General features: G+C 41.8%; 1 protein-coding gene across 1 annotated transcript; it reads left to right on the top strand.

Annotated features, from left to right (window-relative positions):
- The first annotated feature begins 31,111 nt into the window (after positions 1-31,111).
- Positions 31,112-53,513, top strand: LOC137063992 (asparagine synthetase [glutamine-hydrolyzing]-like). Its single transcript, XM_067435325.1, has 12 exons — positions 31,112-31,231; positions 39,515-39,770; positions 43,881-44,118; positions 44,300-44,485; positions 47,856-47,957; positions 48,057-48,184; positions 51,394-51,520; positions 52,112-52,218; positions 52,341-52,441; positions 52,531-52,612; positions 52,838-52,993; positions 53,076-53,513. Exons 2-12 carry the CDS (start codon positions 39,522-39,524, stop codon positions 53,283-53,285), a joined length of 1,686 nt encoding a protein of 561 aa, XP_067291426.1. The 5' UTR covers positions 31,112-31,231; positions 39,515-39,521; the 3' UTR covers positions 53,286-53,513.
- Positions 53,514-55,731: the final 2,218 nt, after the last annotated feature.

Raw genomic sequence — 55,731 nt, 5'->3', positions numbered from 1 at the left:
ACATGGTTATTTTGATAAATGAGCTGAGGCACAAAATTAACTGTAGATGATAACAAAATGAAAACAACATCAACAATAACAACAACAACAACAAAAAACAGTAGGCCTACAGGGTATTAAAACCAGCAAGTGTTCCAGAGATAAATATATTCACAGATATTGTTAAGTGGTGTCATACCCTTCTATTTTGAAGCGCTCCATCTCAGAAGAAGACACCATTCCAATGAAAGGCATGTCCATCTGGAAGATGTGTGACAGTTATAAGGAGAATCTTTAGTTCATAATGTGGGTCGTTTCTATTATACAGTGACTTTTCTGTCTCTATCATTTACTTACTCATATTTCCTTTAAAATGAGTCACATATTTATTAGAAAGGGCTTAAATTATATATTTAGGTCTTAACCTTCAATAGATATAATAGACATTCAAAACGCCGTTTTGTGTTTTACACACATTTTTATTGATATATGCATTCGATTTTATCATGTCCTCAGTGCAGTGTAATCAACTTCCACAAGAACTATAAACCATGAAAAGATAAAATACTCAAAATATTTTTAGATTATGTTATAGACTAGGCTAAACTGCCTCTAATTATACTGTGTCCCTGAAGTCATCCTCCATTAGTATGTACTTTCTCGACTTCTAAAAAAGACCACAATTCCATTGGGACCATTTTCATCAAATGACATTTATTTGTCCTGCTGCAACTGTACAAAGTCAAGCAAGCTTCAACTCTCACTCCTAATTTTTTGTTTGCAGTTTTTGAAATGTTATCCTGCTTTTCCTACTCTTAAAGTTTCACCCTGTTAAGCTATGTTATGTATGTCAAGTTCTGTTTATCTGTAGGTATAGCTAAATGCTGATCACTCAAAGGGCTACAGCTAACTTAGCTTAACATTTTCTATAAACCTTACCTAACAGGGTGAAAATTCTAATACAATAACTTGTATTTAGTGTATATTGAAAATTCTATATACATATTTATGTATATGTAAATATTATTTATATAAAACAATATTACTGTTTATATTACAATGCTACTATTACAGCTCCACACATTACTGATGGCAAACCATCCAGGACAATGAAGGAAAATTACACCCTGTTCCAAAACTCTGTTCCAGCCTGTTAGGCAAGTAATTTTTAAATAATAATTTGACAGCAACGTTAAATGTTTTGCATATGTATGTATGTCTTATTTTGGGAGGTGAGGAGCATTAACAGCATACAGTATGTTTTTGAACTTTTTTATTATTATTTATCATCCTGTTGACAAAAAAGGGTACAAAAAGTACATGTTCTTAATAATAAAGACATTCTATTCATCAACAATTGTTTTGTTATTGTTTCAAGAATAAATAAATAAAGACTATGATGGTATGAGGGACATATATATCCAAGAAAAGCTTATTGTTGTTTAACATTTACATTATTAACATTTTGTGAGGGAACTATGTATGTGGAATACCTTCACAGCCACCCAGCAAGCAATTTTGAGTCTAAAAGACGTCTAATAGCTGTCTAAACACAGCCCAGACGTTTAGGCTAAATCAAGTCTAAATTTGGGCTGTCAGTGAAAATCTAATAGACGTCTAATCATAGCCCAAGATTAGACGGCTATTGAATTACTACATATATACCTCTAGTAGACAGCAAATATGGGTCTAGGCTAGTGGTCTGAAAACTCACCATTGACAGGCCTCGATCCGAGGGGCAGGATAAACGGTTGTCTTTCAGACTCCCTCTGCATGCAATTGGATAGCACTACAACCAACCAGAGCAAAAAGGTGAAGCAGAGCTAGTAGACATTAAACTTTCGCCGTATCCGGTCGGCTAAACTCCAAACACATCTTCCCTTTGTAAGAATGGCTTCAGTGCCGCTTTGTTTTTTTCTCAGAGTAAAGCTTAACTCCAAGTCTTCCAGAGTCGCGGTCAAAGCTTATTCGAAAGACCGCCATTCGCCAGCTTCTGTTTTCTAGTAGCATGCAAGCACAACTCGGCCGTTATGTTAAGCCCCGCCCACCGATTCTATAAACGATATGATTGGCCCAACCAGAATTTGGCTTTTACAGCTCAGAAGTGTATTGAGAGTTGCTAGATGATACTCGTGGCAGATTAGATTTGCTGCCGCTAGGGTGCGTCTATAAGTCCTTCTCAAAAAATTAGCATATTGTGATAAAGTTCATTATTTTCCATAATGTAATAATAAAAATTTAACTTTCATATTGTAACGGATCACTAAGAAAAGAAGCTGAGAGAGAATCCATTTGCATGCACACATTTAATTCCAAGACTCCTCAGAAAAGTACAGGGACATCAGAATCAGAAAACAAACACGATCCATACCAAAGAACAGTAAACGCAGGTCAGAACATCCAGACTTACAATTAACGACTCGCCAACCCTACATGAAAACCAAGACCTTAAATACACAAAACAATGAGTAGATAGACTACAGGTGTGTACAATGAAGGTAACCATAACAACTGATATGACAACAAGGAGAGACAGAAACCAAACAGGAAGAAAACATAGAAACAATGAAAACAGAAGGCACTTCAACAAAAGTCCATACTAAACAAAAGACCCAGAGCTGGGATCGTGACACATATTTTAGATTCATTGCACACCAACTGAAATATTTCAGGTCTTTTATTGTCAGGTTCTTTTTTTAATCTCAAAAAACTGGCTAACTTTGGCTAACTCCTCCTCAATGTACTTGGTCATGGCCTCAGATTCAGGTTGAGAGAGAGAAAATATGCAACCCTTGGGAGAGGTAGAACCAGGGAGCAGATCAATGGTGTAATCGCAGGCCCTGTGCGGAGGTAGTTGGTATGCTTTGGCCTTGCTAAAGGCTACAGACAGGTCGGCATACTCGATTGGGAGGTTGGGGACAGAAATGCTCTCCTCCGTGGCAGTTATAAACCGGACCGGCAGGTGTGAGATCTGAGAGAGATATTCAAGATGACAGGATCTGTTCCACTGGGCGATCTGACCATCTCGCCAGGAGATGTGAGGATTATATCGGCGGAGCCAAGGATGACACGGGTATGAGGCGTGGACAGGATGTAAAATTGAATGGTTTCTGAATGGAGAACACCAGTGTGCATCAACAGTTCTTGGGTGATGAATGACTCCTGTCCCGAGCCCAGTGGACGTCCATTTATTGCCGCCACTGTCAGGGAAGAAGAACAACGGGTGAGAGTAATGTGGTTATGTTGAGCGACTTCCTTAGACATAAAATTTCCAGCTGCCCCTGAGTCTAGTAGGGCAGTAGTGGAGATCTTACGACGATTAACATTAAAGGTGATCGGTACAGTCACAGGTCAGGGTTTAGACCATCTAGAACAACACTCACTGACTTTGGGGACTCTGGGTCTGGCCTTGAAGGGCAGGAGACTCGGAGGTGGCCAGGTTGTCCGCAATACAAACATAGGCGCTGAGCCAAGCGCAGATCTCTCTCTGCAGCAGACAAGCGGTAGGAGTTTACTTGCATGGGCTCAGTCATGTCTGTGTCTGGTTTTGCTGGTGCTTGAGGGCTGCCACGGGTGTTAGACCTCCGTGATCTGTTTAGATTGACGATCCAAATGGCAAGCTCGATGAACTGGTCTTAACTCCTTCCCTCATCACAACAAGTCAGCTCAGACTGCAGTTCATAACGTAACCCTTTCCTGAACAAGGTTTTCAGAGTATCGTCAACCCAGGAGGTCTGTGTGGCGAGAGTGCGAAACGCAAGTGCATATTCCACCGCGGTCTTTCTGCCCTGAGAGAGTTCTAGAAGGTGGTCACCAGCACTCTTACCCTCCTGGGGATGATCGAAGACCTCACGGAATTGTCGCAGGAAGACGTCAAAAGACGGGAAAGCTGTGCCTCCCTCTCTCTATACCGCCGTGATCCATTCTAGTGCTCCAAGCAAGGAGCATACAAAAGCGATCTTATCGGCCTCAGTGGAATATAGTGTGGGTTGTTGCTCCACAAAAATTGAGCACTGGAGAATAAACCCCTTGCACTTCGTTGGGTCTCCGTCAAACTTGTCTGGGAATGCGAGGTGAGGACTCACTTGAGATGGCACCCCTGACACAGAGGTGATAGCGGCGGTGGGCTGTGTGGCAGCTGCCTCTGGCTGGGAGCTGTTCAGGTTCTGGAGGGCTTTCACTAGTTCTTCTGTGAGCGACGTTAAACGGTTGAGCTGATGCTGGTGCACTGCTAGTTGATTAGCCTGGGCAGACAATGCAGACTCCAGATGGGAAACGGTCGCTGAATAGTGGGGTGGCAAAATTTTCTGTAATGACTTGTCACTCAAAGTGGGATCCATATGCAAGCTTTAATTCAAATGTAGCGGTACAGGCAATGGACAGGCACCAGTAAACACAGAACACAGAAGCAAATGTGATCAATTGGCAGGCAAGAAGTCTGGGCAGGTAGAAAACAGTCACAGGTCCAAAACCAAACAGAAATTCAAAAACAGACAGGCAGCAAAAGATCACAGGAGAAGTTCACAACAACATCTCAATACGCAGGCAAACCGAGAGACTCGCTCAGAGATGTTCACTTTAGCAAAACAAAATTTCGCAGTGGGGAACAGGAGAGAGCCAGCTTAAATAGACCAGAAGATGGGCTACCGCTGGAACGACTCATCAGTGTCAGTAGCAGGGCTGATGGGAATTGTAGTGCGGGAAACAAAAAGTCAATACTCGGGTGAAGGAGCCCTCTGGTGGTTTGAGGAGGGGATCGTGGAGTTCGTACTTGTGACAATACTACTGTGAAACCACAGTGATTTGGTTTCAAAGGGAGAGAAGTAATACATTTGTTGTTGTTTTTAAAAGTTGACCCAGCTTCTGACTAAATAATTAACAATAGTTAATTGTTTAGAAATTTAGAAATTAGGTCATCTTATGACAAGTCACTCCATGTCGTATAATGATCAAATACAATTGTATTGCTAATGCAAATGTCATAAACGCTTTGTGTTTTTGGGGTTTAACTTTTAACTGGGTTGATATAATTCCTCTATGTTTGTAATAATAATAATAATGATAATGATAATAATAATAACATAATAATTTGTTACATTTATATAGCGCTTTTCAGGCCACTCAAAGCGCTTTACATTAAAGGGGGGAATCTCCTCAACCACCACCAATGTGCAGCATCCACTTGGTGTATATAGGTTCCTGCAGACAGTTTGGGCTGTTTCCACTAAATTCCAGAAAATAGTGGAAAAAAGAAGTTTGTCTTTGTCATGTTGTATGCAAGATTTATTCAAATAGGTCTGAAGGGAGGAGCTTTCAAATGGTACCACATATGAGGACATAGCTCCTCCACAGACATTTAAAATTGATAGTATATACACGATGATGTCATTCCTGTACAGGGTCCGCTGAGTTTAAGTGGTTAACGTTGCTGTCAAATTATTATTTAAAAATTACTTGCCTAACAGGCTGGAACGGAATTTTGGAACAGGGTGCCATCAGTAATGTGTGGAGCTGTAATAGTAACATTGTAATATAAACAGTAATATTGTTTTATATAAATAATATTTAAAATTACATAAATATGTATATAGAATTTTCAATATACACTAAATACAAGTTATTCTATTAGAATTTTCACCGTGTTAGGTAAGGTTTATAAGCTAAGTTAGCTGTAGCTCTTTGAGTGATCAGCATTTAGCTATACCTACAGATAAACAGAACTTTTGTAACTACGTCAGATATGTTTTGACATACATAACATAGCTTAACAGGGTGAAACTTTAAGAGTGGGAAAAGCAGGATAACATTTCAAAAACTACAAAAAAAGGTAGGAGTGAGAGTTGAAGGTTTCTTCATTTTGTACAGTTGCATTCCAGCAGGACAAATAAAGGATGTAATTTGATGAAAATGGTCCCAATGGAATTGTGGTCTTTTTTAGAAGTCAAAAAAGTACATACTAACGGAGGATGACTTCAGGGACACAGTATAATTAGAGGCAGTTTAGCCTAGTCTAAAAATTTAACAATATTTTGAGTATTTTATCTTTTCATGGTTTATAGTTCTTGTGGAAGTTGATTACTTTGCACTGAGGACATTATACAATCGAATGCATATATCAATAAAAAGGTGTGTAAAATACAAAATAGTCTTTTTAATGTCTATTATATCTAGGTGAAGGTTAAGACCTAAATATATAATTTAAGCCCTTTCTAATAAATATGTGACTCATTTTAAAGGAAATATGCTGAGTAAGTAAATTATAGAGACAGAAAAGTCACTGTATAATAGGAACGACCCACATTATGAACTGAAGATTCTCCTTATCACTGTCACACATCTTTCAGATGGACATGCCTTTCATTGGAATGGTGTCTTCTTCTAAGATGGAGCGCTTCAAAATAGAAGGGTATAACACCACTTAACAATATCTATGTATATTTATTCATCTCTGGAACACTTGCTGGTTTTAATACCTTGTGCTGTTTTTAGTTGTTGTTTTTATGTTATCATCTACAGTTAATTTGTGTCTCCTTTATCAAAATTACCATGTTCAACGGATAAGTATAATGACTGTCAGCCATCATCTATTTAGCTAAATAAGGTAAAGGTTTACAATAGTTGCTTCACGCTGTATGAAGCTGCAAATATTGACCTTGGCCACAATTGGTGGGTATTGCTCTCTCTCTCTCTATAAATTTTTTATTTACATTTTTTGTAAATTAATTTGTTTAAATAAATTACACAGGTATCACACACACAAGCACGCACGCACTCACACACACAAAGCTGTGGATTAGCAGCTCGATTTGGAAACCCATAAAATATACATGATTTAGTCAGGGCAAAAAATTATCAAAATGAGCAATTTTTTTTTGCAAAACAAGGGTAAAAGAATAGTTGATAGTCTACAAAAAATACTGGATGTAGCCTAAAGATACCTTTATTTAGCCTAAAAAACGTCTCGGTATATATGTAACCCTCGTTTCCTGAAGGAGGGAATGGAGATGTACGTCGGAACTGACCGACGAATTGGGATCTGATTTCAGAGACCAGTCTACTTCGAGTGTGTTTAAAACGAGCCAATGGAGATTGGCATGTGATTCACGCATTCCACACTCCGCCCCGCGGCGCGGGAATAAATAAGGAAGTGGAATGCTAGATCATTGCTTTTTTCTGCTGAGGAGCCGAACTTGTGACTCGGCCTCCTAGCGGAAGCAAAGCACCTTGCGAAGCGATGTACGTCTCCGTTACCTCCTTCAGGGAATGAGAGTTACATTCGTAACCGAGACATTCCCTTTCAGTCTGTCATGTTCGACGTACGTTGGAACTGACTGATAAATCGGGATCCCTACAAAAACGCAAGGAGGCTGGCCCTTTCAGCGTCCTGCTTGAGCGCACTGGACTGTCTTAGATGGTACGGAAGTAAGGGCTCCAAGCAGGGAGTTCAGTCCCTGCTGTTTCTGCAAGACCCACTCAGTGTGACTAATGGAATGCTGGGAAGCGTGCCCGTCTCAGGAGATGGTACGCTGTGGGCCATGTCCTTCAGGGGAAGGATTGGTGGTGGAATACACATAAGGACCAACCTAGCAGGGTAGTGCAACATATGGCAGTCTCTGGTGTAGTTCCACCCTGGTTCCAGGGGCTAGCCGAGTTGGGTAGCTGGTACCGTGGAAGAATACACATATGGGTACACACACGTTCCACAAGCATACGGGGTACAGGCCTGGCATTAGACGGCCACAATGTCTGACACCAAAGGGGTAAAGGAGGAGTTTGACAGGGTTAGCCGTTTCCGGGGAACACAATTGGAGACAAAAGATGCACGTATCTGGCCCAGAGGGCGGGAGTAGCGTTGCAAGCCGATACTTAGAACGGGCACTTAGCACTACTGGCCACTGGGGGCGAGTATTTTTGACACTGCGTCTTTCAGTTCATTGTAAGTTCTGTTGTACTAAGTTGGTTGTTCTGTTCATGTTTCGGTTCCTATTCCTTATATCCTGTTTTTTTAATTTCTAAATGAAGTCTTCTACATTTAGATCCTGTTTCGTCTCTGCTGCAGCCAACATGTGACAGCGATAGCCTGCTAGAACTGTGAGAGTATGAGCATTATATCAATTGAGTGTTCCGTTTGCAACCAAAGGGCCCATTCCAGTTCACGCACCCTTGCAAACAAACACTGTTTTTACAGTGCACAAAATAAAACAAAAATGTTAAACTTTTCTTCATCCAAACACATTAGCGTTCAGGCTTTAATCAACCCCTAGCCACTCGGGCCGAGGCCTGGAAAGCCATCCCTGATGTGTCTGAATGGGTTTTGAATATAATAAAACAATTCACTATTCAGTAAAAATATTTTACGGATACACTGTAGCATTAGCCGGATAGCGCAGGGGAAGGGCGCGACAGCTTGCGGGACAGCTGGCAATTGAGCGCGCTGAAACAGGCTGCTGACTCGTTGCAGGATGTCCGGGCTGGCTCTTACGTGATTCTGCTGCTGGCTCGCCTTTTCTCGGCGAGGTGGTGTAGCTTCGAGTTTGTATCAGCAAGGATCAAGATCGTCGCTGAAGGAGATTAATCTGACGTTTAAGGGCATTGCATCGTATTTAAGGGCGCCCTTTTGGTGGGCATTTGTGCCCCGTTCGCGGGTTCGTGAGTTTTGTGCCCATTGGCCCATTCAGTTACGCTGCTCTGCCATTATTTGATGCAGTTCCCACTGGCCAGCCAATAGTGTGCGAGAGTCTCTGCATTGTTTTGACTGGGCAGTAGCACTGCATGATTTTACAAAAATACTTCAGTAATTCGAAAAAATAGATTATTTCCCATATTGCGTCTTAATATGCAGTACGACTGACCGTTCGAAAGGGAACTTGCCCACCCCTGCGCAGGTAACGTTGGTTCGAATCCCGCTCAGAGCGGGACCCAGTAAAAGTGCAGGGGATGAAAATACATTTTATTAAAAGTGATTGTGAGTAACCCATGCTGTCACACTTTGAGTTTATTGTTTGAGTTTGAGAAGGACACTAAAGCTGGGCATACTCTGAGCGATTTCTATGGGTTTCAGCAAGGTTACCTACTCACACTGTACGAGTAGATCGCATGCGATGTAAAGCCAAAGCTCACGATTGATGTGCTCTCACTGTGCGGTCCGACCATCGAGCGCGTCTTGACTGCTCACACTGTACGGGTGAAAAATGCGCAATAAAACCCCCGTGGCGACGATAGACCATGGTGTATTATAGAGAGGTAAATGCATCAGCTATTGATATCAAGAGGATTTTGAATTTATGTAGGCTATAAAATTATTATTATTATTAGAGTAGGCCTACTTTTATTATTAAATTGATATTACATTAATTTGCCCCCCTCCCCCCAACAATAATGCATAATCGACACACTGCATAATAAAATAATAGATAGATTACTCCTCACTATTTAAAAACATTTATCCCGATTAAACAAGGAATTATAGCCTAGGTCTAATTATATAATTAATGTCAGAACACTGCAACAATAATGTCCATCTCAATGAAAAGTAAGAGCAGATTTATCTAGAACAACTTGTTTCACACAAAATGGGTCGACTTCTCTTCTATTTTTTTTCCCACAATATGGACCAAAATAGAAATATTAAGAAAATAAAAAAGAAAGAAAATAAGGCAATAAGCTACGTTATCAGTATGTTGAATTACATTTATCTCTCGTTGTCTGAGAATATACGCCGAAAGCTTGTCAGATTTTACTTTCACTTTCTGTAGTGAATGCCTAATTGACTGGGTTTGAGACTGCGTTTAAACTGCTTATTGCGTGATATCCACTGACTCGCGTTCATGAAGAAAAAGAACACATTGCAACATGACATTGTGTCAAGATGGAGAAGGTTAAATATTAATTAATATTAAAAAAATAAAAAGTGAAAGTGAAAGTAAAACAAGTAAATTAATGATCAACTACCTAAATTAATAATATGCACTGGATATATACAACACAAACTGGAGGCACAACAGTTTACTTAATTTCTGCTATTTGATAGCTGCCCACATAATCTCCCTCTTTTCGTTTTCTTCCTTTATGCTTTTAAAAATTAAATGGTTGAACTTCTGCTTTCGCGCAGGCGCAGTGAGGGGAAATAGGGCAATCAGTTCGTGGCTTTGCTTCAACTGTGCGATAACCTCACGAGGGGCGAGCAGAATTTCTGACACGCCAGAAATTCATCCGACCATCCGATTCCCGATCGTGAGAGGTTTGTCACCCCTCGTTTCCCCCTGTACACTGCACGAACAACTCGCGACAAACGACGCACGATAAACCTGAAAATCGGCCCGACCCAAAAAAGAGTCGCACGAGTCAGAATTCGGCTCGAAATCGGACGAAAATCGCACAGTGTATGCCCGGCTTTAGGGTTCATTTTTTATCTTCTTTTCTGTTCATGTCTGTTTCTACGTTGGTTGTCTTGTTCTGTTAATTAGTTCAGTCACCCTCCTTTCCCTACCCGTTAGTCTCCTAGGTTACAAATGGTTTAATTAAAGCCTAGTTCACACTGCCCGATTTTTGCCCCGATTTTGAGTCGCCGACAGGTTTTGTGAAATCGCCGACAAATGCCCGAGATCACAGGCAAATCGGTGCTCGTGCACGCGAGTGACAATCACGCAGTATGAATTATCAAAGACGCGATCAGAGGGAATCGCCGACGAGTCGCCGACGCCGGTGAGATATTTGGCATGCTAAATATCTGGACCTGTCGGCGATTCAAACTCCTGCTGTGTGAACTGCATTCTGACTGAAAATTACACCGACAGCCAATGAGAGAGTGAGATAGGCCTACAGGGCCGCAGGAGGTTCAGGGAGGAGTTATAAAGCAGAATTTCAGTATTTTAATAGATATATTTACAATTCTATCAAACAGAAACAAAGGCCAAACATTTGTACATCCAGCCACAGCAGCAGCACATTAAATAATTATTTATTTACCTCAAACTGTCTTTGCAGAACAAAATCCTGGCTCCCTCTGTCTCTCCAACAATTTCTTCCGCCATAATCTTTTTTCTTTTTCTCCACAAATCAGCGCACATACAATTGAAGCAAACTTTGTGCAGTTTGTCATTTTTAATAACAATTCCAAGTCTCGCGCGAGAACTCCGGTCTGACGCACGTGTGATCTCACGTTGTTTACTTGTCACATCGCACGTGTGTTTGGGAAACGTAGTTTGCACACCGGAGAGAGAGAGAGTTGTCGGCGATTCTTCCTCTTGTTCAGTCATGCAGTGTGAACTCCTCTGTCGTCAAACCATCGTGCAGTGTGAACACAGCAGTGACTGAATGATACCTCAGATAGTCATGCAGTGTGAATAGAGCTGTGACCCGACGAGTTTGAAAATCGTGCAGTGTGAACACAGCAGTGACTGAATGATACCTCAGATAGTCATGCAGTGTGAATAGAGCTGTGACCCGACGAGTTTGAAAATCGTGCAGTCTGAACTAGGCTTAAGTTGTCACAGGTGTTTGACGTTTCTTTGATTGGTTTGTTCTCTCTATTTAAGCTTTGTGCGTCTTTCAGTTCATTGTTAGTTCTGTTGTCCTAAGTTGGTTGTTCTGTTCATGTTTCGGTTCCTATTCCTTATATCCTGTTTTTTTAATTTCTAAATGAAGTCTTCTACATTAAGATCCTGTTTCGTCTCTGCTGCAACCAACATGTCCAGAGATAGCCTGGCAGAACTGTGAGAGTATGATAGGGATGGGGAAATGAAGCCTCATGAAGCAGTGAGGCGTTACCCTGACTGTTTCGGGAAAAGATTCGAGGCGTCGCGAGTGTCAAGAACAGCGCCATCTGGTGCTTATTTAAAATAAAGCAGGCAGAAGCCTGTGGAAGATCGAAGCTCTGTCCGATAAAGCAATCACAACACACTACACCGTTTCAATGCTATGTGTACAAATAAAAGCCTTGCATTTTTGTGTTTAATTTGTCCATTAAATAAATGAATTTACCAATTAAAGTGACAAGAAAAAATATATATGAGCTAGATATGTGATTCAAGAGGATCTAAAGTAGGCATACTCTCCACACACATAGTGAATAAGGCCATTGTGTGATATTAACATAGAGTAAAAATAATGAATATTTTGAATGGGATTCAAGTGAACTCGGAAATAAGTCAGAGTCCTAACATGTTAGAGTACGAGTCAATTCCCAACTCCAAATGCACATGAGTCCATGACGAGACCGAGACCAGTCTCGAGTCCGAGTCTCGAGTACAAATCACTGAAAGCCATACAGCAGTCAAAAATCTTTGAAGGACCTGAACAAAAAAAAACATTTGACCCTTACATGGTAACCATTTCAAACTTTTAACCGTTTGTTCAATGAATTATTAAAAAAAATAAATAAATAAACATCTGTATTTTCTGTTTCAGCACTAGACACTAGGTTATATTCACTGATTAGCATGATGATATCAGTCTGCATTGTTCATGGAGGTGTTGGCCCACATTTCTTTTCCAAACTACTTTTCACGCAGCTATGTGGGAAGAACACTCAACCTATAGTCTTCGAAAACATTGGAGACTACTCTTTGAAAGAGAAATTACTCAAAGTAATCTGTGAAAAGGGATAGTTCCCCTAAAAATGAAAATTCGGTCATAATTTACTCACTCTCATGTTTTTTGGAAAGCAAAGTGCTAAACAGTCCAGCAGAGCTTTCGATGCCCAGGTTGGAGCTGTGTGTCGCTCTTACTGGTGCTCAACTTGCCCAAGTGTTGCAGAGGGAACTAACATTGAACATCGCTCAATTTATTCTGTGGGCAGACTCAACTACTGTTCTTCACTGGCTCCAGTCTGATTCCTGCCGCTTCAAGGTATTCGTAGGGACACGGGTTGCTGAAATCCAGGAGCTGACTAATAATGAAGACTTGCATCATGTTGACTCCTTGAACAACCCAGCTGATGACATAACAAGGGGGAAGACCCTACTGGAACTGGCAGGTGAAAATAGATGGCCCAAAGGACCCTTCTTTCTGTGTCTCTCACCTAAAGACTGACCAAAGACCCCAACTGTCCCCAGAAAGGAGGCTTCAGAAGAAATGCGAAAACCGCTTTCTTGCCTCAATATTGTCACAGATACCTGCCCCTCCCCTCCTGACCACAAAGAGTTCCAGTGTTTTACAGACCTAGTGAAGTCGACTGAAGAATAACTACACGAAGCAACCTCATCTGATTCACAAGGGCCCACGGCTTAAATTTATCAGAAAGCAGAATTAAAGATCCTAAAAGCTTCCCAAAGAGAGAGTTTCCCTGAGGAGACTCAGTGTCTTACTGCTTGCAAACCAGTACCATCATCAAGTCACCTATCACTGCTGGCACCTGAACTTGATAAAGAGGTGTGCATCATTCGTGTCGGTGGATGACTACGTAGATGTAACCAGCTAGAACCAGAAATGATTCATCCAATTGTTCTGGACCCAAAGCACCCAGTTACTAGGATGCTCATTCAGCATGTTGACAATAACTTAAAACACCCTGGCTCTGAAAATCTTTTTGGGGAATTACGGCGTAAGTACTGGATACTTCAGGGCCGTGAAGCTGTTTGGAAAGAGTACCGTGCCTGTCTGGAATGTCAGAGATGGAGAGCCCACCCAGTCATTCCTCAGATGGCAGATCTACCTCCTGCCCGCCTCCGCTTGCAGTGCCCTGCATTCTTCTCTACTGGAGTGGACTGCTTTGGCCCCTTCTTAGTCAAAATAGGTTGCCTCAACGAAAAGAGATGGGGGATCCTATTTAAATGTTTAAATACAAGAGCAGTACACATTGAAGTCTTGACTAGCCTAGATACAAACTCCTTTCTAATGGCCCTGAGGAGGTTTGTTTCTCGCAGAGGCAAACCTGCTGAATTACTGTCCGACCAAGGGACTAATTTTAAAGGAGGTGAGCGAGAACTCAATGACACTTTCAAATCCATGCACCCTTCATTGCAAACTCAACTGGCTGAGCACCAGATCAAGTTTCTCTTCAACCCCCCTAATCCACCACACTTTGGGGATACCTGGGAAAGGGAAATACATTCCATAAAGACAGCCTTAAATGCCACCCATCAATGCCTAGACCATTACTGAGGAAATGCTCAACACCATTCTCATCAAATTCTGAATTCCAAGACCCTAGGTTGCCTCCTCTGAAGTGGCTGACCCAGACCCAGTTACCCCAAATCTCCTTTTGATGGAGCGGCTAGATCCTTCATTGCCACAAACCATATACCATGATTCCAATCTACTAAGTCAACGGCGCTGGAGGACCTGTCATGTCCTTGCTGACATATTCCAGGTGCAATTCCTAAAAAAACTACCTGCCAGCATTGTAAATAAATGGAAAACCACGTTCACACCAAACGCAAATAGAGTGTCTGGGGCGAATGATTTCCATGTTAAGTCAATGTAAAGAAGCGTTGACGCACGTCTGGAGGTCCTGCGGCCTAATAGACGTGTTTCGCGCGGCGCGTTGGACGCGATTCTGCCTCATTCGCGCGTCCAGTTCGTGCGAATAACACGAATTTGAAGCGAATTGAGTGTCTTGCGCGAGTGGTGCTTTTTGTGCATTCACGTGTTTGAAGCGAAATTGCGTCTACGCCCGAGTTGAACAATTTTAACTTTGCCGTCAATTCGCGCTGCGTTAACCAATGAAGAGCCTGCTTGCTGCTGTCACGTGGTAAAGTGACATGATGAGAAACGCTGCATATAATTAAAAAAAATACTGATATTTTGTCACTAAATGTAGTTTTAATGCTTTTCAGTTGATAATGTAGTTGTTTAAAGCTAAAATATGTGGTTTACCTATAAAGTGCCTATTTAAAAAGAAAACTCTTGCGTTTTTGGAGTTGTGGGATCCAGGCGATCTCCGGGCTCTCAACGCTCATTAACCCCAGCGAGAGCAGCCTTTCCTCGGCCAGTCCTTCTGGCATTTGCTGTTGGCTCGGATGTCTCTGTAGAGGTTAAACATGACATATACTTCGTCTTGTGTAAAATCTAATGGGCGACCTTTGGTCCAATTAATCTATTGTTGCCTACCAAATCATTTTGACTGAGGGCAAAGTGAAGTTTCATAACTTTATATTTTATTTAAATATACATGCAGTGAAGATAATCCAGGTAGTGCGTTGGCTGAACCACATGTGTGGCTGTGAATGCTTAATATATTTAACCTGGAGCGCCTTTAACGCGCGTCTATTTTGCTTCAAATGCTCGATTTCTACGCGCGTCCAATTAGCTGGGGACGCGCGAATGGATTCAAAATGTTCACGCGTCAAACTAGACGCGGTAGACATGATTTTGACGCTCAATTCGGAAGTTGTTTTAGTTTGTAGTGGAGCAGCAGGCAGAAAGAAACCAGCTCGTTAATTGTTGTTCATACTGTTAAATCTTGTTTTGGTGGATTTTTGCGTGTAGAAAACTAACCACATCTTTATCCACCTGTAACATGAGAGAAGCAAGCTGGAATAAATTAATATAAATGGAGAACAAAGACTCTCACTGAGAGTCTGCATTCTAACAGATGCCCCACAGTGATCATAACATCAAACTAGCAACTTATGCAGCTGTTTTTAGTGACTGTTTGTTTTAGATAAAAGCAGCAGAGACTGTTCGAAAGGCTAACAGTGCCATAAGTGAGGCAGCGGACAGCCGCAGTATCATAAGAGCACTTTGAATTGTAACATCACTGGATGAAAGAGATTCCTTGGTCCAGTCTGCTTTGGACGTACATATGCTGCATTGACACGTAAGTGATTGCTATTCAAGCAAGAAGTATTTAAAGTGCTGACTGGTTAACAAAGAACTGAACATTAATCATAAGCATGTGGATATTCAGACAGGATTTAGGTTAAGCCAGGACTAGAACAGACTAGAGTTTTTGCAAACATACTGTAGTAAGTTCGATATAGTAAGGAAGGAAGAGGACACAGGGATCGGCTGGACTGTTGATGCTTCTCTTTATTTTAGTGTAGCAAAGTCAATAACACACCCAACGTGTGCCTTCAGTCAAACTCATGAACAATAATCACTTCCGGTTCACAGCACTTCCGGCTTCCGGGTCAAACTCAGTCTCCTGTGTGTCGCATCAACAGCCCGACTCTCTCTCTCGCTGCAGACCTCGCTGAACCACGCCCCCCTTGCCACATACCCCCACCGCCCGACTCAGGCCGGGGAGCCGTCCGGCCTGCAGCCCCCCCCCCCCCCCCCCCCCCCATTTCTGGAGAGGAAGTCGGCCACAGCCATCTGAGCACCCGGCCTGTGGACCACCTGGAACTTAAAAGGCTGAAGAGCTAGATACCAACGGGTGATCCGCGCGTTGGTATCCTTCATGCGGTGGAGCCATTGGAGAGGAGCGTGGTCCGAACAGAGGGTGAACTCCCGCCCCAGAAGGTAGTAGCGGAGGGTGAGAACGGCCCACCTGATGGCAAGGCACTCTTTTTCGATGGTGCTGTACTTAGCCTCTCTCTTTGAGAGCTTACGGCTAATGTACAGCACCGGCCGCTCTCCCCCCTCCACCTCCTGGGCCAGGACTGCGCCCAGCCCCCTGTCCGACGCGTCAGTCTGCAACAGAAAAGGGAGAGAAAAGTCAGGGGAGTGTAAAAGCGGCCCGCCACATAGAGCAGCCTTAACTCGGGTGAAGGCCTGCTGGCACGGCTCCGTCCATTGGACCGTATCTGGTAGCCCCTTTCTAGTAAGGTCAGTCAGAGGGCTGGTGAGGTCCGAATAATTTGGTATAAACCGTCTATAATATCCCGCCAGCCCCAAGAACTGCCTTACCTCCTTTTTGGTCTTGGGTCTCGGACAGGTTGCAATTGCGGCGGTCTTATCAATTTGGGGACGCACCTGTCCATGACCCAAGTGGAAGCCCAGATACCTTACCTCCACCCGCCCAATTGCACACTTCTTCGGATTGGCCGTGAGCCCCGCTCCCCTCAGCGACCTCAAGACCGCCCTGACATGCTGCATATGCCGCTGCCAATCGTGACTGTAAATCACGATATCGTCCAGATAGGCAGCAGCATATGCGGCATGGGGACGCAAAATCCTGTCCATGAGGCGCTGAAAGGTAGCGGGCGCCCCGAACAAGCCGAAGGGAAGCGTGACGAATTGGTGCAATCCAAACGGCGTGGTGAAAGCTGTCTTTTCTTTGGACAATGGCGACGAGGGGATCTGCCAATAGCCCTTCGTTAAGTCCAATGTCGAATAAAATCGAGCCGTGCCCAGCCGATCAAGCAACTCGTCAACCCGCGGCATTGGATACGCGTCGAATTTCGACACTGCGTTCACCTTGCGGTAGTCCACACAGAACCTGACCGAGCCGTCGGTCTTAGGGACCAAAACGATCGGGCTCGCCCAGTCACTGTTGGACTCCTCTATAACTCCCATATCGAGCATTGCCCCTAATTCTTCCTGAACTACTTTTTTCTTGTGTTCAGGTAAGCGATACGGCCGGCTGCGAACTACCACGCCCAGCTCGGTCTCGATATGGTGCTGAATTAAGTTGGTACGTCCCGGTAGGGGCGAAAACACGTCGGCGAACTCCGCCTGTAGTTTTGATAGATCAGTGAGTTGGGACGGTGAGAGGTGATCTCCCCCAGGGGCCAGCGCGACCGATTGTGCTTTGATGCTCGCCTCTGGCCCGAGATCATCCTCTCCCCCGATCACCGTCGCCAACAACACTGATTCCACCTCATTCCATTTCTTAAGGAGATTGAGGTGGTATATTTGACGTGCCCCGTTCCTATCGGACCGTATCACTTCATAATCGAGGTCTCCAACCTGTCGTGCGACCTCAAACGGCCCCTGCCACTTTGACATTAATTTAGAGCTCGATGTAGGGAGTAATACGAGCACTTTCTCTCCCGGTGTGAATTTGCGTAGTCTCGTACCCCTGTTATACGACCGGCTTTGGCGGTCCTGGGCTTGCAACAAATTCTCCCTAGATAGCCGCCCCAAAGTGTGGAGTTTTGTTCGCAAGTCCAGCACATATTGAATTTCGTTCTTGGCCAAAGAAGGCCCCTCCTCCCAAGTTTCTCGTAGGACGTCCAGCACCCCCCGGGGCTGCCGTCCGTAGAGAAGCTCGAAGGGGGAAAACCCCGTGGAGGCTTGCGGGACCTCCCGCACAGCAAATAAGAGGGGTTCTAACCACCGATCCCAATTTTTGGCGTCTTCCTGTACGAATTTACGGATCATGGATTTAAGAGTGCGATTAAATCGTTCGACCAAGCCGTCTGTTTGTGGGTGATAGACGCTTGTTCGAATGGACTTAATGCCCAATAATCCGTACAATTCGCTTAACGTGCGTGACATAAACGCCGTGCCTTGATCAGTGAGGATTTTTTTCGGAATCCCCACTCGGGAGATTAAACGAAACAGTGCATCCGCAACACTCTTCGCAGAGATGTTGCGGAGAGCCACTGCTTCCGGATATCGTGTTGCGTAGTCCACGATAACTAGCGCAAAACGATGTCCGCGTGCGGATCGCTCTAATGGCCCGATGAGGTCCATCGCAATTCTCTCGAAGGGGACCTGCATTAATGGAAGGGGGCGCAATGGCGCTTTTGGGGCGGCCAGTGGATTCACCAACTGACATTCAGGACAAGACGCGCACCACCTGCGCACATTGTCATGAATGCCTGGCCAAAAAAATCGGGTCATTAAACGATTCAGCGTGGCCGCCTGTCCCAGGTGGCCCGCCATCGGGTTAGAGTGAGCCGCCTGGAAAAGCATTTCCCGGCGGCTCTTTGGTACTAACAACTGGGTTGTATCCACTTTTGTCTGAGCGTCTTGGGTCACTCGATACACCCTATCCTTAATTATGGCAAAATAAGGATACGTGACGGGCAATGCGGGTTGGAGGGACTGACCGTCGATAGTGCGGACCTGCTGGAAAGCATGTTTTAGGGTCTCATCTTGAGACTGCTCCAGAGGGAAGTCATCGCGGTCCGAGAGAATCAGTCTCTCGACCCCGCTCGGTTCCTCTGAAGCGGTTCCCAAGGGCCCCGTATCAGTCTCGCCAACCTGCACTCGCACCGCCCCGTTCCTAGCCTTGTTCTCCCAAGCGGCATCCGCGCATAACGACCCCAATAACGCCGGAAAGGCGGGCCAATTCGTCCCCAGAATTAGCGGATGCCGGAGGTGGGGACTAACCGCCACCTCAACACTATGATTTTCTCCCCTAAACTGTATCGTGACTGGGACGACCGGATATTCCACCACATCCCCGTGCACACACCGCACCTTAACCATGCGGCTTGTATCCAATGCCCCAGGCTGCATCAGGCTTTGATGGATCGAGGTTTGGTTACATCCTGAATCCACCAAGGCCTGATATGTACCCCCCTTGATACTCACAGGAATTTGGTACTCTCCTGCTTGATCAGGGGTGGTCCGCTGGAAGTCCGGGACCCGGATCATTGTCCCGATGTCCATCATTGGACATCGGTCCACAAAATGGTCCGGGTCGCCGCACCGCCAGCAGGCCAGCCCAGGCCTGCCCGCCGCCCCTGCGGCGGGGAGTGGGTTGGAAAATGAGCGCGGAGGGGGGGTGGAACCGGAACCGTTATCCCCGCCCGACCCCAGCAGCCCCGCCCCCCTGGGCGGGGCCCTCGAACTCCCGTACTGCCCTTGGCCCATTCCACCCCGGCCTCTGGGGGGAATGCGAGGGGGCCCTGGAGGGCGGGACCTAGGGAGAGGGACAGGGCGAGAAGGAGAGACAGAGGGGGGAGAGAGAGAGGGAGAGGTTAATAGGGGCTCGCCGACCCCTGGGCACGCCACCAGATGGTCCTCCGCCAGGTTGATGGCCGTCGTCAGCGACGTGGGCCGGTGGCACTGGACCCACTCGGCGGTCTTCTTGGGTAGCCGAGCGATAAACTGCTCCAGTACCACCAGATCGACGATGTGGTCCACGTCGCTTCCACCGGCCAATAGCCATTTGCGGCACGCGTCCCGGAGCTGTTGGGCCATCGCGAAGGGCCGCTGGATGATGGCCCTCTTCAGGTCTTCATACTCCAGGAGGTTCGCCACTGGCAGTTGTTGGGCGGCCGCCTGGGCTTCTCCAGTGAGCAGTGGTATGAGGCGCACCGGCCACTGTGCCCGGGGCCACCCGCAGGCCTCCGCGGCCTTCTGAAAGAGGTTGATAAAGGCCTCGGGATCGTCCTGTGGCCCCATCTTGTGTAGGGGCACGTGGACCGGTGCGCTGGCGAGCCCGGCGGCTTCGGTGCGAACCTCCCGGTCGATCCAGCTCCGGAACCTCTCGCGGTCCTCTTGCTGGCCGCGGACAATGGCCTCGAAGCGGCGCTCCTGGTCTGCCCGCAGGTCCAGCATGGATTGGTGTTGTTCCTGATGGAGGGCCGCGAGAGAGGTGATGATGTCCGCAAACGGCGTGGCAGAGGGCGTTGGCGTTGTCATGGCGGCGGCGCTGTCCTACTTCCTTCCCGGGTTTCGGCACCAGTGTAGTAAGTTCGATATAGTAAGGAAGGAAGAGGACACAGGGATCGGCTGGACTGTTGATGCTTCTCTTTATTTTAGTGTAGCAAAGTCAATAACACACCCAACGTGTGCCTTCAGTCAAACTCATGAACAATAATCACTTCCGGTTCACAGCACTTCCGGCTTCCGGGTCAAACTCAGTCTCCTGTGTGTCGCATCAACAGCCCGACTCTCTCTCTCGCTGCAGACCTCGCTGAACCACGCCCCCCTTGCCACACATACCTTTACGGGTGTGCATCTTGAAAGAAAACAATGGTACAGCTATTTTAAGATATGTCTGTGCAAACTGCTTTTATTTAAGATGGCTCAAACAAGCATTTTAGTTGGAATTAGATTAGACTGGCCTTATGTTTATTGATGCAATTGTTTGCTTGAGTAGCACAAATGGCTAACAAGCAGTTAGTCATCTGTGACTGTGATCAATGGCCGGATGGCCAGAGCTCGTACATCAATCCTGTGATTATCTAATCAGACCATACAAAGGTCCCTTGTGTATTACACCTATACGACTATTTAACAGATGAAGAGCCGCATTGTTGTCCCAAAAGATCTTATGAGAGGGTATTGTGTGTTGAAGTCTTGGATGCCACAGGCAACGTGCCACCAGAACCCAAAACCCCCCTTTTTTGACCTCTGACCCACACGTACACAGAGAGACTGTTGTAATTCACATACACATCGGCACACATACACATATGAGCCTGACCACGGACATTGTGCATTTTCACCAAACTCGAGAGATGGACATCTGAACATGAGCGGTGCCTTCCGCAGAGAGAGACCCCTTTCATCCATCCAGAGAGAAGAACAGCAATCGCGCTCAAACTCCTCCAAGAACTCCATCTGCGCTTCACTGCCCTGAAGAGACTCTGAGAAACTACAAAGACCCACACACCTAAAGCCAACTTAAAGCAAGTATTCTATTTCACAATCAAACTGCGTTTAAAGGTTGTCTCGATCATTCCTGTTTACGTGAATATTGATTAATTGGGGCCTCTTGGAAAGAACTGCTCGATAAAAGCTCTCTTTCTCTCTCTTTCTCTCTTACTTGTTAAGTTTTGATTTTTACCTGTATGTTATGTTTTATTACCTACATATATGCATATGTCCCTTTGTGTGAATCGTAATTTGTATAATCTAGATGTTTATTAAAACCCAAAAATATTATTGAAGTGAATCCTTAATGTTTGCTCATAGATAAGAAGTCACTGATGACGTAAAATCTTGGCTACAAATTAAGCTTGATAATCTATCATTTTTTGTGTTACTATTTCAGTAATACAAATGGTACAAACTTATGATATATTATTTGTCCTGATCAAACAGATTAATGTTTCTTCAAGTTTGTAAGATTGATATTCGATGAAGAAATCTCATTTTCCACTCGCAAGACGAGAGGAACATTTGGATGACTGAAATCGACTTTGATAAAGGTCACTTTAACAGGATTAAAAGTCCCATTATAAAGTTAATAATTAATGTACAACCAGCAAATTATTAAGTCCCCTTTGAATTAATTATTCCCCAAAACTCATTGTTGTTACACATGGCATGCCTTCTGTTAACTTAACAGTTGATTTATTTCACTAATTCCATTCAAAAAGTGAAACTTGTATATTATATTTATTAATTACACACAGACTGATATATTTAAAATGTTTATTTCTTTTAATTTTGATGATTATAACTCACAACTAAGGAATCCTAAATTCAGTATCTCAGTATCTCCAGTACAATAATTGGGAATGTCTTTGCATAATGTTAACCAAATTTCAAGATAATTGCATAAAACTGTGCTTTTAGTATTTGGGCCTTGTTAATAGGAATTTCTAAATGTGTGTTTTTATCAAGCGATGTATGCTGAATTCAAGTAACAAATATATCAGTAAAGGTAAGTGAGTTTCCTAGTAATCAAACCCATGAACTTATTGCTGCTCAAGCAAGGCTCTACCAATTGAGCTACAGGATATAACGGCATATAATAACTAATTTATGTATCTAAATCATGTTTCTATTATTATTAAAAAATGTTTTACAGATTTCAGGAAGGTTTACGAGCCCTGAGTGTACTGGAGGAGATTAGGAGCAACCCCAGTGTTTTTGAAGACCTCTTCACAAATCCTAAAAAGCCACTTTTTGCAAACGATCTGTCATCTTTATTTGAAGTTTGTTTCTCTCCAGTCGGAAGCACTAGACGGCAGCAGGAGAATGAGACCATCTGCTTCTGGAGAGACTGGCTCATAGATGTCAAAGGCAAGCATTTTATTAGAACTAAATGTCTTTTTTAGGAAAGTACATCATTTTGAACAATCTGTGTCCAAAGTAAAAATAAATAAATAATTGTGTTTGCAGAGGGAGAATGCAGTCCCCTGACAATAGAGCTGGTCCTCGCATTTGCATCAGGTGCATCAGCTGTGCCTCCACTAGGCTTTTCTCAACGTCCCCAAATCCAATTTCTATATTTGTGCATAGCAGCACAGACTAGAATTTATCCGCAGGCCAATACATGTGCAATTAAGACTTCCCCTTCACATCAGTTATGAATTATTTAGCACATACATGACTGAGGGCATACTTCAGGCTCCAACATTTGGAGTTGCTTAGAGTGACACTGTGAAAATGCCAAATGAGTTTTTTGAAGAAATTTCACAAGCAATTTGTTTTTAGAAAATAGGTCCGTTTAATATTCAGTTTATATAATGTTTCTGCAGCAGTCAATGTATATTTTTTGCTACATAGTGGTTTTTATAAACTTCCCAAAAAATCATTCTCAAGGTGCACAACATTTTTGCTTAATTTTTTCATGAAAAAAACTAAATGTGTTAATGCTGAATTGGTTTTCTTTTGACAATGACAAACTAGTATTTGACTGTGGTTACTAAGAACAGTTTAAAAGTAAGTCCAGTGCTTATTGAATGTTCTAGCACCAGAGTGTTCAGCCTACTGCAGAAGTCTGGTAATTTCCCTGCAGCAGGTCAAGTACTTATCCTTTAAGTCGGTAATTCCTGTAAATGTGTCTTTAAGTATTTGCCATTGTTCAAGTTAACTTGTGGTGGCTGAACTATTACAGCTCTGTCAAGGTCATCTTGGTTGACTTCAAGCTGATTAAGCTGGATCACATAAAACCCCAGCATAGCCTCCAGGTTCTCATTGTACAAGTCTTGGCTAAAAACATTGTTGATGGCTGTTGTCTTGTTGACGGTCGGCAACCATACCTTCTAGCCATAGCTGGTTAGGGGTACGATTTCTCTCTGTTCTCAGATTGTAATTGTTCCATGCTGACCTAAAAGTGTCCAATCTTTCCTGAATGACTGGGAGGAAAACTTGTTGTAGTGAGCATCTGTGTATGTAATCATTTGGATCCAGCACTTGATCTTCCTCAAAAGAATAGAACAGATGATAAAAATGCTGAATCACCTGCAAAAACACATCCCGCCAGAGTCTTTCAATCACTCTTAGAAGAAAAGGTTCTATCGGCACGTATTTGGAACCCTTAAAAGGTTATATATAGAAGTATAGTTGAGTATACTCCAAAGAACCTTTTATGCTAAAAGGGTTCTATAATGACAAGAAAGAACCCTTTTGGCACTTAAAAAGGGTTCTATATAGAACACTGCAAAAAATGCATTTCTTATCTTAGAAAAAAACTCTTAATTTTGAGTTATTTTCCTCCAAAATAAGACTTCTTTTTTTTTTTTTTTTTTTTTTTTGTCTAGCAAATACTTCTTGTTTTAAGAATGTTTAGATGTTTGGGCTAGAAACAAGACAAAAATACTAAGTAAGAAAAGCATTTTTTTGCAGTGAACCTTTTAGGGGTTCCGATACATAGCGGCGATAGAACCTTTTAAGGTTCTATATACGGCATTTCAGAATGTTTGTAAACAATCGGCACCAAGATACTTCCGGATGGCACAAACTGAAGAGATCCGGTCAGCTACTGTAAACAGTTACATAGTTAAGAACATTGTTGTTGATTAAAGTTGAAACTATGATGAAAACGTGTTGTTCACTTCTATGCACTTCTATAATTGTTTGGTTTGGGTCAGCCAAAAATTAACTTTCACAATATTCTAAATATATGACCAGCACCTGTATATACATCTACATTCTATTCAGCCTGCTGTATATACAATACAAATCTGCATGTCTTCTGTTGCATGCAGATCTATACCACAATTAGTATTACTATTTATTTTATTTACTTATTTATTTGTTATTACTTACTTTTTTAGTTTTACTTTTTAAAATGTTCTTGCTTCATTTCTCATGTCATATGTATGCATGTACCAAGAGCTCCTGAAAACCACAACAAATTACTTGTGTGCTTGTGCACACCTGGCAAATAAAACTCATTCTAATTCTGATCAAGAAGAATAAGAATCTGACACTCCAATGGGGAGTCCAAGGTAGGTATACATTATAAACATAGATGCAATTTTACAGAATATCTTGTAAAGCTACTCTGTATTTTTAAAATAAATAACAAAATTTGACACATCATACTGTAGATATCCAGACATACCTTATAAACTGATTTAGGACTTCTGATGAAGCCTTAGTACATGTTGCTCTAGAACATTGTCATCAATCTGTGTAAATTGATCCCTCATTCGTATTCCTAGAGCCTGCAGTCTGTGGTACATGTATGAGGTTGAGCATCCGAGCATCCTTGCCATGGCCTTGGCTTTAAAACAATAGGTTACTGTCGTAACTCCGGTTCTCTGAAACATCAAGTGGAGAGATCCACCTATGGGAAGGGCATCCGTACTTGACCTCTGCAGAAGCCTCCAATTGCACCAAGTCTGACAAGACAGGCAAGAGCGCACAGCCAATGCCCAGTAAGGCCCCACCCCTTACCTGCGGGCATATATGGGCTGCATACGCTACTGTACATCAGTAAGTATATTCGCTTCTCGTGCGGTAAGCGGGGCAAAGCTGGTCGATGTTTCAGAGAACCGGGGTTACGACAGCCACCCATTGTTCTCTTTCATCATCTCGTTTCGAGATCCACCTATGGAAGAGACATGGACAGCTCCCCGATTGCCCAATACACTCACAGTGAGGTCCTGTTAGCCAGAAAAAGACGGTCACCCCGAGGGGCGGTGCACGACGCGTCTCATAATCATGAACTCGCCACACCGACCCAACCGTGAAACTGCGGTGTGAAGCAGGACATGAAACATAGGCTATGTGTGGCACACATAAAGAAGGCAGTGTTAGGAAGACCCCCACCCACAAGACCGAATGTGCTACTGAGGTTCTGGTGACATCCAGCCTGTAGTAACTTACAAACGTATGGGGAGAAGCCCAACTGGCAGCAGAACAGATATCCTGCAGTGATACTCCCCTGAACAGAGCCCAAGAGGCGGCCAAGCCCCTCGTGGAATGAGCTCTGACGTTCCCTGGGGGTTGCACTCCCTCTGATTCATATGCCAAGATTATAGCGTCCACAAGCCAATGTGAGAGGCGTTGTTTAGACAGGGGATACCCTTTGCGATGAGGAGCCCATGAAACAAAGAGTTGGTCACTCTTCCGGAACGCACTGGTCCTAGACACATACGTTTGTAGCGCACGGACTGGACACAGGGCATTTAGCCTCTGATCCTCCGTGGAGGAAAAGGGCGGAGGGTGAAAAGCGGATAGCTCCAACACCTCCGATGTGAATGCAGGGAAACATTTCGGCATGAAGGCTGGATTAGGCTTGAAGAAAACCTTTTCTCCACCCAGAGAGAAATTGATGCACAAGGGGTGGACCGAGAGTGCATGTAACTCACTGGCACAATTGGCAGACGCCAAGGCCAAGAGCAAGGCTGTTTTGCAGGACAGCGACTTAAGGGGAATATTCCCCAGAGGCTCAAAAGGGAATTAAGACAGAGTTTCCAGCACCATGGAGAGGTCCCATTCAGGGATCGTTCTCCTAATGACTGGCAACGAGCGACGGGCGCCCTTCATAAATCTGCGGATTAGAGAATGCTGCCCAACCGTTGAACCCTCAAAACCCACATGACAAGCAGAGATAGCTGCCAGATAGACCTTAATAGTAGAAAAAGACCTGCCCTTATCCATAAGGTCTTGGAGGAAACACAAGATATCAGCAACTGAGCACTGATATGAAGTGAGACCCGCTCATCACACCATTCATCGAACACCTGCCACTTACAGCCATACAAGGACCGTGTAGAAAAGGCCCTGGCATTTTGTATAGTAGCCACCATGCGCGGGGGAAGCCCTAACGCGCCAAGCCCAGAGAGCTACCCTGTCCGGGTGTGGGTGATAAATCTCCCCGTTCGCTTAAGACAATAGGTCCGTGCGGAGGGAGAGGCACCACGGCTGGGCATATAACAGAGGGATTATCTCTGCCAGCCACGGCACTTTGGGCCACCTGGGTGCTATCAGGATGAGAGAAAAGCCCCCCTCTCTCGCCCTGGCCAGTGTGAGAATTATCAGGCACAGGGGAGGAAAGGCATACAGCAGCACTCTGGGGCCAGTGCGTCCACCTCGAGGGGCGCGTCCAAGTCCTTTAGCGAGAAGAACATAGGACGATGGCTCTTTTCAGGCGAGGCGAACAGATCTACGGACGCTCGTAGCTTCATCCATACCATGTCTACTATCTGAGGGTGGAGGCGCCAATCTCCGAAGAGTGGGTTCCCCCTCAAAAGAAGATCCACGCCTCTGTTCAGAATTCCCGGAACATGAGTCGCACGTAATGACAGGAAAACTCGCCCACTCCATACCAAAAGCTTGTAAGCTAGGGCATGAAGCTTGCGAGCGCGCGCTGCCTTGACAATTGATATAAGCCACTGCTGTGGTTTTGTTGCAGCGTACAAGCACATGATATCCCAGCAGACGAGGCAGAAAATGATTCAGAGCCTTCCAATTGGTTAGAAGCTCTAAATAATTTATGTGCTCTGAACGTAGTTTGCTCGGCCGCAAACCGTTCACAGTTCTGCCCTCCTGGGTGGCACCCCAACCGTCGCCACGACTTTCCGCAACATGACAATCCCAAGAGGGGTACCCTGTGCGTAAAAGTCAGCACTCTTCCAGTGGCGCAGAGCTGCAGCGCAGGTGCGCGTCACTGTTACAGAGCGGCAAAGATTGTGTAACGGGCTGAAATGTAGTTCAGAGAGTCGAGAGAGTCCCAACACTTTACCGTCATAAATATCCCTCTCCCGGTCGGTGGCGCTCTGTGGAGCCGGCCATATAATGTTGAGACGAGCGGCACACATCCAGGAGGATGGATTGAGGCAAGGCCGCGGGGGCGCTAGCCTGGGGAATAACAGAGGGCGGGATGGCCTCCTCGTCCTCCAAAATTTCAAGAAGGCCTGTGTCGTCGTAATCACCGGACCTGGCAAGATCGTTGGCGAGCGGGAGGTTACCCATGAAGATATCCTCTTCGGGGAACTCAGGATTGGGCTGGTCAGCCAAAACAAGAGCCGTCCCCAGTAGCGCGCTGTTGTCACCGTGTTCCATATCTGAGTGCGACAAGTCGAGCTCGCCACACTGAGTAGCGGCAACTTTAAGGCAGTGTCGCAGGAGTTTCTTAGGCAGTACCAGGCAGTAACTGCAGTTCTCCGGGTTCTCTATTGCCTCTTCTGCGTGCTTGAGGCCCAAGCAGACCACACAGAAAGGGTGAAAATCCTTAGCGGCGATAAGAGACCCACACATGGCCGGGCAGGCCCGTAATAGGCTAGAGACAGAAGAAGCAGACTGAGAGAGCGGAATACCAGCGAAAAACTCAGAAAGGTCTCCGGTGGCCGGAGCGTCACAGGCTGCAGGCTGGGTGAGACAGAGAAGCGTTAGCTTATTGCTGTATGGAGATCATGCTCAAACTGGGGTTTCGAGGTGATGGCTTTTGTAGGGTGTGTTGATGGCCTGCAGCTGTGACGGTCCGGCCCGTGCTGAGTGCTTGCAGGTGTTTGAGTTTGTTGCCAGGGCGACGCTGATGAGTGTTTGGGAGACATGTCACAATATTTTGATAAATGATTGTAAGCACACAGCTGATTGTAACCATTTGCTTCCATAGTAGGAAAACAAATATTATAGAAGTATTGTGATAAATGAACTCTATTGTGTTTGTTTTCCTACTATAGCCGCGTTTCCACCGCAGGAACTTTACCCAGGAACCAGGAACCAGGAACTTTGGGGTGGTACTCGGTGTGTTTGGACCGCAGGAACCAGGGTCTAAATGAAGTTCTGAGTAAATATTTCCCCCTCCAAACGGCCCTGCTCGCGAGGTAGTACTTTTTCAAAGTTCAGGAACTTTCGAGGGCGGGACTTGGGCACTGAACATGCTGATTGGTTGAGCTCACGCAGCCTTTTATTTCAACCGGCATTTTTAAGTCTTCGTTCAGTAAATATCATTCTTGAAAATCACAGAGGTCCCTACTGACAGTTTGACTTACCTGTTCGTATGACTGGTGCTGAGATAGAGACAGCTTGTTGGTGTCTGGACGTAATGCCTGCCTGTAATGCCACTAGACTGTCAAGAACTTCCCTGTATTGATCAGGTTCATTGTGGCTGATTCTTTGGACATTAAGCGAGTAGTATGAAGCTGCAGACTCGGAGCCTGCATCCACAGTCCCACACTCAGAGTCCCGCATTCTCAGACCCCTCGTTTTTAAGAAACAGCGCCTCCTGCTGTTCTGAAGACCGTACAACTCCCTTATCCAAATAAGATATATTATTACGGTGTCGTTTCATTTAAAGTTTTCCAAATAAATCTAAACAAATTAACGATTTTGCAAACATCTTTGCATTCCCTAAAAATGTCAGTTTTCTCTGACTAACAAAGTACCCAGTAGTTTTTTGTTTTTGTTTTTTGTTTATTTAAATAAAAGAAAATTACTGATGGAAGATATACAATTACAGATTGAACTATCCTTTGAAAAATGTTATGTGATATTATATTGCTACAATGTTTTTTTAATTCCAATTCCAGTGTTTCTTTTAGCTCAACCTATGCTAATGGTCTGATTAACATATTATACATTGCTAGCATTAAAAACCTGTTGATATCTGGAATCCAAAGCAAAACTCAAACAAGAATAGACAAAACACCAATAATAAACAAATCTGTACAATTCAAAAATTGTATTACAGTAGTATTTACAGTATTTATAATTTTTCCTTATGCAATTGAAGATACAAAGTACAGTCACTGACACAATTCTTTCTTCCTCTTTTCTTTGCTTTGTCCTGTTTACCGCAATATGATGTTTAGGTGATAGTTAAAGTAGCCTACAGACTCGTTTATTATTGGTGTTTTGTCTATTCTTGTGTGAGTTTTGCTTTTCATTCCAGATATAAAAAAATATGGTTTTGTAATGTTAGCATTGCGTATGATATGTTAATTAGACCATTAGCATGTGAACCTGAAAGAAACATTGAACAAAAAAAAAAAAGAATTGTAGCGATATATCACATAATATTTTTCAGAGGATAGTTCAATCTGTAATTGTATTTTGTCCATCAGTAATTTTCTTTCAATTGCCCACACTCTTTATTAAATAAATAAATAAATCTACTGCACTTAGTCAGTGAAAACAATGACATTTTTTGGGAATGCAAAGATGTTTGCAAAAGCGTTGTTTTGTGTAAATGTATTTTTAAATGAAAACTTTAAATGAAACGACACCGTAATAATATATCTTATTTGGATAAGTGTGATGTACGGTCTTCAGAACAGCAGGAGGCGTTGTTTCTTAAAAACGAGGGGTCTGAGAATGCGGGACTCTGAGTGCGGGACTGTGGATGCAGGCTCCGAGTCTGCAGCTTCATAATGTTGCATTAAGCAGTGAGTCAATGACTCATGAAACATTAGCATTGCAGTTCCCTCGAAGATAATTTCTTTTAATCGTTAAAACCTTTCTTCGGACTGCATTCATCACAGCCAACGCATCTTAAGTAGACAATCTCACTCCTTTCACATACTTTTCAGCATGCCACCATCTTCTTCTTCTGTTTTTTTTATTATTATAATTTTTTTATTATTATTGCGGGTATCCAATAGCTATTCACAGGCTACTCAATAAACCAGTCAAAATCCTCTGGAAGTTTGTACAGGCCACTTGCCTCTAAAGCTCCACCCACTTGCTGCTGACCCACCTATTTGCAGCTGGCTCCGACCTCCGTTTATACCAACTAATTTTCTCGGTTTTCTCTCCTAATCCGTGCTCATTTACTGTATTTTAAAATAATATAATACAGCCGACTGTCCAATAAATGTTTTCATTTCCTATACCCTTTTGTCGTACAATGAGTATGATGTAGTGAATTACAAAATCTGAATTGAGAAACTGGATTTAATAAAGCTCTGAGAGAAGAATGGAACTAATCATAACTAATTTCTTCAAATATAAAACAAAAGAAACGGATAACATTAAGTGAGAAATCCGTGGCAACCCTGTGTGTAGCTCGCTCATTCACGTCTTTCAGCTGCTGTGTAGGGTCACCGGCATGCGCTGCAGCTCCTCACTGAACAGGGCAGACGCAGAGAGAGGTGTTTGTGTGACGGCAGAGGGGGAAAAGACCTCGCGTCCTCAGACTGTTGTGAGTGACGTATACAGAAGGTGGCGGTAATGCACCATCGAAGTTGGATGCCAACAGCCGTTAAACATCGAAGAAGAACAGATATCTCTCATGCAGAAATGTAGCACGTGTGTTACATCAGCTTCCGATCCTCACAGAAGAACGCCGCGTTCACTCCTCACACCTGATCCGATACACCAAATCAAGCATATTTTAAAGGTAGTATACGTTGTATCTGGTTGATTTATTACGAGTTTATGTCACGATATGTTTTTAAAATGTCAAGAATGGATTATATAGGAGTTGGTATGCTCCAGATGTCTTCATATGTCAAACCACATCTTTGCAGCTTTCCTGTCGAATACATTTAACAGATAAAAAGCTTAAACGTAAATTAACCATATATCTGTCAAACAATTAGCCTATGTGAAGTGGTTTCTTCATGTTGAGAGAATATACTAGGCTGATTTACACTACACACAGTTGTACTGTTCAAGCAGCCACGAGGACACGTTTGACTGGCCAGATTCAGATAATAATAATAATAAATTTTATTTATAATGCACTTTATATTAAACAAAATCTCAAAGTGCTACAGAATTTAAAAAAAACAAACAAAACAATCAACAACAATAAATAAATAAAACCGAAAAATAAAATAAAATACATTAAACAAGTAGCAAGTCAATTAAAAGTCAATTAAAAGCTCTGCTAAAAAGGTGGGTTTTAAGACCACGCTTAAAAGTATCTATAGTCTGTGGAGTCCGCAGGTGGTCAGGGAGAGCATTCCACAGACTGGGGGCTGAAGAGCAGAATGCCCGATCCCCCATAGTACGGAGATTGGCTGTGGGAGTTTTGAGGCGATACAGCGAAACAGAGCGGAGGTTTCGAGTGGCTGTTTGTGTGGTGAGGAGTTCCTTGAGATAGGAGGGAGCATCACCATGGATGCACTGGTGGGTAAGGAGAGAGATCTTGTACTCGATCCTAAATGACACAGGAAGCCAGTGGAGTGATTTTAGAATGGGGGTGATATGGTCGTATTTGCGCACCCTCATGAGGATCCTAGCAGCGCTGTTCTGAATACACTGCAGCCTCTGGAGATTTTTGCTAGGGATGCCAATAAGGAGCGCATTGCAGTAGTCCAGCCTGGAGGAGATAAAGGCATGGACAAGCTTCTCCGCATCAGCCAGTGATAGAATGGGACGAAGTTTGGCAATGTTTCTGAGGTGGAAGAAGGAGGTCTTACACAGGTGTTTGATGTGCGCTTCAAAAGTAAGCTGTGATTCCATTCTGACCCCCAGATTTGTGACTGAAGTGGAAAGAGGAATGACCTGATCAGAGAAAGCAATGCTGGTGATAACGGACTTCTGGACCTGAAGTGGAGTGCCGACTAGGATAGCTTCAGTTTTGGAGCTGTTTAGCTGCAGAAAGTTTTGCTTCATCCACGCCTTTATCTCATCCAGGCAAGTGATCAAAGTGGATGGTGTGAGGTCAGCAGAGGGAGATGAACTTGTCCTAAAGTAAAGTTGAGTGTCATCAGCATAGCAGTGAAAAGAAATCCCATGCCGGTTGATGAGACGGCCAAGGGGGAGCATGTAGAGTATGAACAGGGTGGGTCCGAGCACAGAGCCTTGAGGGACACCGCAGGTGACATTGTGTGACAGGGATGTAGCTTCTCCTAACGCAACATATTCAGTTCTCCCAGTGAGATAAGAAGAAAACCAGTTGTGGACCGAGTCAGAGAGACCAATGGTGGAATGTAAACGGTGAAGGAGGATGTTATGGTCAACTGTATCGAAAGCTGCAGTTAAGTCCAGGAGGATGAGAAGGGATGGGGAACCAGCATCTGCCGCCATCAAAAGATCATTTGTGACCCTGACCAAAGCTGTTTCTGTGCTGTGTCCTGAGCGGAAACCAGACTGAAATTTCTCATAAAGATGGTTATGCTCCAAATGGACCTGAAGCTGTGCAGCAACAACTTTTTCCAGCACCTTAGAGAGGTATGGGAGGTTGGAGATGGGCCTGTAGTTGTCATTAACATCTGGGTCTAAAGTAGGTTTTTTCAGAAGTGGTCTGATGAAAGCAGTTTTAAGAGATGAAGGAACATGGCCAGCCTGGAGGGAATTATTAATAATCTTGGTAATGAATGGACTTAAGACACTGAGGTTAGATTTTACCAAGGCTGTAGGAAAAGGATCCAGTGCACAGGTGGATGGTTTCATTTTTCTGATGATGTCCTCAACCTCGAGCTGTGTGATGATGGAGAAGCAGCAGAGATGTTGGAAGGTCCCTGGCTGTGGATCAACAGACAGGACAGGCAGAGCGGAGGTGCTAGATAGGAGCAAGTGGATGTTGTCTACTTTGTTCCTAAAAAAGGTCATGAACTTATTGCACCTCTCTTCTGTGGCTTCTGAAAAAGAGTGAGTTTGCGGTTTGAGGATGTGATTAATAGTGGAGAAAAGCTTCTTGGAGTTTCCAGGGTTATTGTTGATGATGCTAGAGTAGAACTGTGATTGAGCATCTCTTAAACACCTTGCGTAGGCCTTCTGATGAACTCTATAGGCTTGCCTATGAACAGTGAGTCCTGAGAGCTTGAGACGCCTCTCAAGTACGCGCCCAACCGTCCTCTAAGATAACGATATTAAACACGCGCAACTAATTTACTCAAGCTGAGTTACTGCAAATGTTGTGCCTAGGATATTTATTTAATCCTATGGGACTAATTTTGAAATCTTCGTTAGAAAAAAAAAACTTATTTCTCTCCGAAAAATTCTTAGTTAAAAAAAAAACCAGCAACTTTAAAACGTTTTATTACCGTTTGAATTCATCTTGTGCAGGATATTTCATTTCAAACTTGCATATTAAAATGTAAACTTGACTCAAGTTGCTTTGCTCCCTGAAAAATGGGCTGGGATCACAAACAGGGCTTAGGCTAAACTAGGATTAAAACATTACTGTTATGCATCTTAAGACAAAACAGTGGCACGGACCTTTTTTAAGATGTTTGTATCACCTTGTTTTCTGATGCACTATCATCACTACTTTCTGGAAAAGGTAGAGCTTTTCCTCTCTCAGTTTTCCATAAAACATACTAACTTTAACTTAAAGCACGGGCAAAAAACCTGTTATACTGCCCACCAGTAATGAACAATAGTACAGCTATATCTTCTAAAAGGACTGTCATTTATGCATGTGACGGAACACACATTTGTTTGGTATTTGAGTTATTGAACTTATAAAATGTGCCTTAAAAATGACCAAAAACTTTAGAAAACACATTTGGATGTACAATGGAATTTTTTTAAATTGAATTTATATGCATTTCCTTGTCTTAAATTAACTTAAAATGGAGCCTTGACAGCATGTGACCTAACATGTGCTCATTTTTCCATGTCCTTGTTGCTAAAAAAAAATTCAAGCACATGAGACATAGGTTTGAACTGTATTGGCTGAAAGAGATATCATATCAGTTACATTCAGCAGTTGATTCTGAATATATAGGCAATTTTACCAAACTCGTTGAATTAAGCACTGACTGTATTTCTATCCTAGCTATTGAGTCCAAGTTCAAAATAAAACACTAACGCTCCATTGTTAACATACTGAGCTGTTTGAAACATCTATCTATCTATCTATCTATCTATCTATCTATCTATCTATCTATCTATCTATCTATCTATCTATCTATCTATCTATCTATCTATCTATCTATCTATCTATCTATCTATCTATCTATCTATCTATCTATCTATCTAAACTTATTAAAGGTGAACTATGTAGTATTTTTGCAGTAAAATATCCAAAAACCACTAGGCCAGTGTTATATATTTTGTTCAGTTGAGTACCTACAATATCCCAGATGTTTCCAACTATTTGTAAATTGTGAGAAAATTGCTATTTTAACTAAGGACAGGGACGTTGCAGCATTGCATTTGAGAGAGTCGCCTGTCAATTGCGTCATATCTGCGTTACCCTCGGTTTCGGCTTTTATTTGGCAGGAGCGCTTTACTCTTAGCAGTGTGAACAACTGAACGCACGGAGTAACGTCATAACATCGTTTTAAACACACTGAAATGTATCTAATATGATAAACAGAGCTCCATTACCTCAAAATCATAACCGGAAGAGCGGATCTGTGCAGGCGCCCGGCAAATGAGTCCCGTCCCCTTCATAATAAAAGTCCCGGTATTCGCAAGGCGGGTATTTGTTTAACAATTTGCTCCAGCAGCTTTGCTCAGGTCCATAACACTCGGTCCTGCTCTGCTTTACACTACAGTAACGTTAATAACCGCATGCATGAACGTGATTTCTGCCCGAGTCCTATTTTCCACTGGCTGTGATGAGAAGACCACATCTCCCAAGATGCTGCGCTCACACTTTGCGTCATCAAACTACGCATTTGTTTTGCATAGGCGCCCTCCAGTGGACAAAAGCTGCATAGTGCACCTTTAAGAAACTTATTATTAAAAACATGTTAAACGCTTTATTTCCCCTTTTCTAATATTTTCTCTTTTTTATTGAAAATAAATAGCTTTCTGATCTGATATGTGATGGGGAAAGGGAGTAGAGCGAGTGTGGCGATAGGCAGATTCAAACCTCAGATCGATTTGCGTCAAAACTAGGATTAAAACTACACTGTAAAAAATACTGTGCCCATTTTACTCAATAAAATTGAGGCAACTATTTGCATCAGCATTTTGAGTATTTTAAACTCCTTTTATTTGTGTATATCCTATTAGACTTTTCATGTTTTCAACTTGTATATATATATATTGTATGTGTGTGTATCTATCTATCTATCTATCTATCTATCTATCTATCTATATATATATATATATATATATATGTATAATTTTTTTTAAAAAGTACCATGAAACGGTAAGCAAGGATCTCAATACTAAACATTTATTCAATTTAAAATTACAATACAACATGTATTAAAAAAACTATGTAATACAAGAGAGTAGCAAAAGCATTTCATATTCATATAAGCTTTTTCAATGACAATTGGCATTTAACCTACTGATAACAGTAATTCAGTCATCTAATTAAAACAGTGCTTTGAACAATGTTAAAGCATCAAATTCAAATACATCAGAAACATTACATCAGCAGATACAAATTAATCACTAATAAAAGTGAACACCAATTTAAAGGGCTAGTTCACCCAAAAATGAAAATTATATCATGAATGACTCATGTCATTCCAGGTAGGAAATAAGGTAGGTAGGAAATGCGTTGTTAAAATCATCCATGTGGCTCCAGTGGTTCAACCTTATGTAATGAAGCGATGAGAATTAGAGTTTAGATTCTCTGCCCGAGCCCGAACCCGAACCTGACCCGAACCGACCCGCGGGCCGGGCTGAGATTTCCCTGCACTATCCTCGGGTCGGGTTGGGCCGGGCCCGTGATCAAGCGTTTTTTTTTTTTTTTTAATCATTAGCCTACTTTACTAGTCTAATTGGGTGGGCAGAAAGCTATGCTATAATCAGAAATTATATATATTTAGCAAAGTAAGAACTAATACAACAACTAAGAAACAAATGTGTAGGCTACAAAGCTGCACAAGTCAGGATTAGTGTAAAAATGCGCGTTAAACTCACAGCTCGAGCAGTGATGGAGCGCAGCGTTATAAACAGAAACGCTCTGAGTCAAGAGCTGCTCGTGAACACTGCACTTTGCTTAATTAAATATCTTCGAATCGTTTCGTTTAAAAGTGGTCATTTAAAGCTTTCTATACGCATATTTCTCATGTCTGTGAGGCAAGTATAGCCTGCTGAGTTTCGGTTTATTAATGAGACGCGCGCTCCAGTGCATGAGGAATGAAAGCGATCACTCCCACGACTTCACCTCATAATTTTATTCTGCTATTTGCTTTTTATTTATTAAATCCAGGCAATTGGTCTAAGAAACCTTTTTTAAAATTAAGATACAATTTAAACAAAACGAAAAAAATGATTTCAACAAAACAAAACTTAATATTAAACTAAATATAACCACCAAAATCATTTCTGACCCACTCGCATCTTTTCACTTATCATAATCAGATGAAACATGTAAAAATAATATTATAATATTTAAACATAAATATGAAGGAAAAAACACATTGTTTAATGGCAACAACAAAGTAAGCTACAGATAAATGTCTGAGCTGGATTTGAGCAAACATCAGTTTACCGGTGAGCGGATCATGAGCGCGCGCCTGCAGATTATTGAGCGGAGTCAAGTCAACTTTATTTATAGCCTATAGCGCTTTTACAATGATGATTGTTTCAAAGCAGCTTCAAAGTGTTAAACATGACAATATTGCAACAAAATGTTATTCGGCTGTACAGTCGCTGTGGAGAACTGAAAACTAAATGTAGTTTTATCATGAGCCTCACCAGTCCGTTTCGCTGCGCTTTGCTCATTACAGGCTCGTTCTCATCAAACGCCCACGTATTGAACAATGGTCGGGTTTAAATCGGGCTCGGGCTCATAATTACAGTTAATGTCTCGGGCCGGGCCGGGCTCGGACACATCGTGCACGGGCTCGGGTAGGGTCGGGCTTGATTTTTTGAGCCCGATCTAACCTCTAATGAGAATATGCTTTGTGTGCAAAAACTAACATCGCTTCATTACATTAAGGTCGAACCACTGGAGTCAAATGGATGGTTTTAACAAGGCATTTCCTACCTTTTAGGGCCTTGAAAGTGTTAACTGTTCGGTACCATAGTGAATGAACTGGGCTTAGTGGGCTAAGCTAAATGCTATCAGATCGTCAGAGATTAAGTGCACGCACTCAGACGAGAGAGGTATGTATCAACTCGTTTTAGTTAAGGGAATAACATAGTTTAATATGAGAACGCGCTGAAATATCCCTTTAATTAAATAGCTGTCTATGGAGGGGTCAGAGAGCTCTCGGATTTCATCAGAAATATCTTAATTTGTGCTCTGAAGATGAACGAAGGTCTGACGGGTTTGGAACGACATCAGGGAAAGGAAATGACAGAATTAAAATGTTTGGGTGAACTAACCCTTTAAAATGATTGTTCAACCGAAAATGCAAATTTGATGTTTGTCTGCTGACCCCCAGTGCATCAAAGATGTATGTTTGTTTCTTCAGTAGAACACAAATGAAGATTTTTAAATCCAACCGTTGCTCGTATGATGCATGTCAATGGGATGTTTTCTATGAGAGTAAAAAACACAGACATATGAATACATATTAAACCCTGTGGCTCGTTGAGACACATTGATGTCTTAAGAGACATCAGAAAGAAACGATCGCTTTCTGCCAGAAACACAACAGTATTTGTGTTATTTGTTTGCCTTATATCAGATGAATCTCATTTAGTATTCCCAAAGCCATTACTTCCTCAGAGTAAAATCAAAGTCCAGGCGCGATCATAGAAATATTTACATAGATGCCTCATTCGACAGATCCGCGCAGGCACAAACAGGCACTAATAAGAATCTTCTTATATATATATTCATTCACTCACGCCTGGACTTTGAACTTACTCGGCAGAAGTAATGGTGTTAGGAATACTAGATGAGATTTGTCTGATATGAGGTAAAGAAGGATATAAATACCTTTGGGTTTCTCGCAGAAACCAATCGTTTTGTGTCTTAAAACATCAATGTGTCGCCACGAGCCACAGGGTTTAATATGGATTTGTATGTATGTGTGTTTTTTACTCTCATAGAAATACACCCCATTGACATGCATTATACGAGCAACGATTGGAGTCAAAAATCTTCGTTTGTGTTCCACTGAAGCAACAAACACACCTACATCTCGGACGCCCTGGGGTCAGCAGATAAACACAGTAGCAGTATTAACATTCAGTGACACACATCTGACGCACAGAAGTCAATGGCACGTCACTATGCGTATTTGCACATCCGGTCTTCATTGGCATGTGCCAGTGGATAGTGTCACTGACATTATCTTGACACACACCTGACTGACACAGAGTCGCGGAACATGTTGCCGTGTGTCATGACACCTCCACTAGTGACTGACAGATTATTTGAGCACCTATACTAATGTAATTGTGACACAAAATCCTAAATTAATAACCTAATTGTGTAATATTTTAAATGGAGATTTAACCAAAATCTCAAGGGTGCCTGCCCGAAGGGCTACCAGGGATTTTGAAATTTTGCGAGCCCTGCTATGTGGTTTGTTAATAACACGGGCCACGTAATACAATCACGGGTGGATGAGAAATAAATCCGTTTTTGTTTGATAAAGACAAGTTGCAGTTCCCTTTTTCAAAATAATCTCTCCCTCATGTGAACTGAACTGACAGCTAGTTATGACCACGGAGCTGAAGCTCATTAAATATGCGAATCTTATCCAATCGTAGCCGTGGTTAGTTATGATGTTTTTGAATGTAAAAACCACAGATGTCATTAGTTGACCTCAGACAACAGTAGATAGAAAGCCAGTTAATGACACTGATTACTTTCCTCCTTTCTAATTTAAATGACATTTTTATGCATTGTTTTTTCCAGCATCAGAATGTGCGGTATATGGGCCTTGTTTGGTAGTGATGAGTGCCTTGCGGTTCAGTGCACCAATGCCATGAAGGTCGCCCATCGTGGTCCAGATGCTTTCCGTTTCGAGAATGTCAATGGATTCACCAACTGCTGCTTTGGGTTTCACCGCCTTGCTATTGTGGACCAGCTGTATGGCATGCAGCCTCTGCGTGTCAAGAAGTTTCCCTACCTCTGGTTGTGTTACAACGGTGAGATCTACAACCACATCAGGGTAAGTAGCTGAACATTGTTAACACAAAAATGAGACCACCCGTCATAAAAAAGAAAGAACACAAATTAACTTCTTATATATTATATAAATAAATAGTCATATATTATGCAAATGACAAACTGAAACAACTTCTCAAATTCTTTATTCACTTACACAACTTCCTTTGTCCTTCATGATATTCTTACTGGCATATTCGTAAGTTCTTGCTGGCATTGTTTTCATGTACTTTTTTTCATAGTCTCTACTGGTATTGACTATAATTGGACATCTGAATAAAAAATAAAATGCTTCTTTTTTTTTTTAAATTCTGCCTTTCTTGTAAAACAGTAAATTATAAAATGTATGGATGACAACAATAAATACATTTTAGCGTTATAAATACTACTGTACTTACACATGCTCGTGATTAACCTTAATTAACCGATATTGTAGAAATATACCAAATTATTTTGGTAATTACCAATACTGTTAGTTTAGTGCAGCTGTGGCACAAACCTTACATTGGATGGTGGTCTAAAAAATAAAAATTTTAATTTTAAAAAGTAAATTTGAGTAAAAGAGAGACTGTGTTAAACACATATTTTGAGGTTTTGTTCATCAATGTACACTGCACACACTCACCCAAAACTTAAATCTTAAATAGTTAATTATTAGAAACATAGGCTAGGTTTTCAAAAATGGACGTAGCAAAATTATCTTTTTTGGTATGGGTGTGTGTAATTTACATATACGAAGCAACAGTGACCAATGGTATGTTTTTATGGAGACTGATACCTTTAGGCTGCAAATGTCGGCTGCCACCTCGGATTCAAACAAAGTATTTTTACAGCTTAGAGGTGGGGTAAGTTAGCCTAGAAATCTAGACGCACCCTAGAGGCAGCGAATCTAATCTGCCCGCAAGTGTCGTCTAGCAACTCTCAATACCCTTCTGAGCTGTAATTGCCGTTTCGTATCTTTTTGGGACTATTTTGGCTACAAAAAGGAGGAGGTTGACCAAAAAGAGGTACTTTGCATGGTATCGGAAAGTTGTGGCCACAAAACAAGAAAACCCCACCAATTTGTCTGATCACTAAAAACGGCACCACAAAGATCTTTACGATGAATACAAAGCAGGGCTCGACATTAACGCAGGACGTGGGTGTTTTGAAGGGACAAGAGTAAGAGAATTGTACTTGCCTGACGGACAAGAGCCTGATTAAAAACAAAAAATAACTAGCGAATCACCAAAATACAAGACTGTTTGTGCATTAATTTAGTGTAAGTGGCAATCGATAGTGGATAATATATAATAAACTGACGATAATAAGGTCGCGCTGTTGACTCGTGCAGCCTCTCGAGGAGAAATTACAACACTTGAGCGTTTTCCTGAATACCATCATGACTGTGACACTGATTTCATATGACTGTTCCATAAACAACTAATTAACATTCACTTAAAGTCACTTACATTTCAGATGCAATATTTAGTGTTTTTGTTCTATTTCAGCAGTGAAAATTGTAACTCGTCTCTCACAGCAACAAGTGTTACTGAACGATTCAGCATTTGAATTAATCGTTTGAATGAACGACTCGGTGACTCACTCATTAAGACGGTCACCTACTGGAGGTTTAGTTTCATGTTTACACAAACTTTCCAACATTTCTTTTTGTCACTTGTAATGAAGCTTGCTTATTAGTGAAATTATTAATATCATGGAATGGTAATTATTGACTTTGATGGCTCTCAATATCGCAATATATATCGTTGGGGAAAAAATATCGGAATGTAGTTTTTTTCCAATATCGTGCAGCCCTAATTGGGAGTATAGTATCTTAATTGTTGGACACATTTTGTGAGCTGATGCTTGAAGCACACACTGAGGAGATTTAGATGCTCCATACGGTGTTGGAAATGAACGGGTCTTTATCATCACTGAAGTGAGACACAATACTATCGCAAATGGACTAACAAGCGAACGTGACACACGAGCATAGTCAAGCAAAAGCAGCATATATTAGGCTAGTTCTCGGCTAATGTCCGTCACGTGACTCGTGTGTTTTGAATAATGACGTGCACGGAGCGAGAGCGAGCACTCTTCTCACCATCATTAGTAGAGTCCTTTTTCTAAAACTGTTTTGAAATCACACTTACCCCACCTTTAATTATATTAATGCTTTTTTATTGATGATGAAGTTTTATGTTATGGAACATGCATGATTTATTAATGATATAAAGACCTCTTGTATGCCAAAAGAACAAGGAAAATTAGATTTCTCATGTTAGGACCCCTTTAAGGCCTTTTTTTTAACCGAAATCCAGATATGAAAGAAATCTGGGGTGTTAAAACAACACAAAGAATGGTCATAATAATGAACGAAGCAACACACAAAACAAAAACAGAACCTCCCTACCCCGTTATCAACAAAGATTACAAACCTAGCTTGATAAATATCTCCCTCCCCCCCAATCAAACTTGAGAACAAAAATGTGGAGGACGCGAAAAAAAGAAGCCACATAACACCGAAAGATGGAGTTTAGCTCTATCTAACACCCCCGCTCGCATCGCGCGTAATATTACATAACAGTAACCAAGTGGCTCTACTGTATCAACCCTTTAAGTGTACCGTATGTTTAAACGCCACTCTGTTACAGGCCAGTAGAAAATAAAAATAAAGTATTTAATTAGTATGTGATATGAAAAGATAAACTATTAACACTTTTACTGAAATAAGAATAGACAGCTGCGTACCGTATCACAACACCCCACTGGTGCTGGGCAAGGAAAATATGAAAAAGCATTTAAATATACCAAATAATCAAATAAACAAAATAAAGTATTTGAATGCACCGTAAGATAGTCTTTAGATGTACTGTGAGATTAAGCTCCACACTGGTGCTGGACAGAGGGAGATAGAAAATAAAGTCTTAAGTGTACCGTGAGAAGTGTCTTGAAAGTATCTGTCTGTCCGAGCGTTTGTAGACTTTAATAATGAGACGCAGCGCTCATCCCAACCATAAGTGCACACTCAATATGTTAGTCCAACCCGTTCAGATACGCCTGTGCATCTTGTGCAGAATGGAAGGAATGTTCAGATCCATTCAGCTTGAAACAGAGGTTAGCAGGGTAGCGCATCACAAAACGGACACCTCTCTGAATCAGCTGACCGCAGACGTCATTGTATGCCCGCCTCGCCTCTCTGACTTTAACTGACAGGTCTTGCGTGATCAAGATGTCACTGCCCTCGTATGTTAGACGATCCTTCTTCTTTGCAGCAGCCAGGATTTTACTCTTGTCCGAGTAATTGTGAAGCTTAATCAGCACGGGGCGTGCGCGGTTGGGTTTGAGCGGGCCAAGTGACCTATGCGCCCGGTCGATTTTAACCGCGCCATGTTTTGTTTCGATATCCAGTAGCTTGGGCAGCCAGGTTTGAAAAAAATGAACAGGTTGGCGACCCTCCGCGCCTTCCTTCAGACCCACGATACGAATATTGTCCCGCCGGCTGCGATTTTCGGCATCCTCCGCTCTCTCGAAGAGGGACTGTACAGTTTTTTCCAACGCCGCTACCTTGTTGTGAAGCTCCGCCACGTTATCCTCGTTCTGGGAAACCCGGCTCTCCGCCTCGGTAATCCGCTTCGTGTTATCCTCTAATCGGGTTGTGATTGAGTCCAGTGTCGACTCGAAACGGGCGAATTTCTCGTCTAGGAAGGCGCTTAAATTCTCAGTTACGGCTTGTGCCAAACTGGACTGTTCAGCTGAGGAGCCACCATCTTTGTTGCCCTGATTAGCAGGCGGTTGGCCTTTTACTGTCGCGCGGCCCCTTCTTGTTTCTTGTTGAGAGACAGCGGTACCGGACCCTGACATATTTACGAGTTGGATGATGAAGAATAAAGTAAAATGGCCACACAGTTTAATGTAAAAAAGAGAAAATAACGCGATGGACGCGGGAGCTCGGCGAAAACGTGCCACTTAGAACGAGAGCATCACGTGACCCCCCTAAGGCCTTTTTTTAAACTTTAATGACCCCTTTTGTCCTCCATGTGATTGGGTCATGTGATCATAGTTGGTTTACCTTGACATCTGATCACCAGTCTTTTCCCTTATATCTGATCACCAGTCTTTTCCCTTATAGCTGAAGGAGCACTATGAGTTTGACTATCAGACCAAAGTCGATGGAGAGATACTTCTGCACCTGTATGATCGCTTTGGAATCTCGAAGATGGCATCTCTGCTAGATGGCGTGTTTGCATTCATCCTGTTGGACACTGCTAACAGAAAAGTTTTCTTAGGGAGGGACACCTACGGTGTGAGACCATTGTTCAAGCTGCTCACTGACGATGGCTTTCTTGCTGTCTGTTCTGAGGCCAAAGGTATAATGAATAAAACCAGGTCATTATTCCTGTCCTGGTAGGGCTTAATCTTAGTAACACTAATAATAATCAGAATAAAATTATGATAATTTGGCATATCTTCTGGTGCAATACTTTGAGCACACATTTTTAGCAGAATGATTTGAACCTCACATTTTCACTGTGGTTTTAATCCAAACAGGTTTGACAGCGATCACACACTCCATGTCTACTCCTGCAAAGATCGTCCCTTTCCCCCCAGGACATTTTGAGGTGTTTGACTTGAAGCTCACTGGAAAAGTGGAGTCTATTCAATTAGATTCCTTCCACTGCTGCACAGATGAACCTAAACATGCCTCCTATAACATTCTTCAGGGCCTTGGCACAGGTAGATGTCATATAGTGATGTAAAAGAAGTCCAGATTACTTGTGCATTTATAATCTGTGTTTTAGGGTAGGGACACCAAACCGACACCAAAGAACTAGCTCTGATAAAAATGATTTGTGTGATGGTGTTGTCGTCTGTCAGGGCAACAAAAGCTGAATTTGTCTCATTTGACAAATTCTGTCAGCTAGCCCGTTCTGCACCTGTGAAAGGAGACAGCTCTGTTTTTTCATTAGTGTTCTATATTCATCATTCAGAAGCAGCACTTGCTTACAGTTTTGAATGTCTTTTTTTTTTTTTACTCCGTTCATGTTAAAACTTAAAATATTTGCCTAGGAACACTCAGGTAAGATGACATCAAATTAGAACAGCCTTCTGTCTGTGGCGTCTTGACTTTACTCCCTGTTTTGCTATTATTTTCGTTTATCTATTAGCTTCGACTCCTTCGCTTAATTGAACAGTCAGAGTTTTCTCTCTCACTGACAGCCCAGTGGCAATTGTACATGCTGAATTGGCCACAACAAAAAAAAAAACTTACAGCATCCGACTAAAGACAACCGTGTGGAGCACACCCAAAAAATTGGTCGGCTGATGCTTAATAGCTATCCGTTTGTCGGCTTGGTGTGTTCCAGGCTTCAGAGCCATTAAGTGTGTGTCAAATTAAGGTATGCAATAATAGTATTTATTGTATGACAAATAATGGTAAGCAATTATTTCCATTGTCAGAAGTTGTGAATGGTACCAAAATTCCATGCCATACCACTTTTGTTGGGATCTTCTCATTGGGGTTCCTAGCACAGTAGTCCAGTACAAAAATGGTGGAGCTAGACTCCCTGCAGAACCTTGATTGTTTGACAGAATTGTCACTTGAGCGTGCTACAAATGGAATTGCACCACATACCGTTGCAACAGATTGTGTATTTTCCTTCCAGCCTGCAGCCTTTGCTTGAACAAAACTGCTGTAGTATTACCTTGTTGTTTTTTGAGGTCTCGCTCGCTTCTTCACACAAGACGTTGATTGCTACTTTCCGGCATACACCAAAACGAAAACCAAATCAAACTATATTAGTGTTACACGATATACCGGGTACTAGAAAAGTATTGCGATACCCTGCTATTACAAACGGTACGATATGGACTTTTATTAGTACCGGTACTTTAAGGAGGACAGCACTAATATGAGCTGTATTTCTTAATGTGCGTGGATGTGACAGCAGGTGTCAGGACGTGTGTGCAGAGCTCTGCTTCCACCGGTCACTAAACATTGGAAGTAGTAGAAGAGTTAAATCCATACGCGCAGCGCATGACAGAGAAAGTAACTGCGCGCATGAGAATAAAAAGTGTGGCACGGGACATGCTCGTGCTGCCGGACTCTGAGTGCAAAAGAATTAGGCTATAAAGAACAACAGGTAACAAATTACAATAAACAGTAACTAAGAAATTAGCGGTTGCTTTTGTTTGCGGGGTTTCCGGGGTAATCGCTGCATTCTGCAGTTCATCAGCGCCCTCTGCTGTCATTGAGCGTGCACTTCATTCAGCGCGTCTCCTTCACCTGTTCAGTCATGTGCAAATGCACGTCGAGTTTGTTTGCATCCGAGCGCGTGTCCCTTTGACGCAGAATACAGCGGTGTTGAACATTTATACGGTTGCTGGTCAAAGTATTATTGAGTGCATTATAATTTTTTTAATAATTGTTAATAAATAATTTACGATATTTTGAAGTGCCCATGATAACAATATCGTACATATTTACATTTACATTTTACATTTATGCATTTGGCAGACGCTTTTATCCAAAGCGACTTGTATTGCATTTTTAAGGTACACATTTTACATTTTTTTTTTTTTTTTTTTTTTTTTTTTTTTTGTCAATTCTTGCTTTCCCTGGGAATCGAACCCTTGACCTTGGCATTGCTAACGCCACGCTCTACTGGTTGAGCTACAGGAAAGCCAACATGCAAGGTTTATTAATGATATAAACAAGGAAAATTTGATTTCTCATGTCATGCCCCTTTATGGCCTTTTTTTACTTTAATGACCCCTTTTGTCCTCCATGTGATTGAGTCATGTGATCATAGTTGGTTTACCTTGACATCTGATCCCCAGTCTTTTCCCTTATAGCTGAAGGAGCACTATGAGTCTGATTATCAGACCAAAGTCGATGGAGAGATACTTCTGCACCTGTATGATCGCTTTGGAATCGCGAAGATAGCATCTCTGCTAGATGGCGTGTTTGCATTCATCCTGTTGGACACTGCTAACAGAAAAGTTTTCTTAGGGAGGGACACCTACGGTGTGAGACCATTGTTCAAGCTGCTCACTGACGATGGCTTTCTTGCTGTCTGTTCTGAGGCCATAATTATTAATAATTATGCATAATACATTTATTTTATCATGCATTAATTAATACATAATTCATTAATTTAGTCATAATTAATACATAATACATTAATTATTTATTATCGTGATATATCGTTTTACCGAAAATCGGCACATGTCTAATGATACAGCTGCAAAAGTGTATTTGAACATCTGTCTTATCAGCTAGAATTCTGACCCTCAAAGACCTGTTAGTCTGCCTTTAAAATGTCCACCACCACTCCATTTATTATCCTAAATTAGATGCACCTGTTTGAGGTCGTTAGCTGAATAAAGATAACTGTCCACCCCATACAATCAGTAAGAATCCAACTACTAACATGGCCAAGGCCAAAGAGCTGTCCAAAGACACTAGAGACAAAATTGTACTCCTCCACAAGGCTGGAAAGGGCTAAGGGGAAATTGCCAAGCAGCTTGGGGAAATAAGGTCCACTGTTGGAGCAGTCATTAGAAAATGGAAGAAGCTAAACATGACTGTCAGTCTCCCTCGAGATTGGGGCTCCATGCAAGATCTCCCCTTGTGGGGTCTCAATGATCCTAAGAAAGGTGAGAAATCAGCCCAGAACTACACGGGAAGAGCTGGTCAATGACCTGAAAAGAGCTAGGACCACCATTTCTAAGGTACTGTTGGTAATACACGAAGACATCATGGTTTGAAATCATGCATAAATGAAGGTTCTCCTGCTTAAACCAGCACATGTTCAGGCCCGCCTTAAGTTTGCCAATGACCATTTGGATGATCCAGAGGTGATCAGATGAGACCAAAATATAACACTTTGGTCATAATTCCACTAAACGTGTTTGGAGGAAGAAGAATGATGAGTACCACCCCTACTGTGAAGCATGGGGGTGGTAGCATCATGCTTTGGGGGTATTTTTCTGCACATGGGATAGACTGCACTGTATTGAGAGGATGACTGGGGCCATGCATTGAGATTTTGAACATCAATTAAAACTAAAGAGAAATAAATACATTTTTCTCCCTTTTCATCAGGCTTTGAATTGGAGACGGTCAAGAGCAACATTAGGATCCTTTTTGAAAATGCTGTAAAGAAACGCCTGATGGCTCACAGGAGAATCGGCTGCCTCCTCTCAGGTTCCTGTGCTCTTTCTGTCATTTGCTTTAAGTGTTTTTTTCCCCTGACTTTTATTTTATTACCTTCTCCCTGTCCATCCATGGCGTTTTTATTTCCAGGTGGTCTCGATTCAAGTCTGGTTGCTGCGACACTCATGAAACTGGCCAAAGAAGAAAAGCTCCCATATGCCATTCAGACCTTTGCTATTGGTGCAGAAGACAGCCCAGATGTTATTGCTGCCCGCAAGGTAAGTGACACTACAGAGAAACGAGCAAATTCATAAGTCGACACCATTGCTAAGTATTTTCTCTTTACAAGTTCAGTGTGTTAAAGGGTTACTTCAGCGATTAACATATGGCTTTGTATCAGTAGAAGCCCTGGAGTATATTCAAATGATCGTGCTCCCCCCTCTTATATCCCCCTGAGACCGAGTGGAACCAATCGGTTATCGGCAAAAATCAGTACAGATAGTTTTTCGGGTTTGCGTCTCTTGCGGGAGCGGCTGAGAAGGGTCTGCTGTCATTATATAGGTTATTGGTAAACAGCAGATGCTCTAATTATTATAGAGTGCACAAATAAAACACAAATAAAAAACTATCACTGACGTTGTTTACATTAACACATGAGGGTACACGCTTCACCGAAAGCTTGCGCTGACACATCTGATGCGCATTTAAAACACAGAAAGAGAAGCAGTGTGAATACAGAACACTTAAGTACATGTTGCCAAATCATTATAATGCTTTAGCAGGGAAAGAACAGCAGTATGTTTGTACTTTGTCGTCGAGGCTTAGCAGTACGGTTACCTCAAGCAGTTAAAACCATGTAACAACTAGTGATGTGAGAAACCAGACTGTATGGTCATGCATCCGAAAGAAATATAAACAAATCAGAAACACATTTGATTTCAATACATATTTTATTTTGATTAGAAAACCATCAAGTGTTCTAAAAAAGCAAATTGTTTGGATTTATATGAAAGGATAACACTTAATATAATACAATAATATTCCATTTTTAAAGGTGTCATGAACTGGCTTTTATTTTATACTGTTGTCTGAGGACAACTAATGATGTTCGTGTGGTTTTTACATTCAAAAACATAACTAAGTAATAGGCTATTGTCTACACTGGTTTTATGAACGCTGGGTTTTGATGGACATGACGCACTCGAGACTTGGAAGTAAACGTTCACGGCTAGGATTGGAGAAGATTTGCATATTTAATGAGCTTAAGCTCCCCTGTCAGTTCACATGAGGGAAAGGAGAGATTAAGGGGAAGCGGCAACCGGAATGATTCTCTCGACCACAGGGCTCCTAAACTCTAGTCAGGCCAATCACATCGTCTATAGAGGCGGTGGGCGGGTTTAACATAATGACCATATGCACGCGAGCGCTCTCTCGTGCACGGACGATCTGAAAACACCAATAAGCAATTAAGCTGCATTTTATCAATCTCCATTTGAGATATTCTGCTTAAAGTGTGTCATTCAGCCTACATTTTAGACTTGTCTTTTTTCATCAACGATATTGCATGTTTATGTAACGTTAGTCACAATGTAGGCTAAGGTTACGCAGTGACTGTGATGTAGTCTAATCTGAAATACAAATAGGCAAAAACATCATAGGAAACACTAGGGCTGGGCGATATGGAGCAAAAAATATATCTCGATATATTTTGCTATATCTCGATATACGATATATATCTCGATATCTTTACAGGAAAAATAACCCCCTAAAAACTACAGCAAAAACAAATATGCCAAATACCACAAAAACCTTTTTTTTTTTAATTGAAGTGCAAAGAGGTAGTCAAGTGCTTTTGCGACATTTAAAAAAAAATAAAAAACTCCCTGATTACATAAATAATAATAATTTAACTGTAAAAGAAAATAAATAATATTGCCTTTTCATTTATTTCATGCTTTCAAAAGATGAATCAAAGACTCCCTTTTTTACAGTTAAAGTAAACAGTAAGCATTTTGCCGAAAGATGGGGGCATGACTGTGATATAAATAAACTGTTTGTCATAACACCATTTCCTGTTAAATTTGTATCAAAATTCAAACAGTGATGTTTGTCATGAGTTTGACAAAATTCAAACTCATCATGCAGATCATGTAGGCTACACATGAGCTGAATTTCACTTCTTTTCCAGTTACAGAAGGAAATATGAATGTCAGAAGGTAGGCTATATGATAATATGATACAGTACAACTTACAGAAGAGCACCGCGTGTCTCAGGACACCCGGTATGTCGCGTTTTTCACTCTTGGTTAAAACGTGAATAGACCTATTCATCATAATCCCGTGATAAAGCTGACAAAATAATAATAGTAATGATATTGCAATACTTTTTAAATGTTTTCAAATGATATGCGATCATTTTGACATTTTTACCGAAAACTATGCGATCAGTTAGACACAGATCATAAACTGGCATGATTGCGACCGCGTCTCGCACCAGTAGTGTCAATCACCTGACTGTGGGTGAAACGTGCGATTTGAACTATGATGAACATTAATATTTCTTTATGAATTTTAGCAAGCAGTTGTGTTAGAAGGAAAACATGGTCTCTAAACTGAGTCCTGAACAGCGTGCGCGCTTGTCAACATGATAACTAATCCTCACCTGGTTGCGGAAGCAGCCGTGTTCAATGAGACAACACGCGAGGGGAGGGGGAACAAAGCAAGAGGCGGGAGGCGCGCGAGGCTCCGCGAGCACAACACAGAGAAGGCAAACAAGCAAAGTGGCGGAATCAGAATTTAATATAAACAATATATCGATATATTCGATATGTCCAAATCCATATCGAGCTGAAAAAATATCTCGATATATTTTAAATATCGAGATATCGCCCACCCCTAGGAAACACAATACTTCAGTTCTCAAAAAAACTTATATTTTTACAAAATGAATAGCCTTGTCAAATGACTGTTTTAACTTGTATGGTGGAAAAGGTGACGTTTGCTAGAAGGATCAAGTGAACGATCTAAGCAAAGTATCTATGGTTGTATTTTGTAATACAAAATATTACCCTTTGTCATTAGACACACTATTTAGTTTGGTATGGTCCTTGGATTTTCCTATTGTTACTGTACTAGCATCTTGCGTTATCTGGGCCGAACAAAAGAACAATCTTGAATTAAATTGTTGTGGTATTGGATTATAAACATCAACCATGGCAAGATTAATTCAATTTTTCATTCTAGGGCACCTTTAAAATATATTTCTTCTAATATTTGTATTATTTATATTACAATTTGTGTAGTAATTAAGGTTAAAATAGAGAATTCCAATTCAAAGAGGTAAATTAGTCATTTAGTGGCTAAAAAATAATAATGTTAATTTGTAATGCCATTACCCAGTCTTGCACATATAATTTGACCCATGAAACGTTTAAAATAGTGCTAAGACAAACTAAATGGTGTGGTTTTAAATTGTGTGTTGTGGCAGGTGGCAAGCTATATTGGCAGCGAACACCATGAGGTTAACTTCACGCCTGAGGAGGGTATCCGTGCAGTGGACGAAGTCATCTTTCACTTGGAGAGTTTTGACATCACCACTCTGCGTGCCTCTGTTGGTGAGTACAGGAGCTCATCAGACTAATTATAAGAGACAAGCTACCCTCGACTAATTATTATACATTTTTTCTAGTTCATTTAAGCAATAAGTTGACTAATTGCATGTTTAAAGCTGCACTATGTAACATATATTTTTCATATAGACCATTTTTAGTGAATGTATACCAGAATAACTGGGCTATGGTCAAAGTGGTGAAAGCAGAAAATGTCTGTAAAAATTCCACTATTAATAAATATCCTAAACGGGATGATGTAACAAGTCTAACCTTTGGGGCAACAGGGTATGTCAGAAGTTTATAGACACCTCAACATCACCGAAGGCTATAGCACTTAAAATCACCAACAATACTATGCTCATGGTGACCCAATAAAGGGTGATAACCACTGATTTAAAACTTGCAGGGCTCATATTTATGTAAATCTCAGCCTTTAGAAGCGTAATCACCTTACGTCATATTGTATGCCATTTTGCATTTTCAATATTTCCTTCAGCAATATGAATTTCCACACTCCGCTTATATCCACTGGGTACCATCAGTGCTTTGCTGAAAAAGATTTGTATTCAGTGAATTTTTTTATTCTTTGTGCAGGTATGTACCTGATATCAAAGTACATCCGTGAAAAGACGGACAGCGTTGTGATATTCTCAGGTGAAGGTTCTGATGAGCTGACTCAAGGATACATCTACTTTCATAAGGTACATATCACTATGTTCTAAGCTTACATTTACTGTCAAAAAAAAGTTTTGTGTGACGATATTCATTGTGAATGCAGCATTAGACTTGATTTCAGCTGAATTTGTGACCTGCTTTGAATTAGGCGCCCTCCCCTAAAGCGGGTGCTGAGGAAAGCGTGCGTCTGCTGAAAGAGCTTTATCTGTTTGATGTGCTGAGAGCAGACAGAACCACAGCTGCACACGGGTAAGACAAAATACCCCTTCCTCCACGTCCCTTCCCACAGTAACTTGGTTATTTCCAATGTGTTTGTGACGTCAAACCTTTTTCACTAGACTGGAGCTGAGAGTGCCTTTCCTGGACCATAGATTCACCGCATACTACCTCTCTCTGCCTGCAGAGATGAGAGCACCAAAGGTGAGTCCTGACACCTTCACAATTCAGTGATTTATCCTTCCTCATGTCAGTCTAAAATGTATCTGTTCCCACATCAGTTATGATGCCTGGTCTGAAGTGTACTACAACAAAAAAAACTAAATATGAGTAATAATAGTGATGCCTAATTTGTTGGGATTGCTTTTTTTTTTTATGTCATAATGGGGTTTTTGTAACCACACTGAATAACATGTTTGATCGGAGCAGGATGGTGTGGAGAAGTATCTCCTGAGGGACTCGTTTAAAGGGATGAACCTTATCCCAGATGAGATTCTCTGGAGAAGGAAAGAGGCCTTCAGTGATGGTATGACATCCATGAAGAAATCCTGGTACACAAGCCTACAGGAGCACATTGAGTCTGAGGTACTACACATGTGCACACAGACCATGAGGTTATGGATGTACGCGGTGTGTATTCGGTAATAATAAAAAAATTCTCTTTAAGGTGAACGACTCCCAGTTGGAGAAGGCTGATAAGCTTTTCCCTTTCAACCCCCCCAAAACAAAAGAAGGCTTCTACATAAGGCAGGTCTTTGAGAAGATGTACCCTGGCCGCAGCGACTGGACACCACATTACTGGATGCCCCGCTGGATCAAGGCCACAGACCCCTCAGCAAGAACCCTTAACATCTACAAGCCTGATAAAGACCAGTAATCATGTCATTCTTCAGACCTAGGCTAATGATTATAATCTCTACAAAACTCTCTAATTAAAATCTCTACTCAGTTCAAAATGTGATGCTACTTTCCTCTGCTAAATTAGCTAAATTAAATTTTTCAAAAGAGAACTGAATTTATAATACTGCGGTCCAATTCTTCACACAAGGCCCTGTCCATTTTTCAAGCTGCCTTGAAGTGTATTTATGTAAAATGTGTTCGAATCAATTTGTTTTCTCTTCAAATTTCTTCATTAAGCTTTGTTATTAAACCGAATGCAAAAAGTTTAGGGAAGCTAAGTAGGGTTGGGCATTGTTTTGATTTGAACGATTCTGATTCCGATTCTTACTTTCGATTCCGGTTCTTTTCGATTCTCGGTTCCGATTCTTTGAGGGGTGGAGTCAAAAAGTGTCACATCGATATTCAATGCTATTTTCAATACCACGGGGGGAAAACGCTGCATATACTGTCAATTAGATATTTTTTATATAATTTTTTTTCTCTGTCTTTTGTCTGTCATTGATCAATTACTATTAAAATTCTCTCACAAATATTTGCTAAATCAATGTATTTTTTACAACGGGGTAATTGTGTTGCAATAGCTTACACACAGCACGTAAGCAAGTAAGCTTGATTTCGAATGGTAAATTGAATTTAAAAAGATGACTAAACAGTAATTAAATAAGAACAAATAAACATATTACAAAAACTAGCACAAATAAATAAACTAGAATAAAATGTATAAATGAAAGACTGCTTTTTTCAGGTAGGTCTAACATTCAGGTAAGAAACTGAATTAAAAAATGCAAAGTGGCTAATTAAATTTAAAATAACATTGGATAATGTTTTTTGCAAAAAATTAAAGTTTCATATAAAACCATTAAAGTTACACACGTTGATCAGTCAAGAACAGTGTGATCGTTTGTCTTTTTGTAGTTTGACTTTGAATAACAAATGACTGCTGTCCCTTTAAGAACTGCCGCACTCATGGATCCTGAACACTGTTCCTGTTACTCATTCTTCATTTCTTCCTGAATTGTTTATGACTGTGTTTACATTAATACTCTTCAAAATGTGCACGGACAATTTGGTTGATTGTATTTGACCAATAATAAGCTGGAAAAAAGCAAATATTTGCACTTGTATGTCAGAGGGGGCTTTATTACGGTATGTGTGTGTGTGCGCTTCAGATGTGAGCCTGAAATCTGAGGGATTCGTAGAATTGTGCAATCCCGCGTGAAATTCAGACCGATCACACACACTAACACGCTGTCGTAAGGAAAAGTCCAGCAGAACGCGCGTTCGCCGTGTAACCGGGCTGAGTGAGAATATGCGGCTGCGCGTCAACTCGCTGTCGGTCAGAGAGGGAGAGGAGGGCGCAGCTGGGATCAATACTGTAGAAACTGAGCAGGCTATCGTATCTTTTCAGATATTTCAGTATCTATATTTTTGACAACACTAGTTGCACTGTGCCGACACAGGCTTTAAATCCACACTTCAAAGCGCAGTTTACCGGGCTTCCATGGCTAAAAGAACAAGCGGGTGCACAAGCATCGGAAATCAAGTGTCCATGGAAACCAAAACTTGCGCGTTTGGAACCGATGATCGGAACCGAAAACAAATTTTCTAAACGATTCCAATGGAAACTTTATTTTTTAAACGGTTCCAAGTTGGAACCGGTTTTCGATGCCCAACCCTAAACTAAGGTGGTTGGTTAAAGGACACCACTACAAAAAATGGTACTTATAAATGATTAATTACTTATAATTTTTTTTTGTTGCAGCTTTAAAACTTAATATTTTCAACAAAAGATTTTTACACAAAGATTCTGAAAGCTTTAAGGGGATCTATAAGATTTTAAGATCCAGGGGTGCATTGATCCCATCATCAATAGAGTTCAATGGAACTTGTGACCATAGTTGACTAACGATGCTTTTGGGAAATGCATCCCTGGGCTAGGATTTGTTAGTTTAATTCTGACAGGCCATGAACCACTATCATTTTGCAATTGAGCTAAGCACTTAAACCCAAGTTCCTTCCGTCCCTTTGAATGTATTTGTATGTGTTGAGTTAGTTATTTGATAGATTAGCTATTGGTTTGGGTAGTTAAACTAATTTCAGCCAGTGAAATTAAAGGGGATGGTTCACTTAAAAAAAAAAAAAAAAAAATACATGAATACATACTTCAATATACATGCATACTTCAATACTTGAATACATTTCTTCTGCAAAACCCAAAGATGAAATTTACGATCGTTGGTGACCATGGACTTTCATTGAATGGACAGACACGCAGAAAAAATGTCATTTTCATTTTTGGGAGAAATATTTGTAAAACCAGCATGGTTGTCCTTGGGAATCTCTCAAAGTAAAACACCTGGCACTTGTTTAAGATTAACCATTTAGCCATATGGGGAGTTAATGTTGACCTCTAATATTTAAAG

The sequence above is a fragment of the Pseudorasbora parva genome, chromosome 24, assembly GCF_024679245.1.
Source record: "Pseudorasbora parva isolate DD20220531a chromosome 24, ASM2467924v1, whole genome shotgun sequence".
NCBI classification, from domain to species: Eukaryota; Metazoa; Chordata; class Actinopteri; order Cypriniformes; family Gobionidae; genus Pseudorasbora; species Pseudorasbora parva.
The sequence above is the reverse complement of the archived record's forward strand: the minus strand, read 5'-3'. Positions and strand labels throughout refer to the sequence as shown.

Bases quoted from the DNA above. Each gene is read 5' to 3' on its own strand.
- LOC137063992 (XM_067435325.1), top strand. From the start codon at position 39,522: ATGTGCGGTATATGGGCCTTGTTTGGTAGTGATGAGTGCCTTGCGGTT. The intron at 44,119-44,299 runs GTATAATGAATA...TAATCCAAACAG, and splicing joins TGTCTGTTCTGAGGCCAAAG to GTTTGACAGCGATCACACAC. The intron at 52,994-53,075 runs GTACTACACATG...ATTCTCTTTAAG, and splicing joins AGGAGCACATTGAGTCTGAG to GTGAACGACTCCCAGTTGGA.